We start from the raw sequence: 72,089 nt of genomic DNA, 5'->3' as shown, positions 1-72,089 counted from the left end.
GATTTTTTTTGTAGTGGACATAGATTTTGTGCATGCTCAAACAATAATAGCAAGGATTGCATGTTTAAGGCCTTTTTCTTATGAAGTAAATGTTGACGAGGTTACAACAACAATGATTGCACTTTTGATTGAAGATGTTGATACAAATGCCAAGCAATTCAACACATATGAAACCATGATGGTAGAACTATCTACACAATCAAACATGCATAAGGAAGTAAAGAAAATAAACAGAAAGAGTCTTAAGGATAAAGACTATAAAGAAGATGAAGGATCATATCAACTTGCTAAGGCCGATGAAGAAAAAGGAAAAGAATTGGTTATTGTCGAGCCTAAGGAAACAAAGTAGAGGAAAGTAATAATTGTTGATCCTAAGGTAAAAGATGATCTTAGTAGAGATGTGTAGAAGGTTCTCACACCTCAGAAGCCAAAAATAAAGATAGTTGCAAGATTAAAGACAACTCAGTCCTTAGCTATGGAAATGAAAGGAAGCCATTAAAGAAGAGACTAACCAGCTCACCAAAGTTGAATATACAAGAGAGGTCAAGGAGAAAACTAAAAATATCACAAGAGTAGGAAGATGAAGAAGAGACCGAGTCTGATGAACTAGACAAAATGAAAATTATGAAAATACTCCCTCCAATGATTATGGATCAAGTACGTAAAAGAGTTAGAGAATCAAAAAATATTGTAAGTTTCAAAGATATTACTTATGATTATTTGAATAATGTTGATCAAGTTAAACTTGAACAAGCTATGATTGATATAATGATTAAAATTAGACCTACATCCTTGGAGCTAGGAAATGGGTTCCCAGCAAGCCTGTACAAATAGATAGATGCTAAATGGAAGTGGGCACTATCCATGGAAAAATAAATAAGAGAAACTACATTGGCACAAGCTATGCCAAATTTAGGGAAGACACATATGTTTATAACCCTTAAAGATTCTATGAAGAAATTTATGCCAAGAGATAGGGCATAAATTTTTTTGAAGAATAAAGCTCATGAAGTTGAGCAGGACAATATTCAAGTATGGAAAGAAGTATTTGGAGTGCTTACTCCAATAGTAGAAACTAGGGAAGGATGAGATGCAATTGAATTTGAAGATGTATATAAGGAAGAGGTTGCTAACCGAATAGAAGAAATCAAGCAACTAGTGAAATAATGTGAACAACAAGAGGTTGTCACCATCAAAGATATATCTAACACACCTCCATAGAATTAAAATGTACTAACCGAGGAAGATATGAAGAATCTCATGTCAGACACAACTCTACCTTGTACAAATCTAGTTTTGTTACAAGTTGTAGACTATCCAAAGATTGAGAATATTAAGACTGATAACATTGAGGCTATATCACTTATAAAGGATACAAGTATTGAGAAACAAGGCAAGGCTATAATTGTGTTTTCACAATTAACTTGTATGCCTATTCCTCAAACATAAGAGAAGAAAGAAGAGGTTAAAGACACAGAGATGGTAGAAAAATAGGTGACACCAAAAGAGAAAAGAGGCTTCACTAGCTCTTGTATAGTTGTTGAGTGTGAAGCCTGCAAAATCATTGATAAGAACACCTGAACAATAGGTGACACCTACTCAAGGGAGGCAACAACAGGTTTTGAGATCAAGTGAAATGGGGAAACAACTGCAAATATCATTACCCAGTGATACACACTCATGTTCTCAACTTTTGGCTCAATCAAAAGAAGAGGCAAATGGATCAGTTAATCTAGATGAGGTAATTACTTTTCCCCTGCATGACTTGAATAATTTGACACTAGAGAAGATGCAAGAACTAAAAATCTTGTTGAGCCGCAAGGAAAATCAAGAACAACTAAGGAGAGAGCACAAGAAAAAATAGGTATTACCTACTATTAGAGATATTTCTATGGATGCATTTGGCATAACTGACTTAGATGGTCAACATCCAATTTTGGATCAGCTAATGTACATAGTTCACAAAGTTTAAACATAAGATATAGAGAATGAGTAGTTGATGCAGTGGTCTAAAAGAAGATTTGAGCATAAAGTGTTAGCAAAAATATCTCATGAACTTGTAAATAAACAAGCATAGATTTATAATCTAGTCACAGAGTGAGAAATTTTTTTGAAGATCATTCATTCATTATACATGAAGTTGTGTGATATTGAGACTTTTACACTAGAAAATCAATATTCTATCAATTTATTACATGTTGATATGCGGGCAAGTGCTATTTCATTGGGAAAGAATGCATGTTCAAGCTCACTTTCATACAATAAGTTGACATTTGGTAGCCAAGCACACAGCTAGAGATAGTGAAATAAGGAATAAGTTAATATTAATTCAATTTCAGTTATTACCGCATTTGGAAACAATTCAAAAAGTAGTGTCTATTGCATAGACTATTTTAAGAAGGATATACATATTTCACATATTGAAAGTCTAATTGATCTAGTTGTCAAGCTATAAATTTAGTTTCAAGTTTTGGAGAAAATAAAGGACCAATGCAATAAAGGCTATTTAGACATTTTGGCAAGCCATAAATAATTTTTTTATAAGCACCAACTAACCCTAGTAGCCCCAAGCCATCAGTGGCAAAAACAAGGGAGAACTGTATTGAGAAATGAAAATAAGGGGGAATTGGAAAATGGAATGACAACAAGGAAGAAATAAAATATGCCACAACACCAGATTTTGAATTTTTACGTATTTTTTATCACAATGTCTATGCTTGAGAAAGTGTTTTTGCCACTATTGTCAAATGGGGGGATTGTTGATCTCTAAGCCTATGTTTCCAATTAGTGTTCAAAGACCTAGTCATTTACTAGGAAATATTGAATGGTCATCATTGTGACTAGGTCATCTAGTAAAGGCTAAGCATAATGAAGGACTTGTTTATTTTGTATTGCATGTCGAGCAAGTCAGTAATTTCTGAGCACCCAGTTGAGGCCAAGCACATATGTAAGTCAAGCTATTATAGTGGAGACCAAGTAAATTGAAAAGATAGTTTTTTCCAAGAAATTAGAGAAGAACATGTATATAGAAGCCAAGTGTTAGTGTAAATGTTAACGATGACCAAGAGTCAACACATTCAGATGCTAACCAAACCAATTTTTTTTATATGAGTTTGTAATTGCACAAAAACTATGTAAATCATTTTGGCCGACATCTATATGATATTTAAATTTTGTAGAGATAGTTAAAATAGAGATTGTGTGTCACCACAGAAGGTAATGATCTCAAGGAAAATAAATCAACCAATCAAAACATTAGAAAGAAATGGAAAAAGAAGATGAATTGTAATCCGTCCATTGAGATCTAGAACTTTTGAAGAATATCTATTTAAGGATGATTCTAAACCTAGAATTAGTGAGTGTGATATCAAATGTCCATTGTAATTTCCTTTTCATAACTCAACCTTTCCTCTAGATTCTATTGTTATGAATAACTTCTCAAATCCTCCTCATTAATGAAATAGATGACACTTAGATTAGGTAGAAAATTGTCTCACCAATAGGTTTGACATCAATGTCAACATAACAATTGTTTCAATTATAGTTTCCAACAAAGACAAGTTGGAGCGCCTATGGTTACTAGTTACAAGTTGTTAAAGAATGATTATTCTACTGAGGTGAATCAAACAATATATAGGTCAATGATTAGAAAACTACAGTATGTTGTACATAGATAACCTGACATTGCATTAGTAGTTGGTATTATTGTTAGATTATCTCCTAATCCTAGAGAAAATTATATGATGGCAGTTAAAAGGATACTAAGATATCTGAAAGGAACAAAAGACTATGGCCTATGGTACAAGAAAAATGACAAGTTTGAGTTGAAGGTTTTTACTGATGTTGACTGGGTAGAAAATGTTGATGACAGAAAAAGTACATGTGGAGGCACTCTTTCTAGGTAAGAGACTAATTTCATGGACAAGCAAGAAGAAAAATTATATTTCACAATCCACAGAGGAAGTAGAATATGTTGGAGTAGTAAATTGTTTAAACATTATATGGATCAAGAAATAGTTGAAAGGTATGAAGGAAGAGATTACTAAACTTGTTATTTATTGTGATAACACAAATGTTGTAAATATATCAAAGAACCTTGTGATGCACAAAAAGACTAAACATATTGAGATCAAGTATCATTACTTGAGAGAACTGGTAAAAGACAAATAAGTGAGATTAGAATATGTGAACACAAAAGAATAGATAGCTGACATATTCACAAAGGCACAACCTAAGAATGCTTTTGAGTATTTAAGCAATAAGTTAGGAGTCATTCCCTTATCTGAAGCAAACTGAGAAAAGATGTTGCATTGCATCAATTGTTATGACTATAATATCTTACAAGATTGATACAAGAGGTCACACTTTAGACTTCCTAAGGGCATGAAAAAAAAGACACTGAACTATGAGCAGGTGAAGCTACAAAGAGTTACGAAGAAAGCTGATGGGATGACATTTATATATCATTTAGAATAATGGCATTAAGATGTTATGTATGCTAGAGAAAAGAGCTAAGATGCATGTGAATGGTTGATATCTTTGGCATTTTTGTCAAAGAGGGAGATTATATTCTAGTTGTAAGGCCCCTTCCCCAGTACCCTATTTTAAATCCTAATAACACGAATATGATATATGTAGGAAGAGTCAAAAGAAGAAATGTCATGTTTCTACCTCTTATGTATAAAATGTGAATTTTATATTGTAACCATACACCTTATGATAGAACGATGGTAAGTAGGTTCTAGGATTTGAGTATGCCATGACTGGTATTTCCCTTACCAATATGAGCCTAAGATCTTATTAGGATTGATATACGTTTTAGTCTCTGTTGTGTTAAGTATTGTATTTAGAATTGCATTAGGCTGATAAGTTAAGACCATATGGAATAAAGGTTTGAAATGTCATAACCTAGAAACTAGGTTAGTGGATTCATGGTCTTAGGATAATGAATTATTTAAGAAAGACGAATCAACACCACCCTTGTAAGAATTACCTATAGTGTAGATAGAAATTGTTATCAAATTTGGATAATTGTCTACATGATAGAACTCGGTATGATGTAAACGTAATAAGCCAATTATGGTGAAAGTAGTATTAGATGGAAATGTTGTGGTGAATGATAAGTAAGATGTGATGTTTCGTATGGATAAAATATATTGACTAACTAGATCTAGTGGATTTACTCGATGATTGAATTTGAAACTATGTGACATGATTATGCAAATATTCCAACATAATTGATACAACTTATGATGTGTAGTCTCATAATGATAACAAGATGCTATTAGTAATCACACTATGTTTAACTAAATCAAAGGATACTAGTTTTGATGTTTGCATTTTGGTGATTTTCACCTAAGATATGTATTCATAACCAATTTTCAGGTTGGCTAATTTAACAATAATAGAATTAGTATTTCACATTATGATAGAAATTGGATTTTGATGTGGTTAAAAAAAAATGTTAATAGGATCATATGATTAGATATTAATGCTGATATGCAGATTTTGACATTTCAATGTTTTAAATGCTTTATATGAAAATTATTCAAAAATAACATTGATTATGATGTTAAGGTGAATTATTTAATATGAAATTGTCATGCACCTTTGTACATGCATTTTATATGATTTTTCATTAGGCTACTAATGTTCAAGTTTAGTGTGTAGGCAATTGAACCATGGAATTATTTGGGGGAAACAAGGTCCAAACTAATGTGAACATGGTTAGCCAAGGTGAATCTTGGAAGATTCAAAAACCTCATTGTGATGTGTTTTATTTTGTAAATGTAAGCTTGTGTGTGTGTGGTGAATTGAAATTCATGAGTAGTTAGGGACATGTCATTGTGATGTATAATGTGTTTTAATGTGTCACTTGACACTTGTAGTTGTTTATGTGTTGATGACATGTCACCTAGGGTTCTGGTCATGGTTAAACTTAACCTTAAATTAATTACCTTTCATATGATTAAGTAAATCCACTTGGAGAAAAGATAGGATGGGTCACCATCAAGGAAAATTCGAATCCAAACTTGACAATGACTTTAGAGGGTCAATAGGTGGTCCCAAAGTGACATTTTTGTGAAAATAAGCTACCCATATGTTAGCATCATATGTTAGGGGCCTAAATTTGACCATTTTATTGCTTAGCTAGCCTAGGGAACCCCTTAACCAATGCATTCTTCCACCAATTCGAAAATTGAGTTGTCCCATCAATTCAACCCCATCTTTGCTCTTAGTCAAGAGTAACAAATTTGGTAGGGACAAAGTTGTATGAGATAGTGGCTTGATGTTTTTCCCAAAAAGGAGGTAGTGGAAGAGTCCTTTTTTAGTGGTCTTGGACAAACTAGTGGGGTGTTCACCCACTCTCTAAGTTTAGAGACAATTAGGTGTGGGGAGGAAGCTAAGGAAAGAGGGAGCTATTCAACAACTTTCATTGCCATTAGCTTGGACAAAGGTTGGTGCCTATTCCAAGATCCTCATTGCACTTGTTCATTGTGTAGAATACTTGTTCATATTGTGAATGGAAATATGTAATGTATGTGGTGTTGTATTTGTTGTTATGTATAAATTTGGTGATGAATTTATCTTGCATTTTCTCTTGATTTGTGTATAAATTGTTTATGGGTGTGAAGGCTTCACTCACCCTTGGGAGGGAAGAGATTCCTTAGGTGAAGGTGTTAGTTGGGCTCAACAGTGTAGTTGAGAAAATCTTCTCTTGGAGAGAAGAAAGATTTTTTTGTGGAGTATGGGCTCCATTGTAGCCATATGCCTTTCAAATGTGAAATGGAGGTATAAGTGTAGTGATGTGAAGAGGAGGATATTTTGATGGCCTTGAAGAGGCATGTTGTATTTGCAAATTTGTATGTTTTATGGATATGCCATTCTCCTCTTGATGAGCCCACCTTCACCCATTATTCATAATTTGTATAGTAATCATTGTGTAAGCTGTGGTTGGGATTTCTTTTGTGAATGTAAATGTGATTTTGTTGAGTTGTTCATGCATGAGTGAGATGCTTGTGTGTAATCTATTTGGAGCCTTGTTTCCCCTGCTAAGTTGGTGGCTTAAGTCTAGGATGGGATGTGAGCCTCCATAGTTCTTATGTGAATGTTTTTTTTTGGGCAGGTTTTGTGCTCTTGGGATTTAAGGAGAAGCCTAGAGTCATTCCCTTGTGTTGGTGGAGAGAATGTTAAGTCTTGTGCAATGCATCTTAAAAGGATGAAGTCTACTTCATGTCATTGACCATTGTATTCTAGAAAGAAAAGAAACTTCCTTTGTTGTTGTGTGTTGAGTATATATATATATATATATATGAATGAATCTCATTCTCATTTTATGTACATTATTGTGAAGGATGGATTTTATAAATGGGAAGAGAAAATTTGGTTATTATCTTATGAAATTGCATTACAAAACTTATTATTCTATTTCTAGTTGCATTGAAAAGTTAGTATTAATTTTTTGTAGTAGACATAAGCGATACTCATTCTAATAGCCATCTCTAATGTTACTTGAGAAATGTTATGTCTTGTTGGAATGTTGCTCATTCATTTCAAGAAATAAATATAAGAAGTTGCATCTCAAATGGGTTATACAAGAAATCCCATCTACATCAATTCAATGAGAAACAACATTCAAAGTTCTATAGTAGGAGAAAGAGGGACACAATAGTTCATAAACTTCACTCATTTCATTATTGGATTAGATTTATTGTTACTAAAGGATTCAAATATACTTCACCAAAGTAGAGTTCTGCATTGGAAATGTAAAAACAATATCAAAATGACTTACAATATCCTAGTGGAACAAAAGATTATGCAACCAAGTAGACATAGAATGAACTCTCATAGCAAATACAAACTATAGCTGCATATTTAACTCTCTACCCTTTGTATGGAGAAGTGAAAAAGAGCTCAACTCCTATTACAGTTCAATATAATATTCAAATAGAATATTCCATGGATCTTCTTAAAAAAAGGGACATAATGATGTAGTGTCACCAAGACAAAAATAAAACATAATATGTAATTGATCATGTACCCATACACAAACAATATTGCCTGGCCTACCCTATAAAAAAATTAGGAATGCTTTAAATCTCTTCCTCCCCCTTGTCCCATCGATATGTACTCAACATAGAGGGAATACTTTTTAAAAAATAATAATAAAATAAAAATATACATACACATATCTCTGATTATGCGAATATAAGTAATGGCAAAGATGCCTCTAAACATTTTAAAAGCCTTGACTACTCCACTAAGGAGTCGACCAATGCACTGGGAAGAGAGATCTTTTAAATAAAATTAAAATCAAAATCAAAAAATAAAAATCTACACACAAGGCCGCCCAAGGAAATGGATCAGGCCACCCAAGGACATGGGTCAAGCCACCCAATCACATCATCTGACATGCGCTGATCTGATTTAAGATCTATAAGAATATGACTTAATCCTAACAATCAGATATACTTTCCCGATCCTTGTAGTAAATGCGTGGTTATGTATCTTAAACCATTGAAATTACAAGAAGATTTATGCTTTAAACACTTAAAATTAACAATGTGTTTAATAACATAAAATAAAGAACATAACTAAAAAAGAAATGAGATAAATAAGAAAGAGATAGAAGAGACACAAACAATTTGATAATGGAGTTTTTCCGATTAGGACTACATCTTCGAGTCCACTTCTCAATTCGGGGACCACTTTATTAATATCGCAAGGAAAAACACGCCTTCTTACAACATCCAAGCTTTAGCCTTTACAATCTCTCTCTTTTGCACTTGAAGATAATAACTTCGTGCTTAAAATAATCTCTCACCTTCAAGCTCTCACAAGAATTACAAAAACTTCTCCAAATTCTCCTAGAAGCAAATTTTTCCTTCCAAGCTAATTGTCCATCTCTTCTAAATTCCCCTCCTTTTATACATAAAATTTCCCTTATTTGGTATAAAACCAAATAACAAAATTTACAACCATATCCCCATTTTAAAATAACAAGTAACCTCATTTTTGGCTTTTATAATTATAAGCCTTACAAAAAAAACGATAATAAAGCTAACACCTCCATAATTATAGGGAACATAATGACAAAAATATTTTAAGAGGGAGTTTGTATAAAACAACTTCCCATGCAAATTCTAAATTATATTTGGAATTGCTTTCCCAGTATAATTTAAAATTCCTCCAAAATTCTAATGACATAATGATGACATCATCAATAATTCTTTTTTTTCCCAAACTTTGAATGATGATAACTTTCACATACATACTTCGATTTTGACGAAACAAAGGCTATTGGAAAGCTCTTGATGAGCTCTTTAATTTGACACCCATTATTGAACACTTTTAGGATAGTCAAATTTCACCCCTAGTTCACCAATTTGACTCAAACTTTGACAAAGCATATCTTGAGCAAATGGGCTCCTTTTTCACCCATTCAAGTTATGTCAAGTTTAATTTTCCAAGCTCTTCACAATGATGTCATTTTTGAGATATTTTGAGACTACAAAATTTTTAGCCTTTTTGGATCCACCTAAATCATTCCTTCCCACTGAGAACCTTTTGGACCTCCAAAAGTTTATTTTTACATAAAATGAAAATGAGGGCATGTTTGCCTCACTTGTCCAGTATCACCTATACAAACTACTAGAATTTTGAATATTTGAATCATCACACACATTATGAAGAATGAAATAGTACTACTAATACAACCAACCATAAATCCATCAGTTTTCACTGTTACATCCATCACCCACATATTACCAACTAGTAGAAATAGAAGCAAAAAAATTGAAATAACTGATGAAATGGAATAACTATCAACATTTTGGACCTCTCGTACAGAAACATTACTAGAAAATGTACCTATCAAATCCTATTTTACCATCACTGGCTGAAGACTAGGTTCTACTTGTAATTGATCCTCACTAACTATTGTAGACATGAGAGTCAGTTTACTGCTTGCATTTACAATCATTTTAAAATGTCCTGTGTTTACAATTGATCCTTCATTCTTCATGCGATGAGCTCTTATAATGTATTCAATTCCATCTTTAAACAAATAATACTTGTTATGTTCCCTATAGAAGATAGCTTTCCTATCATATAAGTATGGGCTACCCAACACAATCACACAAATATCAAGTGGAACCACATCAAACTCAACCTCATCTATAAACTTAGATGTTATTCAAAATCTTAACTTACATTGCTTAGTGACTCGCAATCTGTTATCATTAACACCCAACCTAATGGATAAGGTCTCCTATGCGGCTTAGTTTCCAATCCCAATTGTTTAACAATTTCCTCTGAAATCATATTGACTTGGGACCCACTATCTACCAATGTATCGATTTTAGTGTTCTTTGAAATCACCCTTATGTGAAAAAGTTCACACCTTTTACCATCTTCAGGAACAACATGACTTTTGGAAGTGGAAGCATATGAAACATCAGTGGTAGAATCAACAAAATCTTTACCTTTGAAACCCACAGCCGATATTGTTGCTTCATCATTAGAATCTGATCCAAGATCCTGAACAAAAACCGTAGACTTTTGCTTACCCTTACGATCCTTAAACCACTTTGGTTTCAATTCTGGATGCAATTTCCACCACTTCTCTTCTGCATGTCCTTTCTTCTGACAATGTGAACACATAGGCTTGTCACCTTCCTCTTTCTTCACTGTGGCTACCTTCTTTCCTTTCTTGATGTTGTCAGGGGGAGAAAATTCCTTCTTTGAACTGAAACTTATGTTTCCTCCACCTGCTTCAATATGAGTCGCTTGAACACATACTTCATCAAAGTTAGAAGGACTAAACATCAATATCGTATGCTTCAAATACGAACGCATTCCACCTATATACTTCAATAAAGTATCTTGCGTGTAAAGAGAAATTCCAAGAGTTAATGCCTTCTTCCTAAACACCTGTATATACTCTTGCACAGACTGTCCTTTACCTTGCCTGAGATTTTGCCAATCCATAATGGCTTGTTGCAAAAAACCCAAAGGATAAAATTGTTTCTTCAAAGCAAAAGTAAATTCATAACAAGATGAAATGATTTTACCATGTGTAGCAAGATCATCCTGGATCTTAGTCTCCCACCAGACTAATGCGATGCCTCCAATTCTGAGAGTAACTAGCTAGATTTTGGAAGAATCATCCAAAATCTTCTGAACCTTGTAGTACACTTCAATTTGCTTAAGCCAATTATCCAGTTTCTCTGCATCCAATTCACCACTATATATAGGCAAATCAAACTTAACATCCAATTTTAACAAAGGCACATTAACTTGCTTAGGTTTCTTTGAAGAATAAGTAAACAAAGAAGATGAAGAAGACAAAGAAGATGATGAAGACGAAGATGGAGGTTCAGAAGGGTCACTACCACCTCCTACTCCTTTACCTTTCACATCTTCTGATGAGGATTTTGCTTCCTCCTTCTTCTTAGCTTTATTCGCTTTCCTCAACTATCGTTCATGTCTCTCTTGGAGAAGAATGTTGACTAAAGCCTTTTAATTCCACAAAAGATCTCTGGAATGCTTCTGCATCAAACTTGGGAAGATTCTATTCAGATGTCATCTCTGATCGATGAAAAGTCCTTCTTTTCCCAATTTTTGGAGTGAACTCTTTTTATATGATCTAAAGCTAAACGTAGATGCATTATTTAGAATACCCCCTTTTTAATTTTTTTTAAAAATTGAAAACGCGTTTAAAACGATAATTTTTTGCAAAAAAATACCATGACACAATTTCTGTAAATTGAGTTACTAATTTGATAAATTATACAATAGCACTATAAATAAATAAAACTCGTTTGATTCTTATTGATTGAACCCAAATTCATGAAGAGCTCTTCCCTTCGAGACTTAACGTCAAATTCGATAGGTAGCTCATTGATTTCACTTCAATTAACCCTAGATTCTGCCCCTAGCTGGAAAAAAAAGTTGATACCAAACCCAAGAAAGCCGATGAACAAGAAATAGATTTCAGAACTGCCAAAACTAAATATCTGAAAGAACAGAAACACTTCCAACGGGAGGCAAAACGCCTTGCGCTATCCTTGGGAGAAAGGTATATGCACCTATTTGGATTTTTTTTGGCGTAAAGAGTTAGATTTTTTTGTAAAGGGGCTAGAGTTTTGAAATGTTAATACCATATGTCTTATCTTGCATCGTTCATGGGTATGGAGGGCCACATGGCCTAGTAGTAGAGCAATGATTGGTGCTTGGAAAGGGAGGAATGATAGTATGTTAAGAGAAGGGGATATTTATTAATAATGTTTGATGAGTAGTTAGATAGTGTTATTAGGAAATTGGAGATTTAATATTTACTTTTAGGTGGCAAGTTAAATAAAGTAATGAATAGAGGTTAGTATTAAATATTGTGGAATTTACTGTTAAAGATATACATTAGAGAAGGGTTAGTAGATAAAGTAAGCTTATATTTTTTTAATAAAAAATTAGTATAGGTTAAGTAGTTAGTGGTTAACATTAGTAAAGTGCTTAATAAATTAAGTTAGATAGTCTAGGATAGTAATAAATGTGGTGAGTAGCAAAGTAAATGGTTAATGATTGAAAATATTTGTTGTAGTTAGCAAAGTAATAATAATTAATAGATTAATTGGCTAATTAATTAATTGCTTAAATTATGGAAGATGTAAATAAGTTAGCTAGTAATTAAGTTCAATGGGTATTTAATGTTTAACTTATATTAGGGTATTTAACTTAGAATTACCTAGGAAGATTTTATATATATATATATATATATATATATATAAAGTTTGAGTTGTAGGGAGTTCAAAAAAAGAAAAGAGGTATACATTATGGAGTTGTTAGGGTTTATTTAAAAGCTCTAGTATTTATATTTTAGTAAGTATTTTGTTATGTGGTTAATATAGTAATGTTTATTAAGGGGTTGTCATAGTTTAATTGATAATAGTTAGTTAATAATTGATTTAATAATATAATTTTCTAGATAATGGAAATAATTTAGTCATAAATTGTAGTAACATGGTTAACAAATAGTATTAAATGACTTATTTTAAGTTAGTAGCATAGTTTTAATTTAGTTTAAAAGAGTATAATTGGGTGATTATATGTAGTTTTCTATGTGCAAGAGGATATATAAATATTATATTTGTAGTTAGTAGTCAGTAATATATAAATGGCTCAGTTCAAGTAGTGGTTCAATATGGACAATTAACATAGGGAACTAAACTGTAGAACTTGCATGATATGAATATTTTATCATCTCGATCGACCATGGACATTATTTGGGAAGGAAGAAAATGTACTAAGTCAAGGCTACTTACATATCAAGTAATTAAATTTGAAGGCATGTAACAGATTTGTAGTGGATATAAAAATCTAGATAATGGTTAAGGTGTTAAACGTAGTTAGTGACTAATAAGACAATTAGTAGTAAGTAGATAGTAGGCTATTATAAACTGCTAGAATCGAGTACAAGATGGAAGTATAAGTGTATACATGAAGTGTTAATTAGGTAGTACGTTAGAGAGGGTCAATAACCATTATAAATTAACTATTTGTCAAGTTGTGGATTCCATACACGACTAAGGTTAGGATGTTGTCCTATAGATATATAACTTAGTGAGATGAGTCAGATGATTGCCGAAATGGATAGTTAAGCCAGAGCATTTCGTAACTACTTATGATTGAAATCTTGAGATAAGAGTTATGGAGTCTCATTGCCACCCACTATATGAATGCATATCCACTATGCACACTTATATATGTACACAAAGGTTCTCTTTATATACAGATTGAGAGCCCTAATAGTATTTTATAACTAAAGTATTCGATGACAAGAAATTTTTAAAAATATAAATAAATAAATAAATTATTTTTAAAAAAATTGTTATGTTTTGTCTTGTAAATTTTAGGGCATGACAACAATTACCATCCATATAATAAGAGAGAGATATATTTAGTTGGTGTTAAAGTTATCAGAAAGAAGGAAAATCTATATGGAGTGATTGTTGTCAAAGAGGGAGAGAGTGTTCAACTTCAGAGCATGAGTTGAGGTTTTGTCATCTAGAGACGTGACAAAGAAAAATTATGTGATGAAATGATAGAGGGAGAAGTATCATATAGTCGATACTACTACAATTGATGTTAAATGGAGCATTCAAAGATTGCATTGAATTAGAATCAAAATAAAACTAACAAAGAGAGAACAAACATAGAGGAAGAAGGCAATACAAGCATTGCAGATTTGGGATTGCATGGTAACTCAAGGTGTTGCCACCAATTCCAAAGAGGGAGATTGTTGGAAACTACAATTGGAACAACTATTATGTTGTCATTGATGTCAAACCTACTGGTAAGACATTGTCAAACCTACAAGAGAGACATTTACTAGCATTGTAGAGAGTCATATCTATTTATTGATGAAGAGGATTTGAAAAGAAAAGATAGCAAAGTGAGCTAGTGATGTTGTAAAGTGATGTTAAGTATAGTATCATGGAATTATGATGGACACTTGATATGTTATTCCTTGACAAGGTAATGTGGTGTTTAATCAATACATGGAGTGAACAAGACAATTAAAATTGATGTATAAGTGAAATGATAAGAGTTACGTTAAACTCTAAGCAAGATTGAGTATCAGTGTTGGTTGGTCAATGGAGCTAGAGCATAAGATTAAGGAACTTAAGTAGAAGCCGAATAAATAGTTCAAGCCAAGTGATAGTTACCGTCAAGCAAGTTGATGAAGGAAGGTTAGTAGAGACTGAGCACAATAATGACTAAGCGAGCTAGTTGATGTTGAATGAAACAACATAACGTATGTCAAGCTACACAATGATGACCTAGCAAAAGAACATAGTGATTACTGATTGACAACAAAAGTTATATTTTGTGAAAGAATTGAGTTTGAGATAGAAAAATTGATTCTTTGAATTAGTCAAAGCACGTGGATGATAAGGATTGATGAGCTAGAGTATTTAATGCATGAAGATAGTTTGTTATATGATCAAATGAAGGGATTTGATTAGAAGTATCAAGAAAAGAGAATGGGAATAAAGTGATGGAAGGATTCGATGAATCCGACCTAACCTTAAGATCTGCGGTGATGTCTAAGTAGATAATTATCAAAATTACCTATATGAGGAGGCATAAAAGATGTTTTCTAAGGTTCATTTGTTGTTGATTGGTGATCTTAATGAGAAGTTGTAAGGAGAAGAGTAGCTGAGGAGAAGTGTGAAGAGTTTGATGAAGTATGATTGCTCGAAGGGATGCCAAGAAAATTAGTAATGAAGATGGTGGAGGCCAGTCAATGAACCAATAGATGAGTGAATAAAGATCTAAATTTGCAAAGTGAGTTTTATGTTTTACAGATCAAACCGACTATTAAGTTATAACCATTGTGAAAGTCACAATCCTTTAATCAAGGTTGACCTAATAGTCATTTTATAAATCCTTAATCAAGGTGACATTCTAATGGAATGATCCAAAGTCCCCTAAAAAGGCCAATCCTAGTAGGGTCATGAAATCATTTAACAATGTCATATTTTACAATGTGTTGTATAACCTTTAATAGGGTTGGCTCTTATCGAGTGCACTTCAAAAGAGTGAAAAAATGGTAGCATGTTACTTGGTGGCTTTTCCCAAATTGGGTTTTTACATTAAATCCATGTGTCAAAGTGTTATTTACATGTATGTATGTTACTTTATGCATATTATTTTTATAGTTGTTTATTTTGTTGATAGACAACACATATAAGAAACAAATAGTTAAATGATTGCAAGAAAAGTTGTTTTTCTAATGATATGTTGTATGGACCAAGCTATTTAATGAGATTGTTTAAGACTATTGAAAGTAGAATTGATACCTCTAGACTTGAGGATAACTGATTTGCGCCCCCCCCCCCCCCCCCCCCCCCCCCCCACACATTTGTTTTTTGTAATCATTCTAACATCTTATATGTTTCCTTTTCAACTCTAGCCAAATACAACTTGAACATTTGAAAAGCATTAAATTTTTCTTTTAGAAACATCACAATCGTCATTCTAGAGAAATCATAAAAAAATAGGATAAAGTAGTTGTCACCATAATAACTTTGCACTTTAGTAGGACAACATAAATTTGTATGAAGCAATTCCAAAATATCATCAAAAGAATTAGTCTTTCTCTTGGAACTAGACTTTGTCAGTTTTCTCATTTGACATTATTTTCACATCACTCTACCAAGTTTTCTCAATCTTGCTAATCCTCTTATGCTTTCCATGTTACTAATGCTTACTAAATTATCAAAGTTCACATGACATAACCTTGTATGCCATAACAAAACATCTTCAAATTGTGCAAATAGACATGTATTTTTAGATAGGTATAGATAGAACAAGATACCTCTTGTTTGCTCTCCACTTCTAATTAGTTCATCGGTGACATCATAGTTTTTTGCATTTTTGTGTTGAATTTCAACTCAATAGCTTGAATTGTTCAACTATGCCACACTGAATAGGTTACATTTTAGTCCAACAACCTAATATGCATTATCACATCCAATCCTATCATTCAATATAATAGATTCTTTACATTTCATGTAACATGGTACATCATTTCCAAACTTAACAAAACTTCCATTATAGTGTTCTAATTTTTCAAACTTTCTTGTATCACCAGTCATATGATGTGAGAAGCCACTATTAATTATCCATTTATCATTCTTACTCGCATGTGAAATTAGAGAATTTTTCTCAAACTTATCATTGTTCATTGCAACATAAACAACTTCATCATGTTCATCATAATCACTTTTAGAACCATCTTCTTCAACAATGTAACAAGATTTCTTACCTTTTCCCTTGTAGTCTCTATTACCTCAGTTGTCTTTTTTGTCTTCGATACCTTAGTCATCTCTATTGTCTCTCCTTCCTAGGTTAGATCATTACCAGGTGTACATCTCATTTCTTATATTGTAGCTACCCTAATTACATAAACAAGAAGTAAAGTTCTTAATACATTGTAGATCACATTCTCTTCAGATATGTCAGTTATGTTTCCTCCAACACCTCTAATTGCATTCACCACTTCTTTGATTCGGCCACAATACTAAGAAAAAGTTTCTCCTTTCATTCTCATATCATCAAAGTTGCCTCTCAAACCTTTTAATTTAGCTCTTAACACATTTTTGTATCCTCCATGATTTTACGCTAAATTATCCCACCTTTGTTTTGAAATACTGCAATCCTTCACATCATCGAACTCAACATAACTTAGGGAAGATGCTAGATCTATCATCATTTGATTGTGCTCATGCTTCTCTTTTATTTGCTTAATTTTCATGGGTCTAGGCACTCAATGTATTCATTATCCAAGTAGTATAGTGTAGAATATCCAACTCCAGATAGATGCAATCTCATCAAACATTGTCATGCTGGGAAGTTCTCTTTGTTCAACTTGGGTACCTCTCTCTTGTATATCTTGATCTTTAGCTTAAGACCCTTCAAACTTTCCTTGCAAGCACCAATAGGTATCATACCAATTATTAGAATGATTAGAATAACTGAGGGGGGCAGGGGGTGGGGGTATGAATAAGTTATCCTCATGTCCAGATGTATCAATTCAACTTTTAACAACTTAATCAAACTCATAAATCCACTTGGTCAATATAGTAACTCATTAGTAATTCATGTTATCCATCTCATCACTTAGCTCTACGTTTAGTGTATGCTAAATAACAAAAACATATAACAGTAAATAGCATAAAATATGAAAACAACATTTACACAAGTATGACACTAGGATAACGTAGAAACCCAATTTGGTAAAAACCACCAAGTAATATGCTACCACTTTTCACTCTTCTAAAGTGAGCTCAGTTGAGATCCATCCCTATTAAAGGTTACAAAACTCACTATTAGGTGTGACCATGTTAAAAGATTTAATCACCTTGTTAGGAGTGTCCATTTTAGAGGTCTTTATAACATCCCATTAGAATGTCCCCTGATTAAAAGATTTACAATATGACTGTTAGGTCACTCTTGATTAAAGGATTTTACTGCCACAATGGTTAGAAAGTAACAACTAGGTCGATTTGATAAAAGACAACTCACTTTGCAAGTTTAGATCTCCATTCAGCTCATCCCTAGTTCATTGACTAGACTTCATCACATACTCCACCTCTTATCTTCTTGGAAACACTTCAAGCAATATTGCTTCACCAACTTCTCAATTTTCCTCTGTAACACTATTCTTCACTTGTTCTCCACAGATTCACCAATCCAACTACTAACTATAAAACATCTCTTACACCTTAAATAGATAAGTTTTATCTTTTGTCACTTAAACATAACTGTAGATCTTAGGATTTGATTAGATTCATTGAATCAATTCATCACTCTACCTCTTTCTTTTACGTGTTTAAACATAACTATAAAACTTCTGGAAACTTCTCGTTGAAACCACACCTTTAGATTGCTTAACAAACTCAATTCATGCATTGAATATGACAGTTCATCAATCTGTATATTTTATGTGTTTTAACTCTTCCGTAAATTCAATTGTGTTGGCCTAAAATCTTGATTCTTTCACAAACTATTAATTTGCTAACACTCGGTCATCACTATGTTCTTTAGCTCGATATCACTAGGTAGCTTAATCACTACTGATTTGTCTTGCTTAGTTTATACTTGCTCGCTCGAACTTCACTACACTAGGTCGTAACTTCAATTTACCTTCATCTCGCTCAATCACTACCATCACTTGACTAATACTATTTTTCTTAGCTAATACTTAGGTTCCTTAATATTATGCTTTAACTCTTCATTGACCTAGTAACCTGTCACTCAATCAAGCTTAGTGTTTTACACAACTTCTTGTCTTTTATCAAACATCTAATCTACACTTCAACTCATCTTTCTTCTTCACTTCATACAATGATCAAACACCAAATTATCTTTTCAAGTACTAACTAATCAAGTGCCCTTTACTCCTCTTCACTCAACAAGTTTACTAGTTCATCTTGTAATCTTCTCGTTTCAAATCCTCTTCATCAAGCAACTGATATTGCACTCTACATTGTTAGCAATATCTTACCAATAAGGTTTGACATCAATGAACATTAAAAAAATTCCAGTTATAGTTTCTAACCTTATATCTTCAAGAAATTTGATTATCACAATAGGCACAAGGCCATGTCACCATTACACACCATTCTGCCATGTCATCCCAACACCTGGATCATGAAAATATCCACTGACCCTAACCAATCATCACCTGTTAAGGATCTAGCATCAACTATTTTAGATGCTCTGCCTTCTTTCACAAAATGATTTTATGTCCATCAAAACTATGTCTTTGGGTACACCAAACACCTTATGATCATGGCAACAATATCATAGCTTAGTCTAGTGAACGAAGATTCAACCACAAAACCACATAGATTTGATCGACGAATCAAATCATTCATCATCTCTCACTGATTGTTCTTTTGGTTACTCTGTCAACTTTCAATCGAAAACATAATTGTCTCTAGACATGTTGCAAGTCTGTAAAATCCAACATACAACATCTCCATACATCTTTGAGTCTCTCATTTGAGCCCACACTCTAATTTTACTCCAACTCAAATTGCAACACTGAATTCAATCCCTTCTACACTTAGTAGCTTTCTCGATACACTATCATCCGACATAACATTAAGTTGACATCAATGAAAACATAATAATTGATCTCCTTGGCACCAATATTGTACCTTAATACTTCTCAACACAATTTGTATCAGTTATGCCAACAAATTATTCATCAACATCGACAATAAAATATGCTTGTGCAAGCATCTCTTTGTGGTACATAGTGAGATACTAGGCAAGGGATCTCTTGCAAAAAATCTCATTTCCCAAATTTTTTATTAAACATAATTTACATTTCTACATTAGGTCATATCAAATGTCAAGGAATGATGCCATCATATAATAAAACTAGCAATCACACCTTAGTGTGCAATGGGTATGTTGTAGTATATATACTTTTAAAATATATATATATATATATATATATATATGTGTATGTATGTATGTATGTATGTATGTATGTATGTATAAAGACATTAATAGATTATTATATTCATTTATAATTATTTGAATAGAAACATTATTAAAGAGAAATATAGTTTACTAAAAATGATAATTGTTTGGATAATAACTTTCATGGTTAAAAAGAACATAAAAGTGTAATTTTTTGGTCTAGATGGAATAGGGGAGGCCTAAATCCAGAACCGTCATGCAAAAGAATAATCAAAATAATGAAGAGTTCTTTTGTTATTTATCTCAACCAATAGCCTCCCAATTCTTAGTGTGGTGTTTGATTTCCTTCTTCCAATTGTCAAAGTATCCATCTTTCCATCTACACTTGATCTTCATGACTATCATCCTAGTTCTTATGTAGAACCCTCTTTCCCAACCTTCTCTTTCCAAACACATGTTTTTATCATAAGACCATCCAAAATCCTACATAAGGAGGTCAAAGCAAAATTGAACTCATCAATAGAGATAGTACACATGGTTTAGTTCATAAGGACAACTTCATTTAGAGAGGAATACTGAAGAGGTAATGTGAATAAGATAATGTAGAAGAAGAAACCCACCCTTATAATCAAATTTAGCAAATGTAATTATATGGAAATGAAATATATCTCCTGTAGTGACTTGCTTTGTTATGTAAAAATATAGTTGAGCATATGATGGTTGTTAAGGATGTCCAACTACAAGTAGGGGAAACCCTAAGGGAGTGGACGCGCAAGTTGCGCTTTCAGTGGATGTCGAATTTTGTTCAAACGAAGGTTGCCCTGATTCATTGCAATGGGAAGATATTAGATGTGGCTATTGGGTGTTTTTTTTATCCCTACTTGCTTGCATGTCTCCATTCACACTTCAACCTCATAATGGATATTTCTATTCACACTTTAGCTTCATAATAGATATTTGAATAGTAATCATCAAGTTGTCTTGACAACTGCCAATCCACACTTTTCTAAAAAATAATATCATGAACAACAATTTTTATAGGCTAGATGATTTCAATGGTCGTCCATCATTATCAAACATTATTAATCGTCCATCGTAGAGTGTTAAATATAATGTTGAAGTCTCTCCCTCTATATGTACGTATATATTCTCTTCATCTCGTCTCTCTCAATCTATATTTATCTTTTGTATCTCTCTATCTCTCTCACTCCATATTCGTTCTATCTGTATCTTCACTCCATCTCTACTATCATGTATATGTATCTACCCCTACCTCTCCATCCCCTCCTCATATCCCTCATGTTCTCTCTCTCTCTCTCTCTCTCTCTCTCTCTCTCTCTCTCTCTCTATTTGTTAGATGTTAGAAATCAGTGGTCCACAATTTTTGAGAGCTATGAATGACCATTAAAACTTCTATGGCCATATATTGTTTTTCACCCATTTTTACACAATCATTCATTCTCCCTAATAAGTATGTATGACTTGTCTTTTTGAATTATCTTTTGCGTTACTCTGTTTTTTTCCAAAGTATCTAAGCTTTCTTTTATTTTCTATTGTGTTTTATTTGATGCCTAAAATATACACACACTTGACGAACCAAGTTTATTAATTTTTACCTTTAAAAAATGGATAGAGACTAAAATATTGGCACATTTGAAGTATTTTTTAAATTTTATTTTATAGATAGGTGACATTATTTATTTAAATTTATAAATAGTTTGAGTTATATATCCCTTTTATCTCTATCATTGTACCTCTTTCTATAACTATATTTTCCTCTAAATCTCTCCCTTGCCATATTTCAAGTATAACAAAATCTTGTAAATAAACAACATAAAATTAGATCTATGTAATTTTATATATATTATAAATATATTAATTTAATAATTATATAGCTTATATTTAGTTACTAATATTTTGGGATTCACAAGCCAACCAAGATAAAAGCATCTCAGTAATTGAATTTCTTGCTTCTAGGTACACACTCTATAAACTTTTAATTTTTAAGAACAAGATGCCTTTGAAATCCATAGCCATTAATAAAGATCAATAGTCAAGAATTTACAATTTCCTATAAACTGCAGATAACTAGTTGAGTAGTGTATTAGTTTGTGTGTGTGCTGACTAGATACTTCGGCCATATCACTCATCAACAACACCTAAATATGATAAAAGCAAGTCCATTAACTATCCAATAAACACACAAAAAAGTAATTCAAACGGAACTCTTTTGAATAGTAATTTCCTTTCCTATTTGATATAAGTTCAATTCTAACATAGCTTACAATAAATTATTTTTATATTATTTTTATTTTTATCGATAAGAGGCTGAATTCAAGATTATTTATTATTATGTGTTGTAGTCAAGACTGTTACTATTATTTATTAAGTTCATGTAAACTCGAACCCCAAATAAGCAATTCAAAATTTACTATTGTGTTCTAGGCTCTTGCCTATTATTATATTATTTTTATATTGAATGAAACTGAATACAATTCTAAATTAGATTGAATGAATAATAATTTTCTTTTTTATTTAATTTATGAATGAAATATTTTACTTACAGTAAGCAAAGTTCAAAACTTATGACTCCTATCAATTAGATTTCATTTTCACTATATAACTTAGATCTAAATTGTTACATATCTTGATTAGGAAATCTGTAGTAGCAACAACTTTTATCATCCCACTTTTCTTTAGGTATTGGAATGCTATACGGAATAGTTGTTTATGGTATTATGCAATTCATAACACGAGGTGTATCTACAATAGGCTGAAATGCTTCAATGAGAGCTTTCCTTCTACACGGGGCATTTTCTAAACGAGTATTAAGAGAACACAGTCGTATGATGATTCATCAACCTCATATGTCTATATATATATAAAGATAACATTACCTCTACAGTATTTGGCTTGATGGCTTCTAAGGTTGGACAACCATTGAAGAGATCTCATCCATTAAACTTAGAGATCATGTTCATGCCCACCATGAATTTCATGAAAGAAATGGTATGATTGGAAATCAGCACTGGGTCTTACACGTAGGTGACCTATGTAATCGGAAGTTGGTCTTAGTGGATTCGTTTTCTCATGGAAGTTGGTCTTGTCAATGTTGGTTTTTACGTGTAAGTGACCAATGTAATATAAAGACCCATGGACCGCAAAGGTCTTATCCTTCCAAGTTCCACCTCTCTTCCTTAATCTGTCCCGAGAGTTCTGCCATTATATGCGCTCGCGATTTTTTCGCAACGTACGCTTCTCGACTGTCCCCTGACACCGGCTTCTTCATGCATTCAATGTTGCTTGACCCCTTTCACATATCCATTTCTTCTTTATTCTGATGAGAGTCTCGCGCTTAGCCATTGATCCTAGTTAGCCCCTACTTTATAATTACTCGTCCTCCCATCACCGACCACATCACCCAAACTAATAGCACGCAGAATCAATTCGTTCTTACTTTATAATTACTCGTCCTCCCATCACCGGCCACATCACCCAAACTAATAGCACGCAGAATCAATTCGTTCTTGCTTAGTACTGTTATTCCCCTCTCTCTTCTCTGCTTTTGATGTGGATGTCTTCACAAGTAGGAGATATTTATGTAGTTTTGGACTCATGTTTCATAAGTAGTGATTCACATGAATCCATCTCTCTACCCATTCTAGTGCTACAACTTGAACGCTAATGTGCCTCTATTTTTGTTCGATGAAAAAAATTTACCCTCTTTTCTTGAGGAGCTTTTTACCCATTTTTTTCCTTTTCTCCTATTTGGGGCTCCTCCCAGTCTTTTGGGCTTATTTTTTCTCAGTGGAAGTGGTGGGAATTTGGGATTCAAGTCAGGGGGAAATGACTGCTCACATCGATTGTTTTCAATCTGTTGTTGTTATGGGTATCTGTTATTGTAAATCAATGGTCATATGCATTTATTGTGAGTACTAATTGCTGAAGAGGAATCTAAAATTCTGGAACTCATTTGATCTTGGTGAGATTGGAATGCCTGACCTTGGTATTTGAGAGCAATATGAAATTGTGGAATTCATTTTGTGTTTGTGGGATTCGAATACCTAACCTCAAGATTTCAAAGCAAGTTGATATTTTAGAATTCATTTCCTTAAGACTTGTTCTCTCGGTTAGATTTGAATAGCTAACCTCTGGATTTGAGAGAAAAGTGAAGTTTCTAGCATGAACATGAGCAAATGTTCAGACCAGGCATGTTGTGGCTCTGCAGCAAATTGTGTGAAAATGGAGGAAGCTCCCGAGTGCACGAAAAGCTGCGATGGAGCAAGTCACCTAACAAATCTATGCTTGTTCCTGTAGGTTTTCTTCCATCTCTGGCGAAGAACATGGGGGGAAGGAATAAGAGTAGTTTAAAATATAAAAATCAATGAACGAACAAGATGACATTAATGGCAGTCAACCAAATTGATATTTGATTGTTGTCATTCAAACAATATCAAAAAAGGGGATTGATTCACAAGAGAAACGGATTCAACCAGAGGAAAGGAGAGAGGAGTTTGGTGAAGCTTAAAGCAGGGGAGATGTATACCTTGGCGATATCAGTGGCCTTAAAATAGGAAGCATGGATTCTCAATTTACAGTACCCTCCACTCCTCCTCAAGTTGCATGTTAGATCTTCCGGAGATCTCTACTCCTCCTCCAATGATCAACACATTGCACTCATCATCTTCGCTATTTTCTCCACTCGCAGGGAGCAAATCTTGAATACAACTCTCACTTGTGTGCAGTACACTTCTCTTTAACAAGATCTGCAATCAATCCGCATTATCAAAAAATTCATTGCGAGAAGAGCTATAAAATAGAGTCTTTTTCTGGAATCAACGCTGAAAAGTAGTCTCCAACAGTGATGGTTTCTTGGACTTATTCAATAGTGGAAATTGTCGATATGATGGAGGAGCGAATTGTGCGAAGAAAGAATGGACGACAGAGATATATTCCATGGTCATTCATCCCTTTAAACCATCCATCCATCGTTGATGTAAAAAAACAAGCCATCGACTTCATATAAGGGAACGCCTACGACGTAATAATATTTGGCAATGACAACACAACTAAACCATGTACCTATGAGCTATGTCAACAACTTGGTCAGATATGAACAATCATGTTGGCATCAAGGCCACATCAACATGTCTACTTCATCCTACCATACTTCCAACTGTGTCCTTGTTTGCTCCGTAGTCCACCTACCCCTATTAATAGAATTCATCCAATCTAGTCTAATCAAGATACTATTTTGAATTTCAGCCTGCTATATATCTTTAGATATATTCATTATCACTCAAACTCTAATAAAAAGGAATTGAGTAGAGAAGGGTCTATAAAAGAAAAAATCCATATTTTTAAGATTTTGTATGGTGGTTATATTTACTCTCCAAGGAGTGTTTGGACATGCACTAAAAGGCACTACAACTTAAGCCAACATTAAATATTCCGAGTTCCTAACCACAAAGTTGCAATGACATCAAGTACTATACTTCCTTCATTGCATGTGTCTAATCCTGCAAGAAAGTTTTTAGATATTAACAGCAATATCTTCAACCTACCAACCAACTACATTGCAACCTTAATAGCATCCACCATTAACTTGGAGTCTCCAATTGTAAGCACTCATACTCTAATTGAGGAAGTGATATTTATATCCCAAAACAAGGTTATCCATTTTGCATGATTACTTGTGCTTTCGTCAAGACTCCCAATATAAGCCACTACAAGCACTCTAGTGTTGGATCTTATCACTTCGCTAGTCACCACTTTGTCCTACTTTATCCTTAATATCCTATTGAAGTTGAGTTTGTAACATCCTTTTTTTTGAGATGTTATTTTGCGTTGATTATTTTCATTCTCCTATAATTATCAAATCTAGCATAAGAAATGGGAAGATTCCAATTCCTAGCAACCTTATTATCAAAGGGTGTAGAAAAGGATAAGAAGGAAACTCACAATTAAAACCTAAAAGATTATCCACCAACAATTTGTAGACACCTCTAAACACCTGCTCAACTGATTGCTCAACTTCCATGAATATCTAGTTGTTTCTTTACTTTCCCAAGGGGGCAGTGAATTGCCTGAATAATTCTCTAACAAGTGGATTATGTGATGGTCCCACACAATCAAAGGTGACTAGTTAGGGAGCTTTTTTCATTGTCCAAGAAATATATTCATATTGCAACACCAAAGTCCAAAGATTGTGAGCAAATTGAAATGTAGTGGTAAAGCTTGAGATCATCGGTTACCCCCATGTTCTCGAGCTTGAGACTGCCCTAGGTTTGAATGATGCACGTGTGCTATGGGTGTGTGTACATGCTCCAAGAGGAACTAGATTCTCCCCACTTGCCCCAAATTTGATTGTCTGGCAAGTAGTGTAGACACCACCTTGGTTTTTTTTTTTAAATAATATAATAATGTAAGGGAAATAATAGCATTAATCATGAAGGGTTAATTTTACTTATTGAGGGTTACTGTAAAAGCAAGGCCATTGTGTCTTCTCCTCCTTTTGAAAAAAAGAAGGGCTCTGTTAGCGAAACTTACTCTAGGAAGACTAAGAGTGATGAAGCTGTTAAGGGAAAAAGGAGGAGTCTGAAGCAAGAAACCCAACAAACCCCTCAACAAAATGTGGAAGAGATTACTAAGTCTAATAACTCGAAAAATAAGGAGACAATTTTGGAGGAGGAGAACATGGATGTAGGAGAATTCAGCTCCAATTTGGAAGGCTACCCAAGAAGTAAGGGTGAGATTGGTAAGGATGAGGAGGAAGAAAGTAGTGAGAAAAATACTGAGTCAAGTAATGTTGGTGAAGAGGAAAATCAGGGTGAGCATTCCAAGAGAGTGAGGGATGGAAAAGAAGAAATGGTGAAGGAAAAGGAGGACCCTTCTGATGTGAATGTGAGGGAAGAGGTAAGGACAGAAAAGGATGTCTTTTGGTAGAGAAGAAATGGGGAAGGAGAAGAACGAGTATATTCATAGGGATACTATGCTCTCTTTCCTGCATACTGCAAAGCTTAAAGATGATACCTCTTTGCAAGCTGACTCATGGATATATAATGAATTAATGAGTCTAAAAAGAAAAATGGAAAAGGTGCAACAGGACCAAGAAATTGACCATGCAAAGATCAGTCAAATGGAAGTGCAAGTGGGTAATATACCGGAGAAACTAAAGAAGTATGAACAAAAACTTCATTTGCTGATCAAAGAAATTGACAATAAGATGGAGCAGGTTACTTCCAATATTTATACTACTGCTGCAAGTTTAGGGAAGCGAACCAATGAAGAAATTATGTCTTGAGGTGGACCAAGTAAAAGAACCAGACAGAGCTCTAGGAAAAGAGCAACTAAGGCTACTAGAGGTTCGGTTGTTGATACCATCTAAGGCAATGCAGAGGTCGATAAAGAGGTGGTCAAAATGATTAAAGAGCTGCAATAGTAGCTAGTTGTGTCTCTAGTTTCTAGTCTTTGTTTTTTGTAGTGGTCCTGGTATTTGCTCGCTAATATTGGTTACTTTATCTAGTTTTTGTTTGTTGTAAAAACTAGGTTCCAGGTTCTTGTAAAACCTGGGTTTGTTTTATGGTCCTTTTATGTGGTTTCAAGTCCCTATAAAACCTGATTTTGCTACTATTAAATTGCAAGTTTTAGGTCCTCGTAATACCTGGTAGTGCTTCATGGCTTATCTTTATCTTTTCTGTTAAGGGTTTCGAGGCCCCTTCAAAACCTGTTTTTACCTTAATCTAAAATATCATTAATCATGGAAATTTGAAAAAGCTCCCAACTAAAATCCACTCTTTTTTAAAAGTTAAGAAACAACTATAAAATATAAAAATATAATTATATGACAATATAATAATAATAAAGTGCCAATAAAAAATAAATGTCAACAATTTAATCAAAATATAGAGATACAATAATAATAATAATAATATAGAGACATTTGCAAAATTATCCCTATGTAATACCATTATATTCCCAAAGGCCATATATCTAAGGTTGCAACATCTAATACCAAAGGTTATTTCTTTAGAGAAAGGAGGATTTGTACCAATAAGAGAGACATTTGAGGGGGTATTAGTTGTACATGAAGTTCTAAAATTTTTAATTGTGCATGCTAATCATTATCAACCTAGATATTATGCTAATCATTTACCATTCTTCATCACCAACCTGGATATTACGAAGTCAAATGATTAAGTAGACTAGAATTTTTCATTAAAAGGTCTTCATAAAATTGGGTTTGTTAATAAGTGGTGTAAGTGGATTTTAGTATGTCTTCAAGAACAAGTTTTACACTCATTATCAATGGGACACCTTTTGATTTTTGCAGCATTACTCAATGGGTAAGGCGACAAGACCCTTTTATCTCTATTTCTCTTCATTATTATGGTTGAGGCTTTCAGTAGATCAATTAAACAAAGAAATGAAATTGGTCTTTGGCAAGGTATTCAAATCCCATCTATAGGCATTTGAGTCTCATATACACACTTTGCAAATTATACATTGCTTTATGGTAAGGAAGAGGCTACATAAATTTAAAATGCTTTAGAAACCTATGCATCTACATCAAGGTTGAGGATAAATGCACAAAAAATAAAGATTTTTTGCTTTTAATACCAAGGTAGCAATTAAAAGGAGAATAGTTCAAATATTGGGTTCTAAAAAGGATGAACTACCAAACACATGCTTTGGTATAACCTTTTTTATGGGTCAAATAAGGTTTCTTTTTGGACCAAATTTACAGAGAGGATTAAGTCTAGAATTCTAGCTTGGAAAGAGACATAGTTGTCATTGTTATGACACAAATACTTCTCATAAAAAGTGTATTAGCAATCATCCCCAAACTATTACATAACTATTATGAAAGCTCCCAAATCAATTGTTCGTCACATTGAAAAGATTATTTGGAACTTTTGTGAAAAGGGAACATGTATGAAAAGAAAACAACTCCCCTGGTATCTCTAGATAGTATGGCTTATCATAAACTCTCAAGAGTAGGGTTACATAATATATCTCAAAATCGGTTTGTTAAAAATATTCAAAACCAAACTCAAAATGGTGTCAAATCGTGCAATCCAAGTACTTAGACACTCCAAACTTATTTAGAATGTTTGTTATTTCCAAACCCCTAAGAGGATATGCAATGTGGAATTCCATGATATCTTCCAAACAAGTTTTTACTTCACAAGTTTCATTGCAAGTGCATAAGGGAGAACTAGTTCATTTTTGAGATGACTCTTGGAATAGATATCCGCCACTAAGAGACATCCAAGATCTCCACTCAATCTTTCCAATTTATACTCAGATATGGGGTTCCTAGCTAGTAGATTATATCCTATCAATCGATAAGTATAAAAGAGAAGCAAATTAGAAAGATTTGTTAGAAATTCAAATTGGTGTTGATCAAAAGAGCCTTCTACAACTACTTTTTGCTCCAAGGTTTTTTTTTTTCTTTCCCTTTCTAATCAACCTGATAAAATAATTTGGGTTCTATCTAAAGATGAAGATGGTAAGTATTCTATCAAGCAAGGATATAAGGCAACTCAAAATAGAGAAATTCATCTCCAATCACACAAAGCCTTCTCGTTCTATTGGAATAATATGATTATGCCTAAAGCTGGGAACTTTGTATGGTTAGTTCTTCGAAAAAGAATCTCAACAAGTGATATATTAGTGAAATTAAATATTGGACAACCTTTCAAATGTGTCCCATGTGATGAAGTATATGAAATGTTGATTCCTTATTTATCCAGTGTGAATTTTCTTGACAATATTGAAGATTAATGTTACTCGCTCTCAGTCGCACCGCTCTCCCAACGATGGTGCTTTTGGTCAATGCCGCTCTTTTGGAGGCTCTGGTGATTAGCATTGCTCCACCTCCCCTGCTCGAAGCTCTGGCTCGGGGTGGTCCCCAATGGCTCCTCCTCTTGCTCCTACTACCAGTTGGCCCTCTGCGCACTCGGACCCCAAGTGGGTGTTTCCTTGGCTACACTTAGCCATTTCTCCTCCCAAGCATGCGAGAGAAAAAGAAGAAGATAATGCAGCTATTGATGACGGATGGGCTCCCCTGAGCCGTCTACACACCTTACCTCCAAGTGGGGATCTGATGATAAGGATCCTCCTCCCTCGGCTGGCGCTACACTAGCAGCCTGAGGCTTTTTATGTTTTCTGAAGGATTTTTTTTATGAATAGTTGATATCTAGCCTTAGGCCATTTGAACTCGTGGGGTGAACCTGTTTCCCCAGCCCCTTTTTTTTGTGAATATGTAAATTTGTTGTATTTTTTTTTAATATAAGGAAGGGACTATTCATCAAAAATTAGAGATATCAATTCCATTGCCAAATATAATATGGGATCTATTTCAATCTTAGCATATCCTATTTAGATGTCCTTTCTTCACATGTGTTTGAAGAACAATCCTAACATTGGTGGTTTGATCCATTTAATGGGAGAGGGGCAAGCAAATTTTCAAGAAAGTATCCTCTCCAATTCACAAGGCTCTAGAAACAATTCAAGATTCAATATCAGAGATAGTCAATGTGTACATTCAAAACCATAAGAATTCTAATTATCTCTTTACTTTATAGGATGATAAAATTATAAAAGAATAGAATAATCCATGTCTTTCATTCAAAGGTAATTCGTAGATGAAGTAAAATTAGGTGGCATCCTCCTCCTCTAGACTTAGTCAAATTGAACTTTGATGGAACATGTCGAGGAAACCCAAGCGACTTTAGTGCTGGGGTTGTATTCAAAATCATAAAATAGATTTGAAAGTTGCTAAAGCCCTTTAGGTACCCATAATATCCGAGAATCCATGACCCTATTGCAAGGTTTATTGCTTGTGAAAAGATTTGAGTTTTAACAAGGTTCGCATTGAAGGTGGGTGACTATTATTAATTCTTAATTATTAGTGCTTACAAAGCCCAATCACTCCGCCAATGGAGTATAAAATATGTGCTCCAATAGTTGTGGGTTTTACTGGATTCATTTGAAAGAGTATCGTTTAACACATACGTACAACTTACAAGGAAGGAGATGTGTTCGATGATTACTAATATAACCCTAAGATTGAACGTATAGTATTTTTTCTCCTATAGCCCAACTTAAATCCCACATGACTAAATTTATTTTGTTTTATGAAGCTTAATCCTCAAGCTAGAGTAAATGGTACATTACATTCTCTTTAAAGCATCAGCCCTACTTTTCAACGGCTTAATTCATATTTTTTTCGTTTTACTATTAGAGAGTAGATCTAGTATGGCCACATGTAGTGAGAAACATTACCTGAAACATATGTTCAGAGACATTGAACAATGTCTAATATGAAGGGTGTTTTGGGTTAATAGAATTGAACCATTTTTATGGAATTTTAGCTCCTTAAATTCCATAATTATCAGAATGGCTTCATTAAATCCATAAATATTGCAGTGCGATAACAATAAATATGATAAAACCAATCAATTTTAAATAAAGCTGTTGAAAAACACAAAATTCAACTTTTCATTTCTTCATAACTATACAGAAACTTGCAATAATTATAAAATTTTTAATCCATCATCAAGTTTAATAACTATACATAATCAAGCAATAGAACTCTTCTCCAACCTCGAATTGTTCTCATGTTCAGCCATTTGATTGATTCTGCAGTAACTTCAAATATCATATTTACATATATAGCAGACTTTCTGAGCAACATATTGTTTCAGACTCCACCAAAATGGTTAAATCTGAACATCAGCAACAGGTAACCTTGCCTACAATCTTAAGATTCTAAAAACTGTTTATACTCGAACACACTCATTTCTTGTTTAACAACTACTTAGCTGTATGTGTACGTTACAATTATGTACAATCTAACAGCAGGGAAGGGGATTTGAATTCTGGTTACGTTCTTGTTTATAAACAAGAGAGAAGATTTTTTTCCCTAATCCAAATTAATAATGCGAAAAACTTATACACAATTATAAACAGAAGTATGCAGCTGTGAAAATATCATGTCCATTAACATGGCTCTTCAAAAAACATGTCTTGATAAAATCTTGCTAGGGGCCATTTATCTCACACATACCTCTAGCTCAGACCTTACAGAATTATTCAAGTAGGAAGCAGCTGAGTTCAGTTTATCACACCATATGAAAAACCTACGAGATCCTGCCCCCCGGCAATGCCCCCACAAAAGAACACAGTAATTTAAGGCGTTTAAACCAAAACTGAAACTTCAAGAGGAAAATCAGAAAATTAAAATTCCAATACCTTCTTGATTAGACACGTAGAATTCTGCTCGCCCTTATTTCCATCAGTTCAGTCAGTTAGACCAGGCAAGCCCCTGCTTCACATCTGCACAGGATTGATGACTTGAAACTCCACCCAATCCTCCCACTACAGCCAAGAGATGTAAATTGTTGCTCCGATCCAAATTCTTCATGAGTGATAGTGTTGGGGTTTCACTTGGGAGAGTTAGGGCTATGGTTAGCGTTATTGAAGGAGAGGTAAGGCTACAGTTAGGGTTTTGCGACTGAGAGCTAGGGTTAGGGTTTTGTGAGGCAAAGGCTTCGAAGTCATCACACCATTCGAAAAAATTGCACTGCAAAACAAGTTTGAATCAGCATTCAATGTATTTAAATGCAGGAATAAACATTTTTCTATTAAACCATGCATAGACAATAGTCTACAGTATGTTACAGTAAAAAATAAACAAAGACAAATGAAAATTACATAAAAGAGCAACAATGTTTTGTCCAGAGGTGGGCTGATACCTGATTACACCTGTAGAACTTGCGGCCAGGGTTTCTAGAGGTATTTGAGGTGAAAATGTGACATTCTTGATGACACTGGCACATTCTTGGTCGAATAACATCATTGCCAGGGGAAAAATGTGGTGCTCGTTTTTTAGTGGAATTACTGGGGCAGTCCTCAGCCCAGTGCCCTAGTTTTTGACATTTGAAGCATTTATCTGAACTTCTATTGCCAAGTGAAACATGTGGTTTCAGTTCTTCATGAGTGTTAGTGCTGGGGTTTACTGTAGGACAGTTAGGGCTATGGTTAGGGTTAGTTGAAGGGGAGCTAAGCTCAGCATGAGGATTTTGTGACTGGGAGTTAGGATTAGGGTTTTGTGAGGAAGAAGCTTTATAGGCATCACACCATTCGAAAAAATTGCACTGCACAATAATTCAAATCAGCATTCTATGCATTTAACTATGGTAATTTTATAAAATGAAAATAAACATATTTCTGCTAAACCATGCATGGACGAACATACAGTACATTAAAGTAAAACCAAACAAAAAAATCAAAATTACATAAAAGAACGACAATGTTTTGTCCAGAGATGGGTTGATACCTGATAACACCTGTAGAACTTTCGGCCCGGATTCGCAGAGGTATTTGAGATTAAAATGCAACATTCTCTAAGACAGCGACACATTTTTGGTGGAATAACATCATTGCCAAGTGAAAGATGTGGCACCTTTGTTTGCACGGAATTATTGGGGCAGGCATTAGCCCAATGCCCTAGTTGCTGACATTTGAAGCATTTATCTGAACTTTTATCTCTAAGTGAAAGATTTGGTGCTAGCTCTTCATGAGTGTTAATGCTGGGGTTTAGTGTGGGACATTTAGGGCTACGGTTAGGGTTATTTGAAGGGGAGCTAAGCTTAGGGTAAGGACATTGTACATGAGAGTTAGGGTTAGCATTTTGTGAGGCAGAGGCTTTGAAGGCATCGCACCATTCGAAAAGATTACACTGCACAATAATTCAAATCAGTATTCTATGTATTTTAATATAGTAATTTTATAAAATCAAGAATAAACATATTTCTACTAAACCATGCATGGACAAAAGTCTAACACACAGTATGTTAAATAAACAAAAACAAATCAAAATTACATAAAAGAGAAACAATGTTTTGTTCAGAGGCGGGCTGATACCTGATTACACCTGTAGAACTTTCGGCCAGGATTTGCAGGGGTTTTTGAGATAAAAATCTGACATTCTCTACCACAGTGGCACATTTTTGGTGGAATAACATCTTCGCTAAGTGAAAATCGCAGTACTTGTTCTTGAGTGGAATTATAGGGGCAGTCTTCAGCGAAGTGCCCTAATTGTTGACACTTGAAGCATTTATCTGAATTTCCATTGCCATCTGAGACATGCAGTACCTCTTGGGTGGAATCATTGGGGCAGCCCATAGCAATACCAAGCGAATCATGTGGTACATGTTCTTGTGTGGAATTACTGGGGCAGTCCACCACCCTGTTAGGAGTTTGTGAGGCGGAGGGTTTGAGTTCATCACACCATTCAAAAGACATACACTGCACATTATGTATTAATCAGAATTTATTTATTTAATTTTAGTTATCTATAGAAATGAGAATAAGCTCCTTACTATTGGCCCATGCACCTTCCATTATTTTCCTTTTCTATGTTCCAAGTCCGACTACAAAGTTAAGGAATTAGCTTATTTGGACTTTCTGTATTTTGCCTTCTGTTTCAGTTTTGTGACTCTGTCTGCTTCTTTTTGAATCCCCTAATTATTGTTTTGATCAGTTTTAGATCAGGCGTGGTTGTCTGGTAGATGGTTGCTAAAATGGCTGGGTGCTATTTCTGGTGGCGGGGGGGGGAACTTTTTATTCAAGTTTGTGGTCTGGATTTAGGGAAAGGGACAGGATATTAGAGAAAAAAATGAAAATAAAGAGGTACATACTGTGTCTCTGATGTGGTTTATTTTTCTGAGATGTATTTCCTGTTTGGGATGAGGAAATATTATAACATACCCATTTACAATCTAAAATTCATTGTAGCTGAGTTTTCTTTTGTTTCTTCTGTTCCTGTTTATTGCTTTTTTATTTTCTGCAGACAAATCTATAGCTTAAAGTTTTGAGCTGCACCATTTTTTCTGTCAGACAACACTTCCAAGGCAAAAAGGTGAGCCTGTGCAATCTGGGGTTGAAATGTCCCCTTTTGGTATTGCTCTAAATTTTGCCCTAAAATCCGAAGTTCAAGATAAGCAAGAAATCTACTATAGTTAGAGTTATCACTTAACCAATAAATATAGGTAGAGTTATCACTTTAACAATTAATATCTATAGTTCATTTTCAAAATTCAAGCATAACCTATGATTGTGATTTCTCTTAATTCAATTCCAACAATCAACCATTGTTGAGGTTAGAGAGGAACCGCAAGAGGGTGCCCAGAACATCCCTCTTCTCTAAGCCCAGGGGTGGGATACAGTACCCCCTTGGCCCACATGTGGCAGGATGTCATCCATCCATCATGGGATGGCCTACTTAGAGGGAATGCCATATCTGCTATCCATTTTTGTATTTCTTTACTCACCTCCACACAATCTCTTGTGGAGAAACAAGTAAGGAATAGCATTTCATATTATTGCTTATATAAAATATATTTATTAAATATACTAACACAATGCATACCACAATATTTACCATATTCCCCAAATTGCTGAATGAGAATGCATGTTCTTATGATAGAGATAATCTGCTCTGAATTCCTTCCTCTCGTTCAATCTTCCCTGACGCCTTTCTTCAAATGGAGTTCTCCTTTTTACAATATTTGATTAGTATGGAAGGGTCCCTTCCTGCAATCATAGCCCCTTTTAAGAGTGGTGCCTCTCCACACTGTCCTTTGCTTCTTAACAAATTTCTATCGTTAACATGAGATTGCTGCCTTTATGAAATCGCTTCTTAACTATAGCTAATAACAAGTCTCTGCAATAATCATGTGAGGTCACTACCTTAATGAACTGACTTCTCAACAATAAATAATATCATATATGTATGTACCTTCTAGAAACCAATATATATACACCAAACTTTACATCAATGTGAGCTCAGATCAATCACTTTCCCTTTGCTGTTTGTTTGGGTTTGGTTTAGATTTCAGAAGAATAGTGCAAGCATTTGTTGTCATGGTGTGGGCATGATAGTGGCAGACAAGGTCGAAGGGATGCCAGCAGGTGAGACAATGTAGTGGATGAAGTGCTCAGTAGGTTGCAGGCCCTTGAGGCCAGATTATTGTATGCAGATTATGAGGAAGACTCAAAAGACCAAGTGGGTCAAGAGGTGACCATTTATCCCATTAAAAGACTTATTGAGGTCTTTACCAAACATGACAGTAAGGTTAAGGCTGAGGTCCATGGTTTAAAAGCTGAGCTTAATCCAGAAGTGTTCTTAGAGTGGATCCAAGAATTAGTTTTAAAAAAATGAAATGGAAGGGATTCAAGAAACTGATCCACAAAGGATCAAAGTTGCAGCATCCAAACTGTAGTGTCATGTGTTAAGATTTGACTAGGCTATAAAGATAAACAACAATAAGAAAGAACAAAATAGATACAAGAGACACACAAGATTATCCTGGGAAAACCCTCCCACTTAAAGAGAAATACTTAGCCACACAACAAAAATATCACTTTTATTGATCATAAATTGTTCAAGTACAATGCTTTTTATTGGTAATCATACAAGAAACAAGTCTCTTCATATTTTCAAATGCATACCTCTAAGAATGATGTATGACAAATTGTCGCTACATTTAAGATTATCTCAATTAATATAACAATTATTATCACAAATGTCCACTTCAGCTGAAGGTGACCATAACAGTTATAATGACCATATTTCTAAAAATCAGAGAAAAACATCTCTACCGCAGCTACAATCTTCAACACTCCCTCTTAGTAAGAGAGCTCTTTAGCATAGCAGACACACATAGCTGCAACCAAAAATGTCAATGATAAACTCTAATTACATAGATTCTCATAAAAAAACATGTTATCTCAACATAACATAATTCATGGAATAACTCAACATGAAAAACTGCAAGAATCACAACCAACTTTCATCACGGACTCTCTCAATGAGATGTTGTCATGGATCTTTCAACATGAAAAATTTGCAAAGCTCTTACATTATAGACTCCCTCAGCGTGATGTTGTCATGGAATCTCACAACATGACAAGCCTACAAGGCTCATAGCCAACTTACTCACAAACTCTCTCAATGTGATGCTGTCATGGAATCTCTCAACATGACATTCAACTCCCATCACAAAATCTCTCAATGTGATGACATCATGGACTCTCTATATGATGATCAATATGATTTACCTCATAAGTGAAAGAGTTATCATAGTTGTCCTCACAACTTTAATAATTTCGCATGAATAAGAATCCATAATCAACAAGGAGGAAAATCACAGCTGAGACTCGTTTGGGACAAGAGTCTCAATTTCTACAATGCCTAACTTCTCACAAAAAATTAACATGTCTAAGAATGATGGGGATAAAGGCTCCCTCTCAACAGAAATAGCATTGATTATCACAAGAAGATAGCAGTTGAACCCTCCGTCTGAAGTTAAAACGTCTCCCTTTGAAGAAACATCCTCATTCAAAAAGCTTATGTAGCGCCCTGTAACCAAGAGAGATATAAAATAACTCATCATAAAATTATAAACAAAAATTTCAGGGTATAAAGACCTTGACAACACTATATATATATATAACATGCCCGTATTGCACATGGTCTCTAGCTGAAGATTAGACATTAACTTTTAAGCAACCCATAACAAATGATTTCTAACTAAATAACACATGTGGGCTCACAACAAAAGAAGGTAATTAGCTTGCTAAACCTCTCCAGAAATTCTGCTTGAAAGGATTTATCAACTTCATTAGATATCCAGATTTGATGAGATGAAGGACCATAGCCTTCTCTACAAGCTTCATGATAATCAGCCACAAATCATCAATGATGAAAGACGCTCCGTCAGGAACTCTAAAAAGTTTGTTGCTTACCAAATTTCCACTTGAGAACAGAGTGTGCTACATTCTCAACAAAAAAACAAATTTCAGCTAAAGGAGAAATCATGTGCAATGGAGAGGGTTGCAAACACCATTCTCATTGCTTAATTCACATCCCAACCTCCAACCGTAGAAACCGAACCACACATCACCAAATTTTCTCCTCATGGAGTAAAGTCCTAGACTTTGTTGGTACAGTGTTCAAATCCTAACTCCCAACTTATCATAAAATTCTGACCTTCATTTGCTAAGATCTCGTCAATCTTTTCAGAATAGTAATGAACCACTGATACTCTATCAAAGACTATATATTTCCAACCAATAAGAAAGAAAAGTCTTTTCCCAAAGAATAAAAAGGGACAAATGGTTTCATTATTGTAAACCACCGACGACCAAGAGGCCAGTTGTATTCATACACGAGCCACCTCAGATAAGAAGGAACCATGATGCCCAATCATCATCACATACTTTGTACATTATAATAACCAATAATGAGTAAAGCCGCTGACAGAGAGCAATTATTGTAGATACAGCCCTATGACTCATAAACTTGTAATTAAATACAACTGAGTAGTGACAAATAAGAAAGAAAGATGCAACACCTTTCATGTTACAAGAATAAAGACTACAATTTATCAACCGACACTAGAAAGCACATATAAGACACCAAGCTAGATACCTGATGACCCTTCATGAATGATTGTAATGGAAAGTTGTGTCGTTTCACCTTGATAAAATATGAAGACTCTAGATGGTAGAGCACATATTGAGTTCAGACTTGCACCCTACGCTCTACCGAATATCAACAAGCAAGAGAAAATGTAAACACCAGGCATATCCATGTCCGGGCCAGTGGCACACATAGCCAGTTTGCATGATACAAATATCCCAAGCTGTAAACTGCGTGAATCCCCAACGCTGAATAATCGTGGTCCCACCTAGAGACTGATTTCCTTAACCTTCTGATTCAGCAATCTATGCATAAGTGGGAAGAAGTGTTGTGAGACATTGAACTGCTTGATAATGCTGCCACAACCCCGGCCAAACTACGAGATGTGAAATCAATGTCATATGCCGTCACTGTTAGCTAATGCCAATTTTAGGACTCCCGATAAATAATTGAATAGCCAATGAAGTTTAATCTCTAATGCCAAGCACTCAGAGTACCTACAATATTTTGCCCAACATCCATTGTTTTGCTTCTAGTACTTGTCTGCTCATTAAGAGGAATTCCCTATCCAAACTTTAATAAATCGTCCAAGCAAATGAAATATTTACTCCAAAGTCTATTCTCAATCAAAATTTTCTCAAATAAAATTCTTCGAACACAGTAAGAATGGAAGACAATAACCGCGTGCTTGAACTCAAAAAATCTCTGAAAAACACATTACAGAAATATCACAGGTAATCAAGCTTTCTAATATATATCTCTCGCACTCCTATACTGTTGATATCAAACTAGGCTCTGATACCATGTTAAGAGTTTCCCGGGCTATAAAGATAAACAACAATAAGGAAGAACAAAATAGATACAAGAGACACAAGATTATCTTGGGAAAACCCTTCCACTTGAAGGGAAAAACCCAACAACACGACCAAAGTATCACTTTTATTGATGATAAAATGTTCAAGTTCAATGCTTTTTCTTGATGTGTTTATTCACAAAGCAATCATGCAAATCTATAAAGTTTGAGAGACTCATTAATTTACAATAGAAGGTCTCTTCAAATTCTCAAAACAAGTCTTGTCATGTTTCCAAATGCATGCCTCTGCGCATGCCGTATGATGCATGTCACTACATTTAATATTATTCAATTAATAACACAATTATTATCACAAATGTCCTCTTCAGCTGAAGGTGACCATAATAGTTAAAATGACCATATTTCTAAAAATCAGAGATAAAGACCTCCATGCAGCTACAATCTTCAACATTATGCCACCCTGTGGTGGGAGAATCTCCAAAATACTAGGAAAAGACAGGGAAAAAAGAGAATCAAAATTTAATTATTTAACCCAAGATGTTAAAGCATTTGTGAGCTAAGTTCACGCCCTCAAAATCTAAAGCAAAGATAGTTGACCACATCAGCTTATGATAATTTTGAGGTTACAAATCAGGACTAATTTGGGAGAAGATGATGAGCATGCAGCAGCTTGATACATTAATGGGTTTTAATTGTAACTCCAAAATGAATAAGCCTTACTTGAAGTTAGTGCCATGGATGAGGCTTGTCAATTAGCCTTGAAAGCAGAAGGTAAATCGAATATGATGAACAAAGTGGCAAACAAAAGAGGTGGCAACAGTTCAAGTAGAGATAGAGGAAGCTCTCTAAAATAGCTAATGGAGAAAACCCAAAAGATGATGTGAAGCCACAATTCCAAGGAAGTGGGAACAACAATTATCTGGAGGACGGAATGTTAGCATGAATGTTGATGATATTCCTTTAGGAGAATATCCTATGCATTGGATAGATGGCTAGCATGATTGACATGTTGCATTCATGACTGTGCTTGTCATTGATGTCAACATAGTATAGTTTTTGTGAAGACTGGCAGAGTAGCAAACAGAGAACAAGGTCGTACAGTTTGCATATTGATGATCAGGACATGCGCAATTGAGAACATATTCTACATTGTGTTCAGATGATGTGGACAAGTGTGCATATAGAGAGTCGAGACTCGAAAACATGCGGAAGTTATTCAAGAATTACAAAAGACAGTGAGCAGACAGAGCACCCGAGAAGTGATTTCTGATGTTTGGATTGCATCTCTTAGTAGGGATAGACTTGTGATAAGCAAAGTTACACAGTGACAAAAGACAACCTAATGATGATGTCAGCAAGTGCACTAGGTCAGAGGTCACACGTGTAAGAAGTTGTATCTACTGTGAGCCAACAGTGTTGTATAATTGTAATACCTTAACGAGGTCTTATTATAATTAATTGGGAAAACCTCAAGGCTGACTCAAGGAATTATTTTGAGGATATGGTACAAAGGTAGGTTATTTTTGTTGTGATGAAGTGTGATTTTAAATGATATGCAAAGTATTTGGTAAATGCGAGTAAGCAATCCAAGGGATTATTTGGATGTGAAGTTGGTGCTCTAGTTTTGAGATCAGAAGAGGATTGGTTCTGGTCAAGAGGACAGAGGAGTTCCAGATTATTCATTTCTATTATTCTACAAGGAATAATACAGAGATTAGTTAGACAGTGAGTTCGGTGGTCTTTCTCATGAAGCTATTTGGACAGTGGGTCCATCTGACTTCTACAACTCCTAACAAGGTTGGAATCTCCTAAAAGGGATTCAAAGTCTCCTAACAGGGACTGATATGTACTGAATGTATTTTATTGGCTCCTAACAGAGTTCATCCTCTTACAAGGGACTTTTACATTAGTACATCATTTCTTGGGTACCATCCCCACCGGGGTTTTCTCTCTGATCAAGGGTTTCCCTAGGTAACATATCTGGTGTTATTGTGTATGTGTATCTTCTTGTGGTTGCTGGTTATGTTGTTCACATGGTTAAGGATGATAAATGTTTTAATGATTGGATAATTGATTCACACGCCCCCCCCCAATTATTACAATCTAAAATTCGTTGTAGCTGAGTTCTCTCTTGTTTCTTCTGTTCCTGTTTATTGCTTTTTTATTTTCTGCAGACAAATCTATAGCTTAAAGTTTTGAGCTACACCATTTTTTATGTCAGTAAACACTTCCAAGGCAAAAAGGTGAGCCTGTGCAATCTAGGGTTGAAATGTCCCCTTTTGGTATTGCTCTAAATTTTGACCTAAAATCCAAAGTTCAAGATAAGCAAGAAATCTACTATAGTTAGAGTTATCACTTAACCAATAAATATAGGTAGAGTTATCACTTTAACAATTAATATCTATAGTTCATTTTCAAAATTCAAGCATAACCTATGAATGTGATTTCTCTTAATTCAATTCCAACAATCAACCATTGCTGAGGTTAGAGAGGAACCACAAGAGGGTGCCCAGAATATCCCTCTTCTCTAAGCCCAGGGGTGGGATACAGTACCCCCTTGGCCCACATGTGGCAGGATGTCATTTATCCATCATGGGGTGGCCTACTTAGAGGGGAATGCCATATCTGCTATCCATTTTTGTATTTCTTTACTCACCTCCACATGATCTCTTGTGGAGAAATAAGTAAAGTAAGGAATAGCATTTCATATTATTGCTTATACAAAATATATTTATTAAATATACTAACACAATGCATAGCACAATATTTACCATATTTCCCAAATTGCTGAATGAGAATGCATGCTCTTATGATAGAGATAATCTGCTCTGAATTCCTTCCTCTTGTTCAATCTTCCCTGGCGCCTTTCTTCAAATGGAGTTCTCCTTTTTACAATCTTTGAACAGTAAGGAAGGGTCCCTTCCTGCAATCATAGCCCCTTTTAAGAGTGGTGCCTCTCCACACTGTCCTTTGCTTCTTAACAAATTTCTATTGTTAACATGAGATTGCTGTCTTTATGAAATTGCTTCTTAACTATAGCTAATAACAAATCTCTGCAATAATCATGTGAGGTCACTACCTTAGTGAACTGACTTCTCAACAATACATAATATCATACATGTATGTACCTTCTAGAAACCAATATGTATACACCAACCTTTATATCAATGTGAGCTCAGATCAATCACTTTTCCTTTGCTGTTTGTTTGGGTTTGGTCTAGATTTCAAAAGAATAGTGCAAGCATTTGTTGTCGTGGTGTGGGCATGATACTGGCAGACGAGGTCGAAGGAATGCCAGCGGGTGAGACAATGTAGTGGATGAAATAAATGCTCAGGAGGTTGCTGGCCCTTGAGGCCAGATTATCGTATGCAGATTATGAGGAAGACCCAAAAGACCAAGTGGGTCAAGAGGTGACCATTAATCCCATGAAAAAACTTATTGAGGTCTTTACCAAACACGACAGTAAAGTTAAGGCTGAGGTCCATGGTTTAAAAGCTGAGCTTAATCCAGAAGTGTTCTTAGATTGGATCCAAGAATTAGTTTTAAAAATATGAAATGGAAGGGATTCAAGAAACTGATCCACAAAGGTTCAAAGTTGCAGCATCCAAACTGTAGCATGATGTGTTAAGATTTGACCAGGCTATAAAGATAAACAACAATAAGGAAGAACAAAATAGATACAAGAGACACACAAGATTATCCCGGGAAAACACTCCCACTTAAAGGGAAAAACTTAGCCACACAACCAAAATTTCACTTTTATTGATCATAAATTGTTCCAGTACAATGATTTTTCTTGGTAATCATACAAATATATAGAGTTTGAGAGACTCTTCAATTCACAACTGAAGGTCTCTCCAAATTCTCAAAACAAGTCTCTTCATATTTCCAAATGCATGCCTCATGACGTATGACAAATTGTCACTACATTTAAGATTATCTCAATTAATATAACAATTATTATCACAAATGTCCTCTTCAGCTGAAGGTGACCATAACAGTTTTGATTAAATAAAAACAGATTTTAAAGACCCGAAACCTTTTTACATCAAGTCATTCTAGAAAAAGATAGAGTAAATAGAAGCAAACATGAGACAGACCTCCAAAAAGAACACAAAAGAGGTCACAGAAAGAACTGCTGAAAGAAACAGCAAAGAGACAACACAAAAACAGCAAAAAGACAGCAGAAAAGACAGTAAAGAACCAACTAAGTAGCCTTGATCAGGTCCAGTGCCTGATCTGCATGTTTTCCGCCACTGCCTTCACCTCATCCTTCTTGCCCGTCTCTTCAATCTTCTTTGAGTGAGCCCTAGTGCATTTGTTGGGACCTTGGCTATCAACCGTCTGAGGGGAATCCTGGCCTTTGTCCATTTCCAGTTTCTTCAGCAAAGTACACACATTGTCAGCCATTTGTTTTATCAGTTTCTCAAGGTTACTCATCTTGGCTTCCATCATGGTGACCTTGCCTTGGTTCGCATTGAAGTCTCTGTCAATAGCCCTATTCTTGGCCTCCAATTGCGTGATCTTCTGCATTAAGTTTTTGACATCTTCAGCACTCCCAACCACCTCCATTAGCCTGTCAATATGTTGGTTGAGAGTACGCTCACCACGTGCAATTCTACTGGCATGCACAACTTCCTTCCTTAAGCCTTGCATGTCCTTGCCAAGTGTCTGCATTTGACTTTTCATAATCCCAATTTCTTTCAGAATAGCTCCCGAGTTACCATGCAGCCCTTTCACAAACCTAGGAGTACCTTCATACTTGTCATCATAATCCTCATGTATCCCCTGCTCCTGAGAATCCTCATCACCCGACTCCCCTTTATCTCCTAAATCCTTCTCAAGGTGTCTTGAAGGATATCTTTTCTTCTCCAGTCATCGGGCAAGGGTCTCATCATCTGAAGGGGAAGAAGCCCTCACCCCCGAACTTTCCTTAACCCTCTTACCTTTAATCTCTGATTTCTTCTTATAATCCCTCACCAAATCCTCCACAAAATCACTCTCCTTCTCAGAATCAAAGTGTCCCGCCGCTCTTCTTTTCTTCTTAGATCTATTCCCAATGCCCTTGTTCATATTAACCTCACCTCCTTTAGCTTCATCCTGGATTTCGGAGTCATAACCCTTCTCCTACAAGCTCCCTTCCGTTTCATAATCTGCATCCTTAATGCAGCCTCTATTCCTCACAATTCTTTTAGACTTTAAAACATTCATAATAAGCACCATGAGACCCTCATGGCAGACATGTTCGCCATTTGGGTCTTTTTGTAAAGCTTGAACAAAGATACTATGGGACTGTTTCAAATAGAAAGGGAAATTAATTTTGACATTGTGCCTAAAGTGGTTGGCCAGCATGAAGTGATAACCATAACATTTTGTAAATCTCTCGTCCAAAGTTAAATACTCCATAATAACAAACAGAATGAACCGCCAGGGACGACAGACTGAGGCCGGGTTGATGTAAGACTTACCGATTTTAACCAGACGGCTCTTCTCAAGCTCTAAATCCAAAAACTCATCAACAGCTCTGTCTAATAATTTCTGCTCCCTGTAAAAATTGAGACCCTCAAGCTCCAATCCCGTAGCCTCAGCAATCACCTCCTTTGAAACCTCCATGCGTTGATTTCTCACCATGATCGAGCCCTCTTTCCAAGTTTTAATAAACTATTGCAAGGTGACAATAACAATTATAACGACCATATTTCTAAAAATCCGAGATAAACATCTCTACTACAGCTACAATCTTCAACACTCCCTCTTAGCAAGCGAGAGCTCTTTAGCATAGCAAACACACATAGATGCAACCAAAAATGTCAATAATAAATTCTAATTACATAGACTCTCATAAAAAAACATGTTATCTCAGCATAACATAATTCGTAGAATCACTCAACATGGAAAACTGCAAGAATCACAACCAACTTTCATCACGAACTCTCTCAATGAGATGTTGTTATGGAATCTTTCAACATGACAAATTTGCAAAGCTCTTACATTATAGACTCCCTCAGCGTGATGTTGTCATGGAATCTCTCAACATGACAAGCTCGCAAGGCTCATAGCCAACTTACAAACTCTCTCAACGTGATGCTGTCATGGAATCTCTCAACATGACATTCAACTCCCATCACGGAATCTCTCAATGTGATGACATCATGGACTCTCTCTACATGATGTTCACTATGATTTACCTCATAAGTGAAAGAGTTATCATAGTTGTCCTTGTTGAAGATGATAGCTGCGATAGAGATCTTTATATGTGGAAATATGGACGTTATTTTCGTTACTGTCATCTTCAGCTGAAAAGGACACTTAAGTTTAATTTGTAATATTAAATGTAAATGACATGTGTCATTCACATGCATTGAAGCATGAATATTTGAAGAGTCATAATTAATTTATTAGGAGTTATGAGAATCTCAAGAGACCTTCGGTTATAATGTGAAGAGTCTCTTCTATTGTTATATATTGGTGTCAAGCAAAGGATATTGTACACTTGAACTTTTATTATCAATAAAGATATGTTTTGTTGTGTGGCTGGGTTTTTCCCTTCATTCTCGAAGGGTTTTCTCAGGATATTTCTGGTGTTCTTTGTTTCAGTTTTTCTCTTTCTATTTGCTGGTTGTTATCTTTGATTTCTAGGCTATAGTTTCAACATGGTATTAGAGCCTAGTTTTGATAACAACACCAAAGAAAATTTTCTTTTATATCTTCTAATTTGTGTTTTCAGATTATTTACAGTTGAAAAGAATGATCTGTTCAATCTCAGAGTTGTCAGTTCATTGTACCATTGTTTTATGAAGCCTTGAGATTTTGGTTTTGAACTTGTTGCAGTAGCCTTGCTTGTTATTATTTTTTAGTAATATTTCTTGGTCAGTTTCCAGATCTTATGATAATGTAGATGTTGCCATTTTGGTACCGTAGTGAAATCAAGCATCATCTTCCTATCTTGCATCACATTAATGGAGTCTTCGATTTTTTTTAGGTTGCATTTTATTTCTTATTTGTATCATGAGTATTATATTGATCTCCGTATGAGAAGATCTTGCATGTTGTAAAATTTTGCAGTTGATACTCTCATAGTGTCATATTTTATTTATATCGTGTTTAATATTTCTTCTCGACAAGCAATATTGTTATCATATCTTTTGATTTAGCACTCTAAGCGTTTCTAATCTTGGCTTTAGGGATATGTTTTGCCATCCACAATGGAAGGGTGTTGTTGTGTCAAACTTTTGTTTTCCTTTGTCTTAACATTAAAGATGGAATTCGGAGTATCCTCCTTATAATCGTGTACTTTATTGGATGCCATGTTTCTGCATGCACGATGGAGTTTTGTATATCTTGTAACTGTTGTTTATTAAAATTTTGTGCATGCAAATTGCTAACCAAAAAGGTAAAACAAACTTTTCTCTTTCTTTAGCGTATTCCTTGCAAGAAAATTCGGAAACATAATATTTCTATTTCTCTGGAGTGGACTTAATTTCCATTATTTCTTGTTGCCATCCTTCTGTATTTCGAAAATGCCAAGGCGCCTGAGGTTCGATCCCTGGTGAGGCAAAGTTGCTAACGTTTGTCTCACACCGGAGAAGTACCCGCAAAAGATGTTCAGCCACCACAACTGCCTACGTTTCAATACAGGCTTCGACCGTACACAGGCCCATCTGCCGAAGTACTGCTCAAGAAAACAGTTCCTTGGTCTGTCAATATTTCATTATTATCAAAACCCTGTGCTATCCATAAGCGTCAATTGAAATATATGGAGTGATGATATTGAAGTATCGAATCTCATAGTTAAAGCCGATCCCAAAGCTTTTGATAACTTTATTCGCTTCTATTGAATTTTTTTTTAAAAAGATTCTTGGTCTCCATCCATGCTATTTTGGTCGTGCGTTGATTGTCTTGACTTACGTTTTACTTTGATGTGTTGGTGTGAGTCGACACTTCTTTTATTTCATCTTTTGTTATGCGTTTAATTATTAATGTACCACTACTTTCCCTTGGGTAATAACAACTTCTTATGGGGATGATTAAGCATTGGGACTATTATTTTCCTTCTTCGACAAGAGTTAAGCCATCTTATTTGCATCATTTTTTTCTTATGTGATGCCGTGTTTTAGAGTCATTCTGAGTCTTCAGTGTGCAAGATTATTGCTTCTAAACTGACGTATTGATTCAAGTCTGAGAACCAAGCCCTCCTCCATCACAGTGACAGTCGCAGTTGAACTTCAGATGGATATTGACGATTGTTTAAAGATACAATATCATTTTTGTCTTGCAGTATGGAGTTAGCTACGAGGAAAAATGATAATTTCCAAGATCATTACTAACTACAAAGAATACCTGAGAACTTTCAATACCAGCTACAGTAGATTCTAAATAAATGAATCATTTCATGTTGAATTCATATCACAATCGAGATAAGTATTTTATTTTGAGATTGATAATGAATCTAAGTTATTATTCTAACTCTAGAATATATATGATATTTAGTTGAGACTGTGGAATATCATTCTTAAAATAAAAGGTTTGTCATACTATATGAGATTCATAAAGTTTTATCATCAATATTGCTCTGGAAATGTTGTCTTACCACATCTGTAAAGAAAGGAAAGGAAGCTGCAACATTATGGTAAAGAGACAAAATTGAATGAGTCCAGTGCGTGTATTTTTCATTTTTCTTACATCACTGGAAATAATGTAGAGCATGGATCTCTATTGATTTTGTGAGATATTTGATTCCAAGATGAAGAAATAAGATAAGGTTTCATTGCATTCAGAGGGAAATGTTATAGCTTTAGAGGGAGATGCTGAGCTATAGAGGGAGGCTTCATAATTAAGAGGGAGTACTAATGAAATCCTCTTCATTCTCATTTATGATCATGATGCTTGAGTTTTTGTAAAATTTGAGACTTAAATGGAACTAGTCTTTCTTTTATTTTTCCTATTTCTATTCTTGTGTGAATAAATAAAGATTGTAAGATCAGCTATGATAACTCTTTCACTATGCGATAGTGAACATCATATTGAGAGAGTCCATGATGTCATCACGTTGAGAGATTCCGTGATGGGAGTTGGATGTCATGTTGAGAGATTTCATGACAATTCATGTTGAGAGAGTTCGTGAATAAAGGCTTAGCTATGAGTCTTGCAAATCTTTTCATGTTGAGTGATTCCATCAATGAGTATTACAGCTTTTCATGTTGAGTGATTCCATAAATGAGTATTTGTTACAGATTTCCATGTTGAGTGATTCCATGAATATGACTATTTGTTACAGGTTTTCATGTTGAGTGATTCCATCAATATGGGTATTTGTTATAGGTTTTTTAAGTCGAGTGATTCCATGAATATGAGTAATGGTCGCAATTTTTTTTTAAAGAATCTTATAGGATATATGTGATCAGTTTTTGCCATTGACATTTTGATTGTAGTCTTGTATGATTGTTCAGCTAAAGATCTCTCTCTGGCTAAGAGGGAGTGTTGAAGATGATAGCTGCAAGAGAGATCTTTATCTGTGGAAATATGGACGTTATTTTTGTTATTGTCATCTTCAGCTGAAAAGGACACTTAAGTTTAATTTGTAATATTAAATGTAAATGACATGTGTCATTCACATGCATTGAGGCATGAATATTTGAAGAGTCATAATTAATTTATTAGGAATTATGAGAATCTCAAGAGACCTTCGGTTATAATGTGAAGAGTCTATTCTATTGTTATATATTGGCGTCAAGCAAACGATATTGTACACTTGAACTTTTATTATCAATAAAGATATATTTTGTTGTGTGGTTGGGTTTTTCCCTTCATTCTTGAAGGGTTTTCCCAAGATATTTCTGGTGTTCTTTGTTTCAGTTTTTCTCTTTCTATTTGCTGGTTATTATCTTTGATTTATGGGCTATAGTTTCAACAGTCCTTACAACTTTAATGATTTCGCATGAATAAGAATCCATAATCAACAAGGAGGAAAATCACAGCGGAGACTCGTTTGGGACAAGAGTCTCAATTTCTACAATGTCTAACTTGTCACAAAAAATTAACATGTATGAGAATGATGGGGGTAAAGACTCCCTCTCAACAGAAATAACATTGATTATCACAAGAAGATAGCAGTTGAACCCTCCGTCTGAAGTTAAAACATCTCCCTTTGAAGAAACATTCTCCTTCAAAAAGCTTATGTTGCGCCCTGTAACCAAGATAGATATAAAATTACTCATCATAAAATTATAAACAAAAATTTCAGGGTATAAAGACCTTGGCAACACTATATATATATATATATATATATATATAACATGCCCATATTGCACATAGTCTCTAGCTGAAGATGGGACATTAACTTTTAAGCAACCCATAACAAATGATTTCTAACTACATAACACGTGGGCTCACAATGAAAGAAGGTGATTAGCTTGCTAAACCTCTCCAGAAATTCTACTAGAAAGGATTTATCAACTTCATTAAATATCCAGACTTGATGAGATGAAGGACCATAGCCTTCTCTATAGGCTTCATGATAGTCAGCCACAAATCGTCAATGATGAAAGACGCTCCATCGGGAACTCTAAAAAGTTTGTTGCTTGCCAAATTTCGACTTGAGAACAGAGTGTGCTACATTCTCAACAAAAAAAAAAATTCAATTAAAGGAGAAATCACATGCAACGGAGAAGGTTGCAAGCACCATTCTCATTGCTTAATTCACATCCCAACCTCCAACCGTAGAAACCGAACCACACATCACCAAATTTTCTCCTCATGGAGTAAAGTCCTAGACTTTGTTAGTACGGTGTTCAAATCCTAACTCCCAACTTATCATAAAATTCTGAGCTTCATTTGCTAAGATCTCTGTTTATCTTTTTAGAATAGTAATGAACAACTGATACTCTATCAAAGACTATATTTCGAACTGATAAGAAAGAAAAGTCTTTTCCCAAAGAATAAGAAGGGACAAACGGTTTCATTATTGTAAACCACCAACGACCAGGAGGCCAGTTGCATTCATACACGAGCCACCTCAGATAAGAAGGAACCATGATGCCCAATCATCATCACATACTTTGTACATTATAATAACCAATAATAAATAAATCTGCTGACAAAGAGCAATTATTGTAGATATAGCCCTATGACTCATAAACTTGTAATAAAAGACAATTGAGTAGTGACAAATAAGAAAGGAAGATGCAACACCTTTCATGTTACAAGAATAAAGACTACAATTTAACAACCAACACTACAAAGCACATATAAGACACCAAGCTAGATCCCTGATGACCCTTCATGAATGATTGTAATGGAAAGTTGTGTCATTTCACCTTGATAAAATATGAAGACTCTAGATGGTAGAGCACATATTGAGTTCATACTTGCACCCTACGTTCTACTGAATATCTGAGCAAGAGAAAATGTAAACACCAGGCATATCCATGTCCGGGCCAGTGGCATACATAGCTAGTTTGCATGATGCAAATATCCCAAGCTGTAAACTACATAAATCCCCAGTGCTGAATAATTGTGGTGCCACCTAGAGACTGATTTCCTTAACCTTCTGATTCAGCAACCTATGCATAAGTGGGAAGAAGTGTCATGAGACATTGAACTGCTTAATAATGCTGCCACAACCCTGGCCAAAGTACGAGATGTGAAATCAATGTCATATGCCGTCACTATCAACTAATGCCAATTTTAGGACTCTTGATAAATGTTTGAACAGCCAATGAAGTTTAATCTCTAATGCCAAGCACTCAAAGTCCCTACAATATTATGCCCAACATCCATTGTTTTGCTTCCAGTACTTGTCTGCTCATTAAGAGGAATTCCCTATCCAAACTTTAATTAATCGTCCAAGCAAATGAAATATTTACTCCAAAGTCTATTCTCAATCAAAGTTTTCTCAAATAAAATTCTTCGAACACAGTAAGAATGGAAGACAATAACCGCGAAAAGCTTGAACTCAAACAATCTCTGAAAAGCACATTATAGAAATATCACAAGTAATCAAGCTTTCTAATATATATCTCTCACACTCCTATATTGTTGATATCAAACTAGGCTCTGATACCATGTTAAGAGTTTCCCAGGCTATAAAGATAAACAACAATAAGGAAGAACAAAATAGATACAAGAGACACAAGATTATCTTGGGAAAACCCTTCCACTTGAAGGGAAAAACCCAACAACATGACCAAAGCATAACTTTTATTGATCATAAAATGTTGAAGTACAATTCTTTTTCTTGATGTGTTTATACACAAAGCAATCAAACAAATATATAAAGTTTGAGAGACTCTTTAATTCACAATAGAAGGTCTCTTCAAATTCTCAAAACAAATCTCTTCATGTTTCCAAATGCATGCCTTTGCGCACCTTTGCGCATGTCGTGGCAAAAGAAAAATCGAATATGATGAACAAAGTGGCAAACAAAAGAGGTGGCAACAGTTCAAGTAGAGGTAGAGGAAGTTTCTCTAGAATAGCTAATGGAGAAAAGCCAAAAGATGATGTGAAGCCACAATTCCAAGGAAGTGGGAAAAATCTGGAGGATGGAATGTTAGCATGAATGTTGATGATATTCCTTTAGGGGAGTATCCTATGCATTGGATAGATGGATAGCATGATTGACATGTTGCATTCATGACTGTGTTTGTCATTGATGTCAACATAGTATTGTTTTTGTGAAGACTGGCAAAGTAGCAAATAGAGAACAAGGTCGTACGGATTGCATATTGATGATCAAGACATGCGCAGTTGAGAACATATTCTACATTGTGTCCAGATGATGTGGACAAGTGTGCGTATAAAGAGTTGAGACTCAAAAACATGCAGAAGTTATTCAAGAATTACAAAAGACAGTGAGCAGACAGAGCACCCGAGAAGTGATTTTTGATGTTTGGATTATATCTCTCAACAGGGATAGACTTGTGATAAGCAAAGTTAGATAGTGACAGAAGACAACCTGATGATGACGTCAGCAAGTGCGCAAGGTCGAAAGTCATATGTGTAAGAAGTTGTATCTACTGTGAGCCAACAGTGTTGTGTGATTGTAATATCTTAACGAGGTCCTATTATAATTAATTGGGAAAGCCTCAAGGCCAACTCAAGGAATTATTTTGAGGATATGGTATAAAGGTAAGTTATTTTCGTTGTGATGAAGTGTGATTTTAAGTGATATGCAAAGTATTTGGTAAATGCGAGTAAGCGATCCAAGGGATTATTTGGATGTGAAGTTGGTGATCTAGTTTTGAGATTAGAAGAGGATTGATTTGGTCAAGAGGACAGAGGAGTTCGAGATTATTCATTTCTATTATTCTACAAGGAATAATACAGAGATCAGTTAGACAATGAGTTTGGCGGTCTTGCTCCTGAAGCTATTTGGACAGTGGGTCCAAATGCCTTCTACAACTCCTAACAGGGTTGAAATCTCTTAATAGGGATTCAAAGTCTCCTAACAGGGACTGATATGTACTGAATGTATTTCATTGGCTCCTAATAGAGTCCATCCTCTTACAAGGGACTTTTATATTAGTACATCATTTTGTGGGTACCATCCCCATCGGGGTTTTCCCTCTAATCAAGGGTTTCCCTAGTTAACATATCTAGTGTTATTGTGTATGTCTATCTTCTTATGGTTGTTGGTTATGTTGTTCATGTGGTTAAGGATTAATAAAGGTTGATAAATGTTTTAATGATTGGATAATTGATTCGCACCCCCTCCCCCTCCCCCTCCCCCTCTCAGTTATCTTGGTGGACTTCACTTTCTAACATGGAAACCTTTGAAATGTTGCATTTGTAGTGAGGTCTACAAAGCTATAGATTTCCCTCAAAACCACAACAGTGCATTGGTGATCCAAGAAAAAGGAGAAGATTCTTGAGAGAAGAAGATGAAGCAGAAATACGTGAGAACCTAATGTTGAAAAGAACTTTGATTGCTTGTGGCAAAGAAGCCTCCATAGCTAACTGGAGGAGGAATAGAGTGTTTCGAATGCAATGCAAGTGTAAAGATAAGGCGTGCAAAGTAATTGTGAATGGAGAACCCACTGATACCCTAGTAAGTACTAAACTGTACAGAAATCATAGATAATATATATTCCAAAACCAAATCCTTACAAAACAATTTGGTTAAAAAAAATCCATAGTGCGCTTGTGGACCAATCTTGTCTGGGTAACTCCAAAGTTGGGTCCTTATAAAAGAGTGTTGTGTGATGTAGTACCAATGGATGCTTGTCACCTATTATTGGCTAGACCTGGGTTAGATGTCAAAGATGTAATTCACCACGACAGAGAAAACGCCTATGAGATTTAGCAAGAGAGTAAACTTCACGTATTGGAATGATTTAGAGGAGGAGAGAAGACCGAAATAAAAGATCTGTGTTTGACCAGAGTACTGAGAAGGCTATAAAGAATGTTTTAGAGAATCAAAGTGAGGTACTTGTTATCTATTGTACCTCTAGAAAATAAGAATTCAGATCAGTAAACAATTCCGTTGAAGGTGCAAAACTTGTGACAACAATATTTTGATTTGAAATCATCAGACCTGCCAGATGGTTTGCCTCTGTCCAGAGGCATAACCCATCAAATTAATATTATTCCAGGTGCCAAAACTTCTGAATCATGCTGTTCATGGGTTGCCTCCACTTGAAAATGAGGAAATGAGGAATTTCTGAATCTAAAAAAGGATTCATAAGAGAAAGCATGAGTGCGTGCGTCACACTTGCTCTACTCTCTCCCAATAAGGGGAGTAAATGGAGGTTAAAAATGGATTCTAAAGCCATTAAGATCACTGTGAAGTAAAGATATCCCATACCCGGAAGGGATGACTTATTCAATTGTTTGTCAGTTGCTAAAGTCTTCTCCAAAATTGAAATCAGAAGTGGTTTCCATCAGATTCATATTTGTGAAAGAGATGAGGGAAGATTGCCTTAAAAATGCAAAAGGATTTGTATGTGTGGGTGGTGATGCCATTCAAATTATACAGTACTCCAGCTATCTTCACACAGACAATGAACCAGGTAATTAAAATTACATACTGGAATTATTTAAAATTTTATGATATCTTGATTTTTAGTAAAAATATGGAGCATTTATAACATTTGAATAAAATGTTCAACATACTTAGAGCAGAAAGATTGTTTATCAACCTTAAAAAGAGCAAATTGCAAGGATAAGTTGGTACTTTTGGGAAATGTTATTTGACCAGATGAAGTGAGCATGGACCTAGAAAACTCAAGGCTATTCTTGAGTGGACCACTGTTCAAAGTAGCCCACTCTTCAAAGTATCACCAAGGTTATGATCTTTCATGGATTGGTGACTTTGTACAAGCGATTCATTAAGAATCTAAACGAGCATTAGTGCACCAGCAACTTGTTGCACTAAAGGATAGAATTTCACTTGTGCAAGAATAGCTAATGTGAGCTTTGGACAGCTCAAAAAGATGGTTATGGAAGTTCCTATTCTTGCTTTGATATTTTGAGAAACTTTTTATAGTGGAGTGTGTTGCTTCGCAAGTAGCTATTTGGAAGTGCTGAGCCAATATGGAAAGCCTGTGGCCTTTTAAATGAGAAGTTAAATGAAGCTAAAAGATATGCTTCAAAACTTTACCTTAACCTTTTTGCATTTCAAAATTCACAATATTAAGTTCCTCCATCAAGATATGCTCGAACAAATACATTTTTGTGTCATTAGACATAGCGGGAGGAATACACTCTACAATTAGACTTTAATTCTCCATATGTGGAGGATGTATGCATCCTCTCTCTCTCTCTCTCTCTCTCACACACACACACACACACAACCATAACATGAGGCTATTGATAATGGAGCTTGATTATCTTATTGACTTGAATGATTTGTTTCACTCATCACCTCTTGGGCATACCCATTGCATACTAACATGTGATTGCGAGTTCATATTGTCACTCATGTTTTCATCACAAGAAAGACTTTCTTGGTTCAAACATGAGATAAACTATCTTTCAATATATAATAGCATGACTTTTTGGTTATTTTTATATTTTCTATTGAAACCTAAACTAGGCATAGTAGCAACAAATTGATAAAATCAAGATAAGTTTTGAATGTTGGTGGGAGCCATAGTGTATTATTTGCTAGTGGCTAAAAGGGCTTAAATAAATAATCTAAAACATTTTTAAAAATAAAAATTTATTTACTTCATTTTCCCTCCAACTACTACTAACTTTGCACCCTTGATTCTTGGTTAAATTATCTTTCATTATCTAATAGCATGATTTTCCAGTTATTTTTATATTTTTCTTTCAAACCTAAACTAGGCATAGTAGCAAGAGATTGATAAAATCAAGAGAAGTGTTGGATGTTGAATTGAGCATGGACCCAGAAAACTCAAGGCTATTCTTGAGTGGCCCACTCCTCAAAGTATCAACAAGGTTGAGAGCTTTCACAGGTTGGTAACTTTCTGTAAGCGATTCATGAAGAATCTAAGCGGGCATCAGTGCACCAGTAACTAATTGCACTGAAGGATAGGATTTCACTTGAGCAAGAATAGCTAATGTGAGCTTTGGACAGCCCAAAAAGACGCTTATGAAAGTTCTGATTCTTGCTTTGGTATTTACTACTTTGAGAAACCTTCTATAGTGGAGTGTGTTGATTTGCAAGTAGCTATTTGGGAGTGTTGAGCCAACATGAAAAGCTTATGGCCTTTTAAAATGAGAAGTTAAATGAAGCTAAACAAAGCAGGCGGGAGGGGGAATTGTGGATACCACCAAGCTCAGTTTCCAGTCTTGCATTTTGATACCACCAAGCTCTCTCAGATCAGTTCTACCCAGTTAGAGCCTATCCAATTATAGTATACTCCCCACCCTGCTGCCCCAGCGAGCATACCAGGACAAGCCATTTCTCCTTTTCTTCCAAGCCCGATCTTTGTTTCTTATTTGCCTGGGGTTGACATCAGGTCCAATGGAGTGCCATTGGTAGTTATGACAAAGGAATTCTATGTACTGGTACAAGCATCAAAATATCGGAGACACTACCTTCTATGTACAGAGTTCCCTTTAATTACTAACAACCAAGCTTTGAATTATACAAATTCACAGGGTAAGCTGTCCCACAAACACGGGCTTCATTCTTGAAGGCTTAAATTCTTTTTGTACAGTACAAAAGTGGTAAAACTAATGTAGTGGCTGATGTCTTTTGCAGAAGACATCATTTATTAATTGTTTTGATTCACGGTTTGGTTGAATATACAAATTATCCAAATTTTGATCACATCTTTGCAATTCTCAGAAGTCAAAACCATATATTTGAAGACTACTTACTGCTTGATGGCTTTTTGTTTTAAGAGAATCAACTTTGCAATCCCTTTGGATCTAGGAGAGAACAACTAAAGAGAGAGATGCACTCAAATGGATTGGGAGATCACATTGGAAGAGATCAAACTTTTGGATTAATAAGTCAGAATTTCTTTTGGCCTGGTATGAAGAGAGATGTAGACAGACTGTTGCTGCTTGTAAGGTGTGGCAAGAAACGAAAGGTAGACATCAAAATACAGGTCTCTAGATGCCTTGACCAGTGCCAAGAGAACCATGGACTGATATCTCTATGGATTATTTCTTGGTTCTTGCACAAACCCAAAGAGGTAATGGTTCAGTGTTTGTAGTGGTGCACCATTTTCCTAAAATTGCCCATTTCATACATTGTAAAAAGACAAATGATGCAAGTCATGTGGCCCATTTGTTCTTTAGAGAAATTGTGTGGTTACATGGTGTTCTAAAAACCATAACTAGTGATAGGGACACCAGATTCCTAAGTCAATTATGTGGAAAAAATTGAATAGCAGATTGCAATGCAGTTCAGCATATCATCCCCAAACGGATGGTCAAATAGAGGTAGTGAATAGGAGCCTGGGCAACCTATTAAGGTGTTTAGTTGAGAACAATCTCAAAAGTGGGTTTTAGTTATTCCTCGAACAGAATTTTGCCTATAATTCGAGCTCTAGTATATCTGCAAGTAAGTGTACATTTCAAGTTCTATATGGAGCGAACCCTAACGGAGCTGTGCACATGATTCATTTGCCAATTAGCCCACACAACAGTCAAGAAGCTGTGGAATTTTTAGAATAAATCCAAAATATATATCTGCAAGTTAGGCTTAAAATGCAATCCATGAATGAATAATATAAGAAGAGAGCTGATCTGCATCGGAGAGAAAAGGTCTTTCAAGAGGGAGAAATGATCATGGTTCATCTGCTCAAGAAAAGCTATTTCCAGACTCCTACAACAAATTGACGCCCAAGAAGACTGTACCTTGCAAAATTATAAAGAGAATAAAATGGCAGATCCATTTATAATTTGACAATAGTTGCTGCTGAATTTGCTCTGATCCTGGTTATTTCTTTTGTTTTCTGAAGACTAATCTACAGCTTCTGGTTTTGAACTACATCACCATGCATGGACACTGGGCAACAATCTAATAGACAGGAAGTTGCAGTGAAAAAGAAACAAAAATAAATGAAATTTACATAATTCAAACATAAGTTGATTGATGGATGGCCTGATACCTGTTCGCAATTGTATTCTCGACAAGGGCTTGTGGAGTTATTTGAGATGATAATGCGACATTTCCTGCGACAGCTGCAAATGCTTGGTGTAATTACGTCATTCCCCAGTGAAAAATCTGTTACGTGTTCATCCGTGGAATTATTGGGGCAGTCATTAGCCAATTGCCCAAATTCATGACATCTGAAGCGTTTACCTGAATTTATCTTAACTTCTACTGCCAAGTGAAACATTGGTCACCTATTCTTGCGTGGAATTGTTCGGGCGGTCCTAATCTCAGTGCCTCAATTGATGACAGTTAATGGATTTATCTGATCTTACCGATACAAGTATTTGGACAACATCAATTAAGAAGACATGATTTGTGCGTGTGAGAGAGTTATTAAAACAGGGATCTTTAGAAAAACAAATTGCTCATATAACTGGTCACAGTTATGGAAATACCACCATCCAAATTCTTCTCTTGCTTTCTTTAGCAATACGATTCAGATCACACTGATTAGCTCTAGTTACAACCATTAAATTGGGAACTTCAAGACTTGGTTGCAGAGGATTTATTTCATAACAACACGAGGCATTACAGGAAATTGAACACAAGAGACATAATCAGTTAAACAAGATGGGCTTCAGCAATTTGATCGTCATTCCAAATAAATGAAACTGTCCGGTTAAATTGCAGAAGGAAGTTCCACGCATGTCGTAGGTGAAGTGTCAACCAAATTGATGTAAATCGTACAGCAGGTGTTATTGAGCTATTGGATCGTATGGAGGGTGCATGCTGTGGACAAAACTAAAAGGATTGATTTACTTATTCATGTGTCGTTAAATTATTTGGTCGTCACCGTCATAGTATTTGTACTAAGATTTTTCTTTATTTGTCACTATCAAATCGAAAGATACAGCAACAATATTGTATAGATAAGTAAGAGATAAGTAGTAGATAAGTGTGAGCATCACTTAGATTCAATGAGTGCTAAGTGTTCCATTTATTCTCGTGAGAGATGGATTCATATTGAATCACTACTCAAGAAACATGGGAATGAGTTTGACTCAAAATCACATAGTTAAATTTTGATAGCAATATCACAATATTGTATTGTATAACATATAGCACTAAGACATAAAATTGTCGGCAATGATATTAGCATGTAATCTTGCTCTTTCAATGAAGTTGAGATCATGGCACGTCTTTCTTTCACTATGAACAATGTAATAATAAGAGATGTAATGTGACAAAGTTCTTTGTCAATAATTGGAAAAGAAGGAAAATCTAGATCTATAGATAGAAAGGAATGATAGAAAGAAAGAGCTACATGAAAGAATGATATGTTATTATAAGGACAAGTACAGATAGAATAGTAGAGAGAGTGGAAGGGAATTTTAAAAATATTCATAATTATATTATTTTAAGAAATATATAAATAACAATAGAAATTATATTATATGAATAAATTATTCATTTCAACCAATTCAATTATAAGTTAAAATATTTAATTTTAAAAAATAAATTGTTGATTACTTAATTCTAAGTATCAAAATATTGAGTTTGAGGAGTAATATTAGTTTTACAATTTGTAAAATGGTATTAAAAAAAATTAGAGCAAGATTGTAAAATAGTAGCTAGTAAAACATAGTGTAAATTTAAACAAATAACATTCTACAATTAGCAAAAATAACCATCAATGTAAAACTAATAAATATATTTAAAATAAAAAATATAATAAATATATTTAAAATAAGAAATATAAAACAGATAACTTTATATTTGAACTTCGTAAGAAAAATAAATTGTGATAATTAATATTGATTACACATTGTCCAAAGTATGATAGAGTTGTTAGAAAAAAAAAGAAAAAAAAAATTTGAAGAAAATTGAATTTTCTCCTTACCAAAAATAGAATGGTCCAATAGATTGAATGAAAAATGTGATTTATAAAATAATAAAATAATAAAAGAAGATATAAACATTTGAAGTTTTTTTTAATATTTTAAATCATATGAATTGATTGGTAATTAAATTGAATGAAAACAAAAACAATAGTATGAAGAGAGCTAAAATTGAGAATGATATGTTATTATAACGGCAAGTAAATGTAGAATGATAGATAGAGTTGAAAGAATTTTAAAAATATTCATAATTATGTTATTTTCAAATATATATAAATAACAATAGAAATTATATTATATGAATGAACTATCATTTCTACCAATTCAATTGTAAGTTGAATTTTTTTTTTTTTTTTTTAAATGTTGATTACTTAATTCAAACTACCAAAATATCTAATAAGTTTGAGAGGTAGTATTAGTTTTACAGTGTGTAAAATAGTATTAAAAAAATTAGAACAAGATTGTAAAATAGTAGCTAGTAAAACATAGTGTAAACCTAAAGAAATATCATTTTACAATTGACAACAAGTGACACAAAGCGTCGAACAAATAATAATAATGAAAATGAATATAAATAATGAAAATCGAATGAAAGAAGGGGTAAGGATAAATAATAATAATAATGTTTCACGAGCCACTTGTAATGAGATGAAACTATCTAAAATTAGAATAGAATTAAATTTAATTATTTTCAAGAATTTGAAAATAAAAAGTCTTTTAATAATGCACACAAAGATGGAAACAGTGATCTCCTATGATTTTTGTAGGTGGATGAACAAGATTTTTTGATTATAGTTGTAATCAACTAAAAATGGTCATCTAGACTATGAGCCCCCTTTCTAGCATTTTCTCCATAATTTATCTAATGGTTATTTTTTATCAAATCTTTAAAAATCTATTTATTCAATTATAACCTATGGTGTGACCATTTTATCCCAAGTTCATATTTAATTAAAAGAACATGTCCCTATTTTAATTAAATAAAATTTCCCACTCATCTCTTATCCTAAGTGTGCACACATAAAGCATTATTCTTATTTTAGAAATAAAATAAAAGACATTTTTGTCTACACATGAATACACATTTTTCAATGTGAGAGGAATCTTCTACTTTTAAAATAACTTTAATTCTCCTCCACGCATTTCAAACCCTCTCAAAAGTCAATCATTAATTGTGATTGGTTGAGATGCTTGTGCACATGGATCACTCAAGATGTATTCTTCTCCCTTAATTATTCCTCTTTTGTCTCTTAATCTCTACCATCCACTTTTCTTTAGAAGTGAGGGCTCTCTCCTCATTCGAAAAAAATTTAGTCTCTCATGCTATTGTTATGCTGTAGGTTTTCTTGGTGATTTTGGAGAGATGGAGCATTTTTGTATTTTTGTATTTTAGCTTAGCTCTCATTCTACTTACATTATGACATAAGTTTTAACTTGCTTTCATTTATGCTTTAGCTTAGTTCTCTTTGTTAGCTTGCATTTTATTTAGAATAGCTTGCATTTGCATTGCATTTTATTCTAGATTCTTGGATATTGGCACTCTTGCCTCTACTCTTTGAATCTCTCGTTCTATAGTTCACCTTGCAAGGGTTGCATAGTTTGGTTCATTTGAGAGCCACCATCTCATAGCTTTTGCACGTCATAGATAGAGAGCTATAAGTTGGCTCTTGAGACTCTCTCTTCCATGGGTTCTTTCAATAATAATAGTTTATAGAAGTGTGACACTTTTTCCGCACACATTTTTGGCACCCACCATGGGGTTAAAATCAAGTCTCTAGCTCCATTTTCTTGCCTGCATTTTGAGTAAATTATCATTTGTGATTTTTTACAGCAACTTCTTGGATCAAATCAAGTGGTTTTGCAGGTTTCTTACTTTGGTTTTAAGACTAACTTTTGTGCATATTTGTTTGAAGGCCAAAACCCTAGTTTTGAAAGATTTGAGCATATCTCCCAAACTACTTTGAGTTTGGATCTGAATTTTGTTTTGCAGGTTGAGGATGCATCATACATGTCTTAGTCTAATTTTTAGATCATTTTGACTTGATTTGCGTTAGTTATGAATTTTTCTTTATTTTTCATTAAAAAAGTCATTTCTGGTTGCAAATCAGAGAATTTTTTGAAAAAAATTACATTTTCAAAAAGGTTTTTAAATTCTATGAGGGGTAACTTATTTGTGTTTTGAATTTTAAGGTCATATTAAGGATCAAAAACTCGATTTAATAAATATTGTCTGTTTTGACCAAATGGGTCCCTAGGACAAATGAAGAGATTTTTTTTGAATTTCTTGCATTTTTGGAAAGCTCTCTGGTTTTTAGTAGGGGTCTCTTCTTTGCATTTCTATTTTTGGATCTGAAATCATAGCAAAAAGTCTAATCTTGTTGACTAGGTCAAAAGCAAAGAGTAAAAATGAGAGCATTTGTGATTAACTTGCACTTCTTTGCATGCACTTGGTTGGAAGATGACTTGGATTTTTGAGACAACTAAACACTTTTTTTGCAGGTCTTACTTGGTTGTTATGCCCTAACTTTGGTTTTTTTGTAGGGAGTTTCTCATTTTCATTGCTAAAAAAAATGCATGTCAAAGCTTCAAATGCACAAGGGCTACTAACAATTGTTTGCAAGGCTGCCCAATTCATAAAAACTAAAGTTTCTTGTATTTTTTTTATCTCATGTGCAACATCTACTAGTTTTTCATTTTTTTAATTTTTTTTGTAGGCACATTAAACTTGCAATTGAAATTCCTTTGTGATAGGAGAGTATGCTCTTCACCCTTGTGGTGAATCAGAAATCTTGACCCACTTTTGGATTTCGAAAGCAAGTGGATAATTGAATCTTCTTGGTGTGTTTGTTGGAAGCAATCAAGGTAGGAGAGTATGCTCTTCACCCTTGAGGTGAATCAAAAATCTTGACCCTTGAGGGTGGATCTATTTTGTGGTAGTTAGAATCTTTTAGAGGGTCTGCTCTCAAACAACTTGAGAGGAACGACCCAAGTGGGGACAAGAAAATTACCCAGCTATTTCAACCCACTATAATTTCAAGGCTATCAAGGACACAAAACCTTGATAGACATAACACTTGTCTTACCTAGTGTGATTACTTGTGGGATTGTGACCATGAGGAGATCACTAGGGAGGAATGTTTAAGATACTCTTGTGGTCATAAGACTGGTTACTCAGCGCAAGGTGAGGTGTCTTGAATTAGGAGCAAGAGGAGTGCTATGAATGGAAACCCTTTCTAAACACCTTAGGTTAGTATCTACTCTATTTTTTCACTCAACTTCTTGGTGCAAGGATCGATCCGAGTGGATTACTCGGATCACCCCAAAATTTTACACTCACTATCTATGTTCCTTTAGTTATTCTTATGGCATTTCCATAACAAAGCCAATATCTCTTGTGGAAAACCACTTGGTGTGAGGCAAAGGAGCATCAAGTGTGGGCCAAGTTGTTGAGTAATGAATCGTGACTTTTAGGTAGATATTGCTTGATGTGTTCTCGAATGTGATATACTTGTTAAAATCTTTTGAACATACACATGATGATAGTTCTAGGGATTTCTTTTGAGACCTCACATATGCTTGTATCATGCAAGGTTGTTTTGTCCCTTGCTTGATTGTTTGAAGACTACTCCATGTGTTACTATCTTGCTTGGAAAGAAATTGCTTTTGAACATCAAACTTGCTATGCTATCAACTATTGTCAAACTTTTTCAACCAAGTCAAAACATCAAATGCAAACATTTTCTTGTGTTTCTTACTAAGTGGAGTTTCATCATTTGGATTTGATTTGTTATGTCTCTAGTGCTTAAACATGCTTAAAGTGGCTCTTTGGTCTTAGTGCTCTTGGTCTTTTTGTCTTCATGGTCTATGTCCGCTTGCTAGTTTTCCTTTTTCTGAAATAGTTGCCTTGATTTCTTGATTACATTCTTGGGTTGGGAAAGTTGTTCACTTGTTACCCCACTTGCTCTATCTATGTGGCTATTTGGCTTCTTGCCTAGCTCTTGACTTGAGTCACTAGTGTCATAAGTAACTTGGGCACTTTTCTTGACAAGTCACTTTACTCTATCTTTACTATATTGGCAAGTGAATAATCTACCTCTCTAGTTTGGACATCAAGTTATTTTGTATCACCTTGTTAGCTTCCTCTAGTCTCCTTCATGCTTGATTATTTGTCTACCACTATGGCATTCAAAGCTTGTGCTACCAAACCTCAACCAAATCTAGACAATCATGATATCCTCCATGCCTCTAAAGAGTTTCAAGATCTATATGCGCAATACAAAGAACTAGAAGAGACAAATAATCTTTCTTACCTTCATTTCTCTAAGCGCATGATAGAAATGAAGTCTAAACTTGAGAAAAGGTTAGAGGAGAAGATTGCATTCTTAAATGATTCTCCCTTAAGACCTTTACATACACATGGGTCATCTTCTTCAAGGTCTACATATTCTACTCCAAGACATCAAATGTCTTCATCTTCTAGATCTAAAGACCTCCTTAGAGAGAAAGAAAGTGCTACCTACTTTAAGCCTATTCCAAGATATCACGATGGACCTATCTTTGACCAAGACAATGATGAAGACATGGATGTATACCAGTCACTTTAGAAACAAAAAAGGACGCTAGACATAATTTTGATAGAAATTTTGCTCCCTTGAAAGATTCTTATGATGATACTTTGCAAACGCTTCTTGGCACCAAGCTCATCACGTCACCTAAGTCTAGCTCATATGGAAACCCATTCTTGGATATATGTTGTGCTTTTCATCGACATAATGAGCATAGTACTTCAGATTGCATTGAGCTAAAACATAACATCCAAGATCTTATTGATAATAGAATTATTGATACCTCCAATGATTCATGTGATGAGGATACTTTTCTTGAGAAAGATCATATTAATGAACCTATGTCTAGTGATGGTTTCCTTGATACTTCCACTTCTTCCAACACTCATACACCTCCCAACACTTCAAATCTTTCCAACACGCCTCTTTCAAATAAAGAACCTAATGCTTTTCACGTACACTATGCCTATCCTCAAGGGCTACCTCTAAAAGAAACTCAAGCTAACCTTCACTTGGCTGCAAACCTTTTCCATGCTACTAAGCCTAAAGATCCAAGCACTACTCCATTCACTCTTCATTCTCCCTTGTTCTTAAAAGTGGCTCTATGTCAAGAGGAGTCTCAAAGAGAAAAAGCTATGAATGTCAAGAAAGATCAAGACAAGCACACTTTATCCTATGTCTTTTCCATCCCCCGAGTATGATGAAGATACCACTTCCATTATCTCCTTTGAGCTTACTAAAAATTATGAGAAAAGTTCTCTTCCTATGTTATCCAAAGCTACTTGTCAAGATCAAAGCATCCTCTCACGTTCTACTTCTCCATATCCACTTCAAAATTGTGCTCAAGCTTCAAGTGCTCCTGTTAAAAATGTTGTTCCATCAAAGCTACTCATGAGTTTATTAATTGCTTTGACCATGTTTCTCACTCTAAATATGTTGATATCCCTCTCCACTATCCATTAGCATCTCCTAAGTCTATCCTTGGTCCTTGCCCATCTAAACTAAAACCTTCAAACCTTCCATCCATATTGGGACCTTATATTCCTTCATCTCCTACATTTTCCACTCCTAGCTCTCCCATTATGCCTCAAGATCAACAAAGACACTCATCCTTGATGAATTTTCACCCATCTATCAATGTAAAACAATCATATCAACCTTATTCATCCACAAGTCTCAAGTCTTTTGGAAGCAATTTGGATGATCAAATCAAACACAAATGCATGAATCCATCTTCAAAAGTTCACCATGTCTCCTCTAATCCACATGTGAATACTAAGAAAGAAAATGCACAAAAGAGACTGCAAAGGTCCACTATTAAGAGAGCTAAATCAAAGAAAATATGGGTTCCTAAACCCATTATTGAAGAAATGTGTTTTGAAGTATGTAAAGGAAAATCTAAAGCTATCCATAGTCTCTTTTAAAAGACTTTAATATTGATAATAATTCAAAGTTGACATTCAAGCTTCCAAAGGCTTCCATTCCATCTTCTTCCAAAAATCTTCCTAAAAATATTCCAAAGCCTTCCACTCCACTTTTTTCCAAATCTCTTCTACCACCTCATACATCTAAACCTCAAGCTATTTCATCCATTATTCCTCCATCATTCCAATACCCTTTAAGATGTGTGTCAATGTTGATCTTGTCCAATATTTCAACTACCCTCATGAAATCCTCTAAAGCTTACACTTACTTTCTATACATGAACTCTTATCCTCAATATATTCTTCCTACTACCATTTCTCTTTCATCACCCTATCAACATCTTTGAGCATACCTTTCTATGGTCTTGGCTTATCATGACTTATCTTTCCTATAGAAGCACTATCTACATTCAAACATCTTGAGCTCTTTCTAAAAATTCAAAAAAAAAATAGAAAAAGTTAAAAAAAGAAAAAAAAAATAGAAAAAGAAAAAAAAGCAAAAAAAAAATGAAAATGTGCTTGGTGAAAACCACTTCTTGTGGCACCTTGGTAGCAAAAGTAAAGAGAAATAAAATTCATCCTGTGGTGAAAACTACTTCTTGTGGAACCTTGGATAAGTACCATGATGAAAACCTAGAAAATAAGTATCATGCATAATTCTTCCACCATCCACCTATCCCCCTTTCTCTCTTTGATCTTGACAATGTTGAGCTATCTTTACATATTGGCTATCTTATCCATGAGATTTTCTATTGTGCTCTCTCATTCACTCATAGCCTCCATCTTGAGCTTTATTCTTATTGCTCTATCCCATTACTATCCTATCTAGTTGACCCTTGAGTCTCGATCACAATAAATAAAACATGGTTCTCATAGGTGTCTTGACATGCTACTCTTTTGGACTACATGCTTCATGCTATCTCACTTGTTGGGTTCACTGCTTATCCTACATGCTATCTTGCTCATTACTTCCATTGCTTATCCAAAATATACTTCATCTGACTATTTCACCTCTTTCCCTAGCTTGGGTACTCTTGAGGAGTCTGTCCTTGAGGATCACTTTTACTTGCTTCATACTCCTTTCTTATCCATCTTTTCTTATCCACCAGCCTGTTTCTCCATTGTGTCCTATACCTTGCTAGACAATGGGAGAAAATGATGTGATCTTGCTTGAGAACTAGTAATCTCTAAAACATTATAAAAATTTCAAAAAAATCATATATGATGCTGAAAAAAATCCTAAAAATTGAAGTGTCCTGAAAAATGATCATCTTAGTGAAAACTTAGTAATAGGCGCTTTGTTGTATCACCAAAAAAATCAAAAATACAATTTTTTTTTAAAAAGTCCTAAAAAAAAGTCTACCAAGTGGTGAAAACCTGGAAACAAGTGCTACTTGAGACCCTTGCACCTATGTTTATGAGTCTCAATCACTCACTCTACAACACATTTTTCTAGCTTGGGATTATTCCTTGTCTTTGTCTTAAGGGCACAATTGCTTATCCTATTGAGGTCTCCTTGTGCATTACGGTCTTTTTGGCACTCACAAAATAGTGTTTCTCAACACTACCCACCCTTGACATTGAGTGTTTCTCAACATTTTTCGGATACTCTACCTACAGTCTAGGGTGCTATGGTAGTTCTCACTATCAGAATCAAATCTTGAAGAAATGGCCAAGTGACTTATACACATGCACTTAAACACTTAACTAATTGAGCTATGCTGATCTTTATCAACTTTGTGTGTTGTCTATGATGATTTCTTTACCATGTGTTCCCTCCCTAATAGTCTCTTGAGGATGTCATTGACTAGAAGACTAGGGGCATGGGGCATGTTTTCTTGATTTCTGCTTGTGGGTATATTTTATCCTTTATCTGTCTAAAGTGTTTTAAGAATTCATGCTTGTCCTATTTGACACTTTGACTTATAAGCATATCATCCTTGACAATTTTTGCCAAGACCGCACTTGGGGGTTATCTTGGTGCTTATGCCTTGATACACATGTAATCTTGCTATACTAAACTTAAGGAATCTAATTGCATAGTCATCTTGACTTCTATGTCTTTGATGCTTAGATTGGATTTCCATATACCTATCTAATATCGATCATATTCATATCCTCATAGTTATACTAGTGATGATTGTATGATCTTATGATGTCCCTAATAAGGCTTGATGATAAAAACTAGGACCTACTTATGTAACCCTTGCAATTGCACCTTTTCATACTAGATTGTATTCTAGGGTTCATTCTAGCTTATCTTTGCATTTTGCATGTTGAGAGAGCTCTCTTCTTTATCTTTCATGGACTTGTTAGCTAACTACATTCATCCTTCTCTTGTATCTTCTCGATCTTGTCTTATCTCTTCTTTCATATTTCTCACTTCTTTTCTATCTTACCATCTCATCTATGCTTTTGACCTATCTTTACTAATCTTGACATCCTAGATCCATTTTTAGGATCGAAATCCAAATTTGGCTTCATCTTGCTACTCAAAATTTCTTCCTTCTTCTATGTAGTTGGCTGACCTACTGAGGCTTAATCTTTGAATCTTGTTGGGAAAATCATCATTTCTTCATCATTTCTACTCTCTTCCACTCTTTTCTTTCATTTCTATTTCATCTTATTTCATCTTTCTTCTTTCTTTGACCTAATTCTTATGCTTTATCTTTCTTAGTCAAAGTTAGTCAAACTGGGGCATATCTTCATTGTTTGGTGGTCACTCTTTGGTTCTAATCCTCTATCTATCATCTTGGGCATTGCTATATCTTGATTTGTTCATATCTTGCTCATTTTTGTATCCCCTTATTTCATTTTGATTTCGATCCCGGGGGGGCAAAAATATTCTATCATCACCTGCTATAGCTATCTATTTCTTAGGAGCATTTGTTTGATCTATTCATTTGCTCTCGATCTATCTGCTTTCCTAGATGTTAGCATTCTTGTTGAATTTTGAAATCATCTTTTTCCTAATGTTCAATACTATAGCTATTAGGTTGTACATTTAGGATGTGTTATCTCTCTCTGTATGTCATTCTTTGGAATTAGATATATATATCTATCACTGCCATCTTGGCTTCTTCATTCTTTGACGTTATGTGTTCCTAGATCAATCACACATTAGTCAAAGAGGGGAAAATGTAATCAACTAAAAATGGTCATCTAGACTATGAGCCCCCTTTCTAGCATTTTTTTCACAATTTATTTAATGGTTATTTTTTATCAAATCCTCAAAAATCTATTTATTTGATTATAACCTATGGTATGGCCACTTTATCCCAAGTTCATATTTAATTAAAAGAACAAGTCCCCCTTTTAATTAAATAAAATTCCCCACTCGTCTCTTATTCTAAGTGTGCACACATAAAGCATTATTCCTATTTTAGAAATAAAAGAAAGGGCTTTTTTGTCTACACATGAATGCACATTTTTCAATGTGAGAGGAATCTTCTACTTTTAAAATAGCTTTAATTATCCCCCACATATTTCAAACCCTCTCAAAAGTCAACCATTAATTGTGATTGCTTGAGATGCTTGTGCACATGGATCACTAAAGATGTATTCTCCTCCCTTGCTTATTCCTCATTTGCTTCTTAATCTCTACCATCCATTTTTCTTTAAAAGGGAGGGCTCTCTCCTCATTCGAAAAAATCTTAGTCTCTAATGCTATTGTTATGCTGTAGGTTTTCTTGGTGATTTTGGAGACATGGAGCATTCTTGCATTTTTGCATTTTAGCTTAGCTCTCATTCTACTTACATTATGACATAAGTTTTAGCTTACTTTCATTTATGCTTTAACTTAGTTCTCTTTGTTAGCTTGCATTTCATTTAAAATAGCTTGCATTTGCATTGCATTTTATTCTAGATTCTTAGATATTGGCACTCTTGCCTCTACTCTTTGAATCTCTCATTCTATGGTTCACCTTGCAAGGATTGCATAGTTTGGTTCATTTGAGAGCCACCATCTCATAGCCTTTGCACATCATAGATAGAGAGCTATAAGCCGACTCTTGAGACTCCCTCTTCCATGGGTTCTCTCAAGAATAATGGTTTATAGAAGTGTGACACTTTTTATGCACACAATAGTTATATTCGTGTGCAACCAAAACCACAAGATGTTGATGAAAGGGATCACAAACATAGGCTAGAATTGAGATAAAATAGAGGAAAATAGATTTAAAATTTTAGAATGACATTTAATTTGTGTGTTTTCTTATTATACAACACTTACTATGTATAAGGGAAAATAGAACCACGGGTGAAACAATGGGCTCTTGAATTATTTGACAAAATGTAAATTGTATGAAAGGTCTAAATGCATTCAAATTGAAAGACATTAGCAGAACATATTTCTATAGTTCATCTTGTTGTGTAGCTATGAATATTGCTAATTTGAGTAAAAAATTATAGATTTTTAAAAGTCTTAGAAAATCTTAGGTTAAATTATAAATAGTTTGTATTTTGTAATTTATTTACAATGTAGAAAAGTAAAACCACCCATGTACATAAATATCCCCAATCGTTATGAAACATTTGAATTTTAGAACCTTTATTTGTGCAATTAAATATAGTAATTTTTGAATTTATTGACATAATCAATTTTGTGATACTTTAATAGTATAAATGTTAATTAAATAAAACTAAATCTAAAAATACATTTGTTAAAATAATTATGTATAAAATATATACATAAATAAATTTTAATTATAATTTATTGAAAATGATATGATACTATTTTTAATATTGTATCCCAATAAGTTCAATTCAAGGATAACACTTTGTAATGAATATATAAAGTAAAACTAAATAAAATAATATTTTACTTTTAATGATGGAAAAAAATAAAAATCTAATGTGTGTCTGTGTCTATATATATATATATATATATATATATAAATCGGTAAGAGGCCGAAGCCAACATTCATTATTATTATGTGATGTGATTAATTGATATTATTCATTAAGCTTGTGTAGAGTTGAACCCAAGACCTCTTGGATAAGATGCTCAAAATTTACCATTGTGTTGTAGGCTCTTGCCTAAAATCTAATGAATATATAATTAAAAATTAAATTAAATAATATTTTACTTTTTAATGTGAAATAAAAAATTGTTTGACTATAATTTTTTGAAAGCAACATAGATAGGACATAACAAAGATATTAATATTAAATTTGAAATATTTTGTTATTATAATTTCAAGGCAAAAATAAATTAGCACAACTATACCATGGCCAGTATAGGACACGATAGAAAATGTCAAATATTTTGGATATTAAAAACGTAAACTATAGTCTATAATCAAAAGTTTTCGTCAGGCATTGTGAATAAGAAATTATGCACCCCAATGGTACCGAAAATATCTGGAAACTTCACCAGCACTATTAAAATTGCTTTCTATAGTATTCCATCGAAAAGGAAAAGTACAATATATTTAATACAAATTAATTTTGAAGAAGGGCCGACATTGTATTTTTCCTAATTTTTATTGCGAAAAAAAATATTTTTCCTCCTTGCCTTTTTCAGCGAGGACCAATAAAAACTTTGAAAAATACATTTTTCAATTTTAAAAATAAGTAAAAAGTCATAAACTTTATAAAAAACTTTATAAATATAAAAATTCTTAATTCTAATTGGTTAGACTAATTGGGTTTTGGCATCTGAACAGATGCAATAGTATTCCTGTCAATGACAGGAACTAAAAATAAGCATCAATATAAAACTAATAAATATTTAAAATAATAAATATAAAACATTTAACTCTATATTTGAATTTGGTAATAAAAATAGATTGTGATAATTAATATTTGATTAGACATTCATTTTTTGTCCAAAGTGATGTGAGGTGGAACACAACAATGATTATTTTTTTGAAAATCTAATCAATTTGTCACAAATGTGATAAAAGATAAAATTGTAATTAATGCATTCATTAATGCATGATAGAGTTAATAGAAAATATTTGTATTTTTGTTGAAGAAATTTGAATTTTCTCCTTACCAAAAATAGTATGATCCAATAGAATGAATGAATAATGTGATTTATAAAATAATGAAAAATTAGAAAAAGATATAAACATTTGAAATTTCTTTTAATCTTTTTAAATTCTATGAATTGATTAGTGAATTGAATTGAAAAGTTGAATTGAATGAAAACAATAGTATCCTCCTTTGGCAGGAACTAACAATCGTATCCTGCCTTTGGGATGAACTAATAATTAGTTTTTTCCAGCATTAATAGTTTTATGAGTAAATGATTTGGCTCTACTTTCACTATCTTGAATTTGGTAATTCTCCATCTCACTATTATTATGTAGTTTTTATTTGCTTTTGTTTTTTTTTTAATTTTTAAAATTTTTGTTTTTATAATTCTCACATGTCCTTG

The 72,089-nt window shown here is 34.4% G+C and overlaps 1 protein-coding gene across 3 annotated transcripts; it reads right to left on the bottom strand.

The window, feature by feature from the left end:
* Positions 1–31,479: 31,479 nt before the first annotated feature.
* On the bottom strand, positions 31,480–58,562 carry LOC149540916 (uncharacterized). Of its 3 annotated transcripts, none has more exons than XR_016356454.1 (6): positions 57,834–58,562; positions 33,931–34,314; positions 33,344–33,745; positions 32,760–33,161; positions 32,257–32,587; positions 31,480–32,154 (listed from the first exon to the last, which is right to left on the bottom strand). XR_016356454.1 is itself a non-coding variant. In XM_089801984.1 (6 exons), exons 2-6 carry the CDS (start codon positions 35,450–35,452, stop codon positions 32,309–32,311), a joined length of 1,470 nt encoding a protein of 489 aa, XP_089658110.1. In that variant the 5' UTR covers positions 35,453–35,601; positions 57,834–57,855; the 3' UTR covers positions 31,480–32,308. The 3 variants fall into 3 exon arrangements, 2 of the variants coding, with proteins under 2 accessions (XP_089658110.1, XP_089658109.1); XM_089801984.1 differs by adding an exon at positions 35,450–35,601 and having other exon boundaries at positions 31,480–32,587; positions 57,834–57,855; XM_089801983.1 differs by having other exon boundaries at positions 31,480–32,587; positions 57,834–58,522.
* Positions 58,563–72,089: the final 13,527 nt, after the last annotated feature.

Source organism: Cupressus sempervirens, chromosome 9 (assembly GCF_028749045.1).
Source record: "Cupressus sempervirens isolate cs-2001-9-10 chromosome 9, ASM2874904v1, whole genome shotgun sequence".
In the NCBI taxonomy this organism is placed as follows: domain Eukaryota; kingdom Viridiplantae; phylum Streptophyta; class Pinopsida; order Cupressales; family Cupressaceae; genus Cupressus; species Cupressus sempervirens.
This window is presented reverse-complemented; position numbering and strand designations above follow the sequence as displayed.

Coding starts and splice junctions, on each gene's coding strand:
- LOC149540916 (XM_089801983.1), bottom strand. CDS start 58,064: ATGTTTCACTTGGCAGTAGAAGTTAAGATAAATTCAGGTAAACGCTTC. Junction 34,315..57,833: donor GAGAATACAATTGCGAACAG/GTATCAGGCCAT, acceptor CATAATGTGCAG/TGTATGTCTTTTGAATGGTG. Junction 33,746..33,930: donor AGTTCTACAGGTGTAATCAG/GTATCAGCCCGC, acceptor ATTATTGTGCAG/TGTAATCTTTTCGAATGGTG.